General features: G+C 36.0%; 1 protein-coding gene across 4 annotated transcripts; it reads right to left on the bottom strand.

Moving 5' to 3' along the window:
- Positions 1–24,560: 24,560 nt before the first annotated feature.
- LOC110692482 (ent-kaurene oxidase, chloroplastic-like) lies at positions 24,561–31,309 on the bottom strand. 4 transcript variants are annotated; one of them, XM_021869490.1, is made up of 10 exons: positions 30,700–31,307; positions 30,519–30,612; positions 30,375–30,437; positions 29,311–29,471; positions 26,768–26,929; positions 26,525–26,665; positions 26,165–26,419; positions 25,903–26,064; positions 25,615–25,809; positions 24,561–25,149 (listed from the first exon to the last, which is right to left on the bottom strand). In XM_021869490.1, the coding sequence occupies exons 2-10, from the start codon at positions 30,529–30,531 to the stop codon at positions 24,838–24,840; spliced, it is 1,464 nt and encodes a 487-aa protein (XP_021725182.1). In that variant the 5' UTR covers positions 30,532–30,612; positions 30,700–31,307; the 3' UTR covers positions 24,561–24,837. The 4 variants fall into 4 exon arrangements, with proteins under 4 accessions (XP_021725182.1, XP_021725180.1, XP_021725181.1 ...); XM_021869488.1 differs by having other exon boundaries at positions 30,375–30,612; positions 30,700–31,309; XM_021869489.1 differs by having other exon boundaries at positions 30,375–30,612; positions 30,856–31,309.
- Positions 31,310–72,089: the final 40,780 nt, after the last annotated feature.

Raw genomic sequence — 72,089 nt, 5'->3', positions numbered from 1 at the left:
TCATGCCCATTCATGAATATGCTTCATCACCTGAAAATCTCCTTTCTACTTGTCCCCACTACTCGCCATTAGAAAATGGGTCATCGTCGGGCCAAAGTAAAGACATGGCCAAACACACAAATACACACAATCAGCAAAGTTGAGTACATAAGCGTAATTAAACACACTAACATGCTTTCACCTATCAACACACACTTACCTCATTGCACCTGTTTACAAGCACACACAACAATCAACAAGACACATTAACTAGACACTAAATAATTCATTTAGCGTTGATTACACATCGAACGGGTTTCCAACTATACCTCCCCCAAATAAATTGAGGTTAACTGACACGGGAGCTAACCGTGCCAGCGACAAAACCACTCAACGGTGGCGGAATTCCTGCGCATAATAATAAATAAAAAGGAATGTACATTGTTCGATACTCCATTAGAAGTTATGGTTAAATATAAAACCCCATAACTCCCCCCATTGTTCATACTCAAGGTATATACGTTCCAAGTGTTTTGGTGCGTAATCTCTTTCACTTTACGTTATTTACATGTTATTGGACTTGGTGATGATTCTCAAAGCATAATAAATCAATCAACCATAATTATTCAATCAACCAAACATACCAATTCAATTCTTGAATAATTAGTGACCACATATTATTTAATGTTAAACCCTTTTTAATTCTACCTCAGTGTCAAGAACACCTTAAATGCATAAAGCGCCAAAAATCCTATCCCTCGGTGTTAAACACCTTAAGTGCACAAAGGCACCAACATACAATTTATTCCTTGTGTACATAGACACTTATATAGCTCCTTCCTCATGCTTAAAGCATTAATAAAAATTATTTGAACCATCATAAAATTCCTTTTCAATATTCCAAACATAATTAAACATGTAGTTTAATTAATCATGCATTCTAACATGCCATAAATAAAAGTTTGGTTCAAACACAACATGCCCAAAATATAATTTTCCAATCCATAAACCATCACAAATAATTCATGCTTCACAATTCAATCACCAACACCATTAATTCACAGTTCCATACATAAACCTTAGCATGATACTACTTGTAATTGCTTGAAATCAAGCCTAGCATGATTCTACATCATCAAAATATGCTAAGTACGTGAACGTACCTCAAATAAACCCTTAAAGTAGCCGATTACACTACAACAATTCCCGAATTAAGTCTCCTACATAAATGGACAATAATACTATATTAATTCTCCTTGTATACACAATTTCCAGCAACTTAAATTTACTTTAGACTACTTATTATAATCTGAAACTTATTTAAAAACCCCTAATTAAACTCATTTTTAATGGGTAATCACACCCTTTTATTAAAATCACAATTATACTACTTTAAATAAAATTCCAGCATTTTAAACTAATCAAAAATCCTTTAAAACTTCATCAAAATACATCTTTATACTTAAATTATCCATAGAAACATTAAATTATCTCTTACCCCTTTTAAACTCAAGGATAAAATTTAAAGCATAAAAAAAAACTTCTTTAAAAATAAAAAACTGCCCGAAAATCATATTTAGCGGCTGAATTTGGCCACGAGAGGATGGTGCTCACTACCATAGTTAGTTAGTCTTTCTTAAAACGTTGTTTACACATGGAAAACACTACTTTTTCATCAAAATCGGACGAGTTTAGAACATGATCGGGATTAAAACGGATTAAAATTAACGAACGAAAATCTAATTATTAAAACATGAATTTACGTGTTCAAAATAATCTGGAATTAAGTTAAACTAATCAGTAGTTATAATCACCAAAATTTCAAAACATCATTACTATAAAAGCTATAAATCAATTGTTCATAAAAACCCTAAAATCATGATTTTTAATAATTAAAAACCCTAGGTTATAAAATTTACAAAATCTGAAAATTATGACATTTATAAAATCTGAAATTATAAAGTTTAATCATCAAAATACAATTTGATACTAATTAAATTAATTTCAAACAATAAAATCAAAACCCATAAATCAATAATTATAATTACACAAATTAATAAAACAAAGGAGAGAGAAAATAAGACTAACCTTTTTGTGTGGAAATTTTTTGGGGATTCATGGGTTATTTATAGAGTAGAGAGAGTAGGGTTAAATTTGGGCTTATAAAAATGTGGGCTTGAGTTATGGGATAGCGCTTAAGTTATGGGTTTTGGAATGGGTTTTTCCAATAAGAGTTTGTAGGAATAATTTACATTGCCCAATAATTAATAAACGTTTCGCCCAAAGCATATTTTACTTTTATAAAACTTTATATTTAAAATACTTTAACCCTTTAAAATATTTAATTAAAATACTTGAGCCCTTGACAATACATTTTATTAATACTTAAATACTTTATAAAAATACGGGGTATTACATTACTTCTCCAACAAATCAGAGAACAAAGTGTTTATTGCTCGCGATGGTGTCTTTTTGGAGAAGAAGCATCTTTCCAAAATGACAAGTGGGAGGAAAATCGAACTCGATGAAGTTCGAGAGGACGAGCAATAAGGACAAATTAACAATCAAAGTGCTCACGAAGCATTTGTTGAAATTGGGTCAAAGTCAAAATATGCAAAGTCAAACCGACAATGCAAATGCTCAGTCCATTGCCCTACGTAGGTCAACTCGGCCAAGATCTCAACTTGAAAGATATCTCGGTGTTGTATTAACAGAAGATCAGGATATCCTAGTAGTGGATGGAGATGAGCCGAGAACCTACAAGCATGTTATGACGAGCCCCGACTCTGCAAAATGGCAAGAGTCCATGAAATCCAAAATGGACTCCATGTTTGAAAATCAAGTATGGGACTTGGTTGATTTACCCGAAGGTTACACGCCTATCGGATGTAAATGGATTTTCAAGTTGAAAATCGACAAAGATGGAAATTTATTCATTTACAAAGCTAGACTAGTAGCAAAAGGTTACAGGAAAATTCACGGAGTTGATTATGATGAAACCTTTTCTCCAGCTGCAATGCTTAAATCCGTTCAGATTCTTCTAGTGATTGCTGCATATTACAATTACAAAATATGGCAGATGGACGTCAAAACCGCCTTCCTCAATGGAATTTTGGAAGAAACTGTGTACATGACACAGCCTGAAGGTTTTGTCGACCAAGACAATGCTAGAAAGGTATGTAAGCTTAAGAAGTCCATTTATGGATTAAAACAAGCAAGCAGAAGTTGGAATCTGCGATTCGATGAAGCCATTAATAAGTTTGGTTTTATTAAAAATCCAGATGAGTCTTGTGTTTACAAGAAGGTCAGTGGGAGTGACATCGCCTTCCTAGTCTTATATGTCGATGACATTTTGCTCATTGGAAACAACATTCCGTTATTAGAGTTTGTAAAGGCTTGGCTCGGAAAATGTTTTTTAATGAAAGACTTGGGAGAGGCTCAGTACATACTAGGCATCAAGATCTATAGGGATAGATCAAAGAGGATGATAGGATTGAGTCAAAGTACTTTTATTGATAAGGTACTAGCTCAATTCAACATGGAAGGAGCCAAGAGAGGCCACCTGCCCATGTCACATGGCATAACCCTAAGCAAGAATCAGTGTCCAAAGACACTTGATGAGCGGGAAAGGATGAATGAGATTCCATATACTTCGCTTATTGGATCGATCATGTATGCCATGATATGTACTAGGCCAGATGTATCGTATGCCTTGAGTGCTACGAGCCGATACCAATCACACCCAGGAGAGGCGCATTGGACTGCGACCAAGAATATCCTAAAGTACCTGAAAAGGAACAAGGATAAATTCCTGGTCTATGGTGGTAGAGATGAATTGGTTGTTGAGGGTTACACCGATGCAAGCTTCTAGAAAGATAGAGATGACTTCAAGTCACAGTCAGGGTACATATTCTGTCTCAATGGAGGAGCGTTTAGTTGGAAGAGTGCTAAGCAAAGCACAACTGCTGATTCTACAACTGAAGCCGAATAATTGGCAGCATCTAAGGCAGCTAAGGAGGCAGTTTAGATTCGCAAGTTCATTGGGGAACTTGATGTTATACCCTCCATCAAGGGTCCAATAGATCTCTATTGTGACAACAATGGGGCTATTGCTCTGGCCAGAGAGCCACGAGAACATCAGAAGGTCAAACATGTCAAGAGGCGATTTCACGTGATTAGAGAATGGAAATAAGAAGGTGAAATCAGAATTTGCAAGGTTGGAACAGATAATAATATAGTCGATCCATTCACTAAACCTTTGTCTCAAGTGAAGCACAACGAACACGTTGAGGCAATGGGAATCAAGCACGTCGGAAACTGGCTTTTGATTTCCTTATGTTAGTGTTTTAAATTAAATTTTGGACAATGTTAATGTAAAAAACTATGATGAACCATTGATTTTTGGGAGTAATTAAATTTTCATGCAATTTAAATCTCTCCGTCTCTATTTAATTATGGTTTAGAATTAAATAATGAGTTCATTCAATTTAAAGAATATTCAAAATAGGGAATCAAGACAATGTCTTGGATTAAGAAACACCTATTAAGTGAACATTGAATATTTTAATCGAAAAATTATCCCTAATCAAGGTCATTTATATGATGGAAGATTAATGACCAATAGAGATTAGTGTGTAGTATGATTTATAGCACCGTTTCTTGTGCTATGAGGACATAAATCATTTTCACAAGTATTGGTTTAGAACCATACTAGATCGACTTATGAGAATACTTTAAGAGATTCAATATCGTCATAAGTATATTTCTCATTATTGCTGTCAGAACTCTTTTCCTTGACCATGAGTATTGTGAGCTCTCTTATTTAAGTACTAGTTAGTTTTTGATGTCAGTCAAACGTCTTCCGTAATTGAGGATTATGACGACGGCTATCAGGCGGCTAGGTCCTCTTAGTAAGAGAAGCTACATTACAAGACTGGGAATTTCCCCCTACTAATAATAGGGAGCATGTCTTGTTGTTTACAAGGCCTCTCGAAAAGCGAGACTGTGAAAATGCATGGTCGTGCTTAGATGGATTTTAGAAATCATCTGCTTATTGACCGTCAAATTCGGATTTCGAGAAACAATTCAGGACGTAACAGGGATGACTAATAATCTTACCCTGTGGTTCATGAAGAGACATAAGAAAGGGGCTATACACTGAATGCTCACTTGTCCGGAAGGACAAGTGGGAGATTGAAAGGAATGGTGTCCTTCGAACAAGTGTATTATTCTGATAGAGGGTTCAGAATTATTAGTAAGCTAATATATTCAGTAAGGTCAAGTGATGCCTAGGTGGAGGCCGCTTTCGATCAGTAATGTTAATGTATAATTAATATTACAGATTAATCTTGACTGAACCCTTCGGGTCACACCCAAGCAATTAACGAACCAACTCGACGAATTAATTCGGAAGAAATTAATGAGTCACTCGAGTATTAAATATTTAGACGTCGAAAATTCGAGCTTAGAGCGTCGAAACCGAGCGTCGGAAGTCGAGTAAAAAATAGTAAATGACGAGACGCGCAAATAATAATAAATCTACAAAATTTCCCAAAATACCCCTAGCATCGAAATGCCCCAAGCATTTGAGTGCTAGGGGCATAATGCGCAAGCATGGTGGCTAGCATGCGCACCAAGCCGAGCCAAAGCTGGCTGGTGCGTGCTAGTGCACCATTGCAAGCAACCGCAACACCCAAGGGCAGCAGCTACTAGCAGCCCACACTTGGTGTGCATGACATGCTAGTATCAGCCCGCACTTGGAGTGCGTGGCTTGCTAGCCGCAGCCGCAGCAGCAGCCGGCATCTCCAAGTGCGGGGCTGGGCCTTGGCACGGGGTAGCTAGGGTCGGGCATATGGGGAGCAGGTGGGGATGAGGGACATGTGGCACAAGGAGAGAAAGGAGTGGGGATCAAGTTTGGTCCCCTCCTCTCCAAGTGCTCCTCACTTCCCTTTACATGTATTAATGACACTTGTAGTGTTATTATTAGTTTGCTTATTTATTTTATTTTAGCTTTCAAATAAATTGTGGAATTTCTTGATCCAACATTGATGGGATAGAAATTCCCACTCTCACTCTTCCCTATAAATACCCACCTTGGGTTTTTGGGAAGAGTGCTTGAGTAGGAGTTCAATAGAGCATTGCATTTGCAAAAACTCTTAAACTCATATAATACTCGAGTTTCGGTTGGACCTCGCTTACCTCGAGGTAACAGACCTAAAAGTCGGTAGTCGTTTTGCGGGTGGATTTTCGTTGGAGGCTCTCGTGTTTTCGGGGCTAAGCTTTCAAGTAAGATCCCATTCAGTTCAAGCGAAGCAAGCTCCAAAGGTATATTTCCTATTTTTCCCTTCGTGTTTATTTGTTATGCTTTTGTGATTTTATTTATTGCGAGTGGATCCTTGGCTCGGGTTTTTTCAGTGGTGAGTCGAACTCACCAAACCCCAACACTTGTGTACTCTCCTATTGTAGGTCTTGTCATTCTCAGACGGTATATCTCATGACGCAAGGCGGCATTGCCCCTGCGTTCTGGGAGTGAGTCCAATGTCGGCCGCATGGCCTCCCAATTTGCCACTTCATCGTAAAGCATGACTGTAAGAGTCGACTCGTAATGTTCGATGGGAAAGATGGCTTCAGCACCGTAAACCATGAGAAATGGGGTTTCTTTGGTTGCCCCTTTTTCAGTTGTCCGGATGGCCCATAGGACATGAATTAATTCTTCTGCCCATAAACCATCGGATCTTTCAATTTTCCTCTTGATGCCGTCTGAGATGAGTTTGTTGAAGGCTTCAACTTGGCCGTTTGCTTGGGGTCAGCCAACGGATGCAAAACAGTGTGGGATCCCTTGATCTCCCAACCAAGTCTTGAGGTGAGGCGTTTCAAACTGAGGGCCATTATCAAACACCATAGACATAGGTACCCCAAACCGGGTGATAATGTTCTTCCAAATGAAAGAAATGACATCATTTGTCTTGATGTTCTTTACCAGCTCGGCCTCCACCCACTTGGTGAAGTAATCCACAACCACTAGAATGTAGCGTTTTCCGCCTGGTGTAGGCGTATAAGGACCTAGAATGTCCATGCCCCATTTAGCAAACGGGACTAGGCTTTGGATTTTCGTAAGATCAGTAGCCGGGCGATGAAAACGTTTGCCAAATTTCTAACATTTGTCGCATTTCTTCACCAGCTCTTTAGCGTCTGCCTCAAGGGTAGGCCAAAATTAATGCCGCCTGGCTCTGATGGCTAGGGATCCTCCGCCTATATGGGAGGTGCAATATCCCGCACGCAAATCTTCGAGAACTTCCTTCCCCTTTTCTGGGGTAACACACTTCAAAAGAGGCTTCAGAAACCCCGCCTTGAAGAGCTCTCTGTTTCTCATCTCGAAGTTTGCTGCTCGTTTCTTCATGACGGCTGCCTCCTGTGGTGAATCAGAGAGCGTGTCGTCTGTTAAGTAAGCCCGGATGTCATCTATCCAGGTAGAGCTTCGGTCCAGAATTCCAATGGGCTCTTCATATATGCTTCTTTTTTCAAGAACTTCCCAAAAGACTAACCGAGGCGTTTCACAACAGGCGGAAGATGCCAATTTGGACAAGGCATCCGCCTGGTTGTTGCGGGACCTGGGCACTTGGCTCCGAGTGAACTCTTCAAGTGTCCTAGCCTCTTCTTTGACCGCCTGAAGGTATTTGATCATTGTCGAATGGGTAGCTTCATACGTACCCTGGTACTGGCTAACGACCAATTGCGAATCAGAGTAGGCGTCAATTTTTGTTGCCCCTGCCGCCTTACACATGCGGATCAGGGCTAGCAGGGCTTCATATTTCGCCTTATTGTTTGAGGCCTAAAACATGAACCGTAGTGCATACTCATATTTGTCTCCTTCAGGAGACTTGTAGATTACGCCTGCACCACAGTCGTTCTTCGTAGAGCTCCTGTCTACATACATTTTCCAAACCTGGTCAAGATTATCTGGAACCACCGGACGAGTCATTTCAACAATGAAGTCGGCAAACGCCTGACCTTTCACTACCTTTCTTGGTTTGTTAGTGATTTCAAGACTTTGCATTTCAATAGCCCATTTTAGCATTCTACCGGATGACTCTAAAGTAGACATTGGCCGCTTGAGTGGCTGGTCGGTGTAAATCACCATTGGGTGTGCCAGAAAATAAGGCTTCAACTTTTTAAATGCCATATAAAGAGCAAGGCCAAAATTTTCCACCACGGGGTACCAGAGTCCAGCATTTTTGAGTACATGGCTAATGAAGTAAACCGGGAGCCGAATACCGTCTCGTTGAGCAAGGAGAACGACACTAAGAGCATGATCTGAGACGGCTAAATACATGCACATCGTCTCCTTGGGAAGATGGATAACGAGCCTCAGCAAGGAGTGCAAGTGTTCTTTCAGTTTCTGGAAGGCCGCCTTAGCATCATCCCTCCATTCAAATCTAGTCTTCTTCCTGATTGCTTGGAAGAAGTAAAGGCATTTATCGCCTGACTGGCTGAGGAATCTCCCTAATGTCGCTAGACAACCGGTTAATTCTTTGAACTTCCTTGACAGTACGGTGTGACTTCATGTCAATTACCGCATGTTTCTTCTCGGGGTTAGCCTTTATCCCCTTTTGATCAATCAGGAATCCGAGAAACTTTCAAGACTCAACACCAAAGACGCATTACTTAGGATTCAGCATGACCTTATGTCGCATGAGGGTGGTGAATGTTTCTCAGAGATCAGCAAGATGATCCTCCTGTAGCTTGGATTTGAATATCATGTCATCAATATATGCCTCCACATTCTTCCTAATTTGATTAATGAAGATTGTATTAATCATTCGTTGGAAAGTGGCAGGTGCATTCTTCAAGCCAAACGGCATCACAGTGTAACAAAATAACCCCTGATCAGTGACAAAGGCCGTCTTATCTTGATCTTTTTTCTACATGGGTATCTGATGGAAGCCGAAATAGGCATCAATGAAACTCATCAAGGCGTGGACGGTTATAGAGTCGCTTAGACTGTCGATCTTTAGAAGCGGGTAACTGTCCTTTAAACACGCCTTATTGAGGTCTGTGTAATCAACACACATGCGCCAGGTACCATTCGGCTTCTTTACAAGCACAACATTGGCCACCCAGTCGGGGAAACTACATGGCCGAATGAACCCAGCGTCGAGCAGCTTTTTGACTTCGACAGATGCCGCCTGACTTCTTTCCTTGCCTTAGTTTCTTTTTCTTTTGTCGGATTGGCTTCTTTTTTGGATCCACGACAAGTTTTTGCACAACGAGATCCAGAGCAAGATCAATGTGCTCGCTAGCCGGATGGGGACGGATCTCGTCTGACCGCTCTCCGGTCAGTGATTGCTATTTTTTCTCTTTATTCACCTCCACCAGTTGAGCAACTTTTCTTTTCTTTCCTGCTGCTGGTGGGGCTGGGTTGGCATCCTTGACATTGTCAAGGTCTATTGGTTCCTGCCCTTGGACGTCTAGGGCCACAATGTCCTTGACGGCTAAGAGGTAGCGCTCCCGAGCCATCTTCTAATCCCCGTTTAGGGAACCAAGTGATCCATCATCCCTCTCATACTTGATGAGCATGAGTGAAGGGATTATTACAGCCTTGGCCTCATTGAGGGTGGGCCGGCCTAAGATGCTGTTATAGGCGGTCAGTTCCTCAACGACCAAGAATTTGACTACCAGATGTCGTCCTTCTCCTTTTTCTCCCAGCCAGATAGGTAAGTCAATCCTACCAACTGGGTAAACCATCCCACCCCCAAAACCAACCAAGGGTGGGTAACCGGATGCATGCTGCTGGGCTTGTATTTCAGCTTTTGCAAGCACTAGAGGCTAATGATATCCGACGAGCTGTCGGTGTCAATAAGGATCCGCCCAACTAGCTGATTGGCGACCTTACATTCAATGACGATCGGATCGTCATGTGGGCGGCAGACGCTGCCCCTGTCCTTCTCAGTGATCAAGACGTCTGAGAAGGTGGAACTGGCAGACGCCTGCGCATCATCATCCTTATCCACATGAGAACCCGCCTGCTATGGTGTAGACCGGCTCCTTGTTGGTGTCCGAACTACTAGTAGGCTGGGGAGTCTTAGACGACTGCCCCTTATTCTTCTTATTAGTCCCTTTGGACTAGGTGATGTCGGACTTCAGCATCCCTTTGTCAGCTAGACGGTCCAACGCCCATTGAAGGCTGAAGCAGTCGTTGGTGTCATGGCCAACTTCCTCATGGTATTGGCAGAATTTGTTCTTGTTCCGTGACTGGACGGAACTCTTCATTGGATTCGGCTTCTCAAGAGACATCCGGTCCTTTATCTCCATGAGGATGGAGTTGCAGTCCTTGTTAAACTCATACTTGGGGACGTACAATTTAAACTCTTTCTTTTTCTTCTCAGACGGCTAGTCAGAGTCACTAACCGCCCATACTTCTTTTCTCTTCTTGCTCTCTTCTTTCTTCTTTGCCGGTTGAGCAGACCGACTTTCTTTTTGTTTGTCAGACTTCTTGGAGTCTAACTGCCTGCCAGGCATGCATAGGTCGGTTGCTTGGATGTAGATTTCCGCCTCTCTCAGGGCCGCCTACAGCGTAAATGCCCCTTTTCTGACCCTTAAAGAAGTATGTAAATGTTACCTCGTCAAATAGTCCCTGGATCTGGATTTTTTACCAGGTTGAACCGCCTGACATATGAGCGTAGCCCTTCTCTCTCTCTCTGCTTAACGGTGCTCAAGTCGAGACTTGTTTTCTTCGCAGGGATGTTCATTGAGAAGGTGCTGGCAAACAAGAAGGCGAGCTTCTTAAATGAATCAATAGAGCCGGCTGGCAAATTGCCAAACCATTGTTGGGCAATGCCCTTAAATGTAGCCGGGAAACATCAACACCAAGTGGCATCGTCCCACCCCTGTAGACACATAAGGTTAGTGTATGCCATAAGGTGGTCTTCTAGGTTGGAGGTACCATCATAAGTACCTATCAACACATTCTAAACCTTGGCCGGTTGTGCCGCCTCGGTTATATTCTTAGTGAACGTAGAAGGTTTTTCACCAAGTTTGAGAAGACGTAGCTGCCAATCCAGAGGCTGGACGTTGTTGTATGCCGCCTAGCCTCCGAAAGGGGCGGCTGCAAGAATTGGAGGCCATATTGCCCATATTGCGCCTGGGGCGCATATGGGACAAACCCAATCATCATCTAAGGGTCGGTGTGGATGGATTTGCCGCCTGTCCGACTCTCATGTAAGGATAGTGAGTTCCTTACAGAAGTTTCCTTGAAGTTGTTTGGAAAGCTCGATGTGGAGGCTGACTTAGACAGCTGCTGGTTTCTCCTCCGCTCAATGATGTACCGAGCGTCGGAGGCTGATTTTTTGCTAGCTTCCGGCTGATCATGTCGGGTGTGCCTCTGAGGACCCTTCGGTAGAAGGATCTTGGACCAGTCAATTGTAGCAGCTGCCTTCTCCTTGTGGAGTAGGCCGCTTGTCCTTGACCGGCTTCTTCCTCTCAGCTAGAGGAGTCTTTTTAGCCGGCTGACCCTTGCTAGAGCCATCCAAATTTTTGTTAATCACATCCTTGATTTCACCCTTGAAGGAGTTCATGAATTTCATAAGCTCGTCCCGGGTGACTGGGGCTGATCCTCTGGTCGTCTGGGTTTCCCCTTCTGGCCTCCTTGTGGGCCTGCTTGGACCCGCCTTGTCTGTGTGTCGCTCCAGTTGGTCTCTGGAACAGACGTACGTATTTAGAGATAAATGACCCATCCGCGGCCATGTATGTCTCCACATCGTCATCCCCTTCATCCTCCTGGTCTGTATATACCACCGGATGAGGCTCGGGTTGAGGAATACTTGCGTTTACCGGATGAATAACCGCTGTAGATTGTTTAGATCAGGAAGTGGTACAGACTCTTGAACTATCTTTGCGGTACTCTCCCCACATACGGCGCCAAATGTTTTGTGTGTTTTTGTCCCTCAGGAGAGTTACGTCACAAAGTTTGGTCCGGCTTGAACTGTACTTGCAAAAACACGGAGACTCCGGATGGTTGGAGCTTCGCCTCTGACGGTCAAGTTAGTACTTGAATATGAGTAAAAAAAGGTGCGGAAATTTAGGTGGGTATCTTCTCGGATTCCGAGATTGGGATGTCTCTATCAAAGAGATTAATTGTGTAATAAATGGTAAAATGTGCCCTCCAAGTGGAGGAAATCTCTCTATTTATAAGGTCCTTGGGAATTGTGCCCCTGATTAGGTCATCTTGCCCTAATCATTGGAGTGCTGCGCCGCATTACGACTTTCTCGGGATTTGGGCCTTGAAGGCCGCCTTTTCTCCCATTAGTTTGGAGTGCCACGTGTCAAGCAGAGATTGGTCCATTTCGGACTAACCCTTGGGCGACACATGTCACCCTCTTATTGGACCACGTGGCGGGATAAAATTACCCTAAACAAAGGGAATCAATTTTTTCCTAATTCCTCAATTTCATAAATGTTACAACATACCTTTTACCTTAATTTGCGAATTATCCCAGTTCACTATAAAAAACATCTCTTGTCACTACAACATCCCTCGTGAATTCTTCAGCGATCAAGGCTCAAACTTCTAAGTCAAATTATATGCAAACTAATGACGTGGTCTAAGCTAGGAAGCAAAAATATGAAGGTCATCATTACTAAAATGATCGAGAACTATCAGGATTTTACATTTTACTTTCTTTATAGGGGTATCAGGCAACCATCAGAACTTCCTTTGTTGACGATATATTACCCAAAACTAAATGGGCTAAGGCAAGGTATGATAAGCTAAATTTGTTCAATGAACGACGGCTCCAGGGAGTCTATCATGTGCAAGTCTACAAATTAATGCTAAGTTTCCAGGCATTTCATCAAGAAATCGCGTTGTTGAAACATCAAAGAAGCTAGGGTAAACCAATCTTATAAGATCTTGCAAAACAGTACCTAGAGGCAATTTCCTTACGAATTGGCATGGTCCCTATGTTTGCAAAAAAGATCTTATCTAGAGGCGTGAGCTCATCGACACTAATGGAAATAAATACGAACCTATATTAGTTAAAACAAAGTTCTTCCTATGATCCTGACCCTATAAATATTACAAATAATAGTGTTGTAATCCATAGCTACGTTATGTCTTCTTCCTTAAGAGATACATATACATACTTGTAGACGCCTGAAAATGTCTTCCCAATCGATACCCGATGATAAGTAAAACCTTTCATCGTCATTGATTACAAAGCACCTGCTTTTTATTCAAAAACCCAGTTCATTTCATTATAATCATTTCTTCTGTTATAAGCCCAAACCTTTTATTTAATTCTTTCCTAAGCCGAATCTATAAAATCATTAATCCATACACTAATGACTAATCTGAGGTTAATATGAATTTCTAGAACTCTTAATACGCATTAAATGTCAGTACGAACAAATAAAATCATCAGTCAACTACATTAAACATAAACACGGTTATTCCTTGAAAATATCGAATCTAGCACGCCACATCACAACTTAGCGTGCCATACTAGTATCTAGCGTGGCATGCTAGCACCTGGCGCAACACGTCAGTTCTCCCCATCACGCTTGGTGGCGCCACATTACGGCTACCCAGAGCAGTATGCGCCAAATCTATTTTTCTCGCGACGTATTTTCCTTTAATTTCTATCCCATTCTAACTTCAGCTCTATATATTTCGTGCTCTTTAAGAGTTACAAGGAGAGTTAAACATCGTTTTCACTCTCATATTCTCTCTAACTCTTTATTTTCTTAATCTAAACCTTTCACCATTCCAGATCCTAGTGCTCTTTGACATTAATACGATATTCGAAACTCTATTGCAGTCCAGGTATAAAAGGTTGATATAAACCCTGAAGCTTTCAAAACCTAACCTTTAATTTAATTTATTTAGGTTATTGTGATTTATAATTTTTTGAAGTTTTTATTCATGATATGATGTAGTTGGAAAGGGCTGCAATCAACGTAAGTAATTTTAATTATTCAACAAGTTTAATTAATTCTACGACATTCCTCATAGCATCAAGTTTAACGCTTGAATCTTAAATATTAGTACCATTTTTAGGCTCTTTAATTTATTATTCATGTTATTATCATGCCTAATGTCGTATTAATAATTATATAGTTTCATGTTTAGCATGCCTTGATACGTTCCAATAATTATTCCTGAGTTGCTTACAATATTTCTATGCATGCATGCATATTTAGTTTTTTTTTTATTTGAATCATTATTTTAACTAATGTATTAAATTGCAAATTTTAACCAAAATCTATAATTGAATATCACACCTAATGAGATAATTTAGACTACCAATTTAGGTTCATATTAATCTTTTTTCTTAACCACGGTGTAAAAGGATTAACAGTACGAATGTGCTAGCTAGTTTTTTATTAACGACAGTTAAAATAACGAAAATGGAAAAAACAAGAAATAAACGAGAACCGATAGAAAAACCTACCAATCCACTATGGAGTAATACTTTGATGAAGAACAATGTATATTACAAGCTTTCAATTCACCATGAAAGCTTCCACCCCAAACGAATTGATCACCCTCTTAAACACTCATACCTTAAGTGTTAGGGTGTCATTGCGGCTTTCTCTCTCTACATCTTTCCTTCATCCTATTCCCCCTAACAATGACTAAACAAGAGTATATATATTGCAAGTGTACAATGAAGATCAACGACTAAGATTACATCCCGAGCAAAATAAAACAAATCACAGCGCTGGAACTGAGGTAGCCTGTTCAATCGAACCTACCCAGAGTTCGGTCGAACTAGGGGTGGTTCGGTCAAACCTTCATAAGGCTTGGTCGAACTCGGGAGTTAGTAGCAGCATCTCTATTTTTTTAAAAGGTTCGATAGAACTTTTCATCAGTTCGGTCGAACTCCCACACTGCACGGATAACTTTTCGTAAAATGTTCATAACTCCCTCGATTCTTAACCAAATCAATCTTATGACAAGTTGTTGAAAAGATCTAGAGACAATCTATCACCTCCAAGTTGAGTCATCTCAATAACAGTTCTAGATCTTTAGGTATGCTCATTTGAATTCAACTCTTGGTTTACGTTGTTGCTTTGCACCAAGCAATCAAACCATAGCTCAACTCCAAAGCTACGCACCCCCTTTGCCTTCTTGAACCGTTCTCCACACTTCTCTAACCTAACACAGTGATTACAATTATTAGATTTATGTGTGCGTTAAATATTTAACCAACTTATATTTATTAGTTTGGAGTGAATTGAATTTTATTTGCATTTCATTTGGGTTGCAATTAATTCATGTAGCTATAAGAATTGAGTAAAGGCCAAAACCAGCAGAATTGACTTACTGAATCAATTCCTTACCATCATGCCTAAATATCCAGTAATGGTTCAGAATCACTATAGAGTTAGTGATCTCATGGATTATAAATTAGGTGTAACCTTCATGGATTAACATTCGTAGTTGCCTATTTCTCTTTCGTAGAATCCATGAACGGTTTAGAAGTTCTTTAATAATATTGTTGGCAAATCCCTATTTTTTCGTCCTTATTATTATATGTCAAATTTAACTTCCTATGATTGTCAAACAAATTCACAACATGCTTACGTAGGCTCACTTTAAGCGACGCCTACAATACTATTATGCATTTTCCAAAAAAGAAAAAAAAAAAAGCAAGAATATATGTCCAATTGCAAAGGGAAGTATTTGGCAAAACATATTGATATGTTCCTATTGAGTTAAGGTTTACCACGTCTAATACTAAGCTCTTCAAGAAGTAATTCATGGGATTTGAATCTCTTCATGCATCTATAAGCTAAGATAATCTTTGTAATTCGACATTAGTAACAAATGTAAATTGTGTAAGTTCTAAAGTTGGATCTCTTATTCGAGTTTCTTTAGCTGGGTAAATTTGCATTTGCCTTCTAGCGGTTGTATACTATCATTATTTTGTACCATGTATAGATCAAAATAATGATTTTGGTTGCGATTGCAAGAATGGTCACGGACCACTGTATTAGTAGTGTGAATGACGTGTTGATCATGTACGTAAATGATGGATTGGTCGTGGAGGTAAATGTTGCATCTAGTTGAAGAGTTAGTAATTACTTATTAGTGGTAGAAGTAGAACTTATCCTTATCCATATCCAATTATCCATTAGCTTTTGAGAAATAATAATAGTATTTTTTTTTCTATATTAAAAACAATATTTTTTTGGTTTTTCTTAAAAAATAGAATATTATTTTTTAGGAGTACTCGTCTCTCTCCTCCTTCTCCCTCTCTCTACCAGGATTTTTTAACTTTTGGCCGAAAGGGCCAAAAATAATCTAATTTCTTTGGAAATTAGACTATTTATATTATTTTTCCTTAATTTTTTTGTTTTGCAATATAGGTTTATAAATCTACATGAGTAGTGTATGTAGATGTTCATCCGTCTTCCTATGATGGAGTCGTCAATTTTTGTTAGTTTAATTATTATTGTTTGTTTTCAAGGGTTTTTGTATGTGTTAGTGTAGGCACCTGATTGTGTCTCCCCAAAAACCAAACCCAGTTATGAGTATATTTCACATTTTGATTTACGAGTTCTGTAAAGTGTTGAAGAGTCTCGTGAAATTTCTTAAGTCTTGACCATATTTCTAACCTTACCTAACCCGTCAAAAAAAAAAAAAAAAAAAAAAAAAAAAAAAAAAAAAAAAACCTTACTTAAAATGGTTTGATCCAAAATCAATCATTTCGTGTCTTAAAATCATTTATTTCGTGTCAAAGTCATTAAAACGCCATATCGGATTATTTTGATCCATAATCTTTGTCCCACCATTGATTTGTTGGATGGGGTTTGAAAAGAGCTTTCCAACTATATATTCTAAACAAAAATCCGACTTAAAACGAACGAGGTATAGCAAAAATACTAAATCGAGCCCAAAACGAGCCTAGGTCCACCTTAGCTACAACCAAATGATTCTATGAGGGTCCAAATGTCATACTCCTAATCCTAATTCAATTAGGATTCTTTTAGAAGTTTCTAGAAGGTTCTAATTTATCTTTTAAATATCAAAGATTTTAAATTTGGAATAAATTTCCTTCTTTTGATAATCCTTATTATATCCAAAACTGGCACCGTTCTACTATTTTGAACATATCTCCAATTCTAAAATAGATATCAATCTGAATTTAATTGGGTTGGAAATTAGACTTCTAGAGCTTTCCAACGATATATAATTTATCTCATTTCGATTTCTGATCAAAAGTTATGATAAATTAAAAAACAAAAACTGCAAAACTGTAGGACCCTCGCACAACGATAGTCTTGACACGGCGCGTCAGCCCCCCAACGCGGTGCGACAACCCTGTTGCGTCGTCGCGTCAAAGTAAAGAAGTTTATTTCGATTATAACTCTAATCTTTTTTTATCGCTTCATAGAGGTCATTTTTTTTCGTTTTAAATCTTGGATGATAGGCATTAACAACCATCATCAATTCTCTTTCTTAAACATCCATCTTCTCAGCCTTAGCCTAAACACGTCTTGATACTTTCTTAAATCAGTCACAATACCTCCTTCGCGAGATTCAAATACTCTAACTCATCCTCGACGTTGCCTTCGACCTAGACGTGAAAGGTTGATAGTTCTGAGGGTTTGATCTCAAATCTATTTAGTTTATTATTTACTTTAGGAAAAATTACATGTATTATTCAACCTTGGGCCGCTTTATTTAAATAATATAGCCTTTCGATTATTCATTAATATTACAACCTTTGGGGGGTGTTGTAGACACCCATTTGTGTCTCCCCAAAACCCAACCTAGTGATGAATACCTTTCATATCATTTAATTATCGAACAAAGCGAAAGTGTGAAAAGTCTAGTGATGAGGATGTTTTTATTAAAATATCTCTTCTTTCTGTTTTTGAAAATATTTCTTTACCTACCTTATTTATGAAAAACGTGCATTCTAGTTTAGTTTGGTCCATGATAAGGGTCCAATAATGGTGTAGTTGGATAGGACTTGAAAAGACCTTTCCAACGATATATTATAAGCCCAATTTCGATGAATAATGAGGAAGTTATGGCCAAAATACTAAACTGGGCTCGAACCGGATCTTACCTACGACCCAATGATCATGTGGAGGGTTCAAAGGTTTAATCCTATTCCTAAACTAATTAGGATTAATAAGAAGCTTCTATAAGTTTATAAAATATCTTAATTATCCTTTTTTGAAAAGATAAGATTAAAGAATTTGAGTTAAATAAAAACTTTCCTTTTATAAAAACTTTCCTTTTTTTTTTAATCCTAATTCTATTCGAATTTAAAGATGTTCAAAGACAGTCAGATTTTATTTTCGTACTGTAGGGAATATTTCAAGCGTTAATCCCCTAGCTTGAACCCCACTGTGATCATACATTAAAGTACGGTGGCGTCCAAAGGGAAATAAGATAGAGCAAAAGAGTCGCCAACAAGTTTTAGGAACTTGTAAACCGTTCACGAGGTGAAGGTTACACCCTTTAACGATCCAAGAGATCGTCAACTCCAATAAGGTCTTGAACCAAATAGGGTTCGGGGATGAAGGTACAAATCCAACCTAAAAGAGATTGAACCTGCCCTAATAATAGGCCTCTACTTTATTCTGATCGTATTCATGTGCGCTTTCTGACTAACATGCAATCAATAGGTTTACCCTAAACCTGTTTATCTATGTTGCTTGAATATTAATGCACAAATAAATCTATTATTGATGATCACTTGAAATATAATCATATTAACCCTAAACAAGATTATCAATTATCTTATTAAGCGTGATTACAAGTACAAATTCGCTTTAAACATGCATAAAGGCGTGATCAAGCAATAACAATAAAAATCAAGCAACATAATAATCATAATAACAATTATAATAATGATAAGTCCTATTTTGCACATGTTTTAGGTGGGTATCTAAGCTCATTTGATTACAAAATTAGAGATCTTTGGTGCATATTTGTATTATTTGCTTAAGTTGTGCTCTACTACTCTTCGTTTGTGTGTTTTGATGAATTTCAGGTGATTTATATGCAAATGGAGTATGGTTAGCTAATCTTGAGTATAATAATCATGGAGTATGAAAACATATTGCTTAAGAATATCAAAACATGTGTTCAAGACGAACTTGAGTGAAAATGAAGCAAAACGTTGATGAAATACTTGACAAATATGACACCTGTTCACTATTATACTCATAACTTTTTATATACAAATTAAAATGGAGTGATTCAAATTGCATTGGAAAGTAGACTTGAAGTCCTTTCCAACGATATATTACACGCCTCAAACGGAGCTCTAGATATGAAGTTATGACTGATTTAAGATGAGTTAAATACAAACTATTTGCTGCAGCCTCTACGTGCCCGATCGGGCATGGTCCGCCCGGTTGGACCGGGCACATAGGAGTTAGATGATTTTTGGTATTTTCGAAGGTAGCAAGCAATTTATGAAGACCGCCCCACGCGCCCGATCGGGCAAGGTCCGCCCGGTTGGACCGGGCACGTGGTGGAAGAAGTGCTACGAAGGAAAGCAACTCTGTACTCTCACCGCCCGATCGGGAGGTGCTTGCCCGGTTGGACCGGGCACAGTTATGCGACACTCCGTATTATTATTTTCTTATTTTTAGGTCATTAAGGGTATAAATACCCCTTGTAATCTTTATTAGAAGGAGTTTTAATTTTTCCTTTAGTCCTCTTTCTCTCTCTAGAGTTCTAGTTTATTACTTTAAAGCAATTTTAATTCTTTCCATTAGATTTGAGCATTGTTCTTCAACAATTTAATTCCTTTCAATTGAAGAATCCTTGGTATTCACTTCTACTTCATTCTCTTTCAATTATAATTGCTTTTCAATTATGTTTTCCATATTTATGATTGTTATTGTTTCTTTCAATATGTGTGAGTAGATTTTCTATTCCAAGATCTAGGGTAGCCCAATTATGATTGATGCATGAATTAAAACTTTAAATTCTCTAATGACTTTTACAATTTATATGCTAATTTGATTGTGATTATTCCAATACTAGGTTAGACGTAATCTCAGTATTGTGATTATTCCATTGTTTCTATCACAACGAGAGTTGGATTTAAACGGATTTGAGTAGATCAATTTAGGGTTTGATTTTCAACATGAGAATAGTTGGGTTGATGATTGGGAAGTGAGAGTAATGTGTTTAATGCCTCTAATATGCATGATACCATGAGAATAGGCTTGATTGTATGTTAGGGAAGCCATTGATACTCGAGAGAGGTCCTTGGTATTGATTAGGGTTTACTTTTCCCCGTTCAATTGGAATTGTATGTTAGGGGTAGAAATATAATTGCATCATTCGTAATTGTGGTGATACTTGATCTTGGATGTTTTAATTATTTGATTTCTTCATATTCTTTAGTTTATTTTCGAATTTTCCATACATTAGTTCTTTAGTTAATCGATCATTGTTGAATTCTGCTTAGTAATTACTTGAGTCTAAATAGTTATTGGTGAACCATAGTCTCTTGGGATTCGACCCTTACTTGCCAGTCTACATAGTAGTGGTTAGTTAGGTTATTTTTGCTAGGTACGCGACACGCCTACCAAATAATAATAATTAAATAATTATAAAAATAATCATAATAATGTTAAAGCATAATAATAGCAAGATCCTAAGCATGATACTAACAAGATTAATAACAAACCCTAGCATGTCACTAAATAATAAAGTCATATATTTAACCCTAACATGATACTAACATGAATATTAGGAAAGAACATAAAAGGCATCATAACAATCATACTTAGTATTAAAGTTACCCTAGACATGATACTAGGAATATGATAATAACAACCTAAACATGATTCCAACATAATAACATCAATAAAAACCATTAAAGTACTTACTTTAATGCCTCGTACCTCTTTCTAATAACAAAATACACACGTTAGTAACTTCAAGGAAAATAATAAACAAAACAATTAAATTAAATAATTGAAAGAGAGATTTGGGACAAAACCCTCAGAAATTAAACCTTTCACGTCTAGGGCGAAGGCAACTTCGAATATGGCTAGGTGTGTCTAAGTCTAAGGAATGCAAAATTTTTATATTTGAGAGAAGGCTAGTTTAGAAAAGAGAGAGAGAGTAATCAAGAAAATCAGATGAGAGTTGAGGCATCAAAGTAAGTTATTTAATTACTTAATTATTCTTTTGATTTTGGAGTAGAATAATCGTGCTTAGAATGTTATTTTGATTTCTAATATTATGTTAGGGTGTTATTTTAATTGCTAGTATCATATTTAGGATAATGCTTTGATTTCATTATTTATGACATGCTAATATTTGTTATTAATCCGTTTGGTATCATGCCTAGAATATTACACTAACAATGTTTCGATGATGATTGTTATATTAATCGTATGTTGCTTGATTATTCATGATTCATTGTTATTGCTTTGGATCACGCCCTATTCTTGCAGGATTAAAGGAAATTTGTACTTGAAATCGCGCCTAATAAGATAATTAATAACATAATACTGAAACAGACACCAAGAATGACACGTATCATTTCTCGGCGTTGTTTTTTTCCCTCCAGTTTTTCTTTTTAATTCACTTCCTTACAAAAATATATTCACCAAATTCACACATTTTCCATGTCTTTTTACTGTATAAAACATTATTCTATATCTTTCACTTCCTTTTTTATGGTGTTTCACCCAGTTCACGTGAGATTGTTACATACACGAGTGCACTGTACATGCATGCACCCATGAGAATTTTGCTCTCATTTTGGTGTTTGCTTTTCATTTAATCATCAAATGAAGAGCAAAAACTAACCTTGGATTAGTTGGGTGTAAGGTGCACCCAGGTGTATATAACAAATTCCACCGATTCACCCTTTGGGCTAATCCAGATTTGGGGTTCAGTTCTGGATATAAATTAAGGTTCAAACTGTTTAAAATTCATTTAAAAATATAAATATTATTTTTTTGGTAGATTTTGACTAAAAATATATACAATTCATTATAAAATTTTGTAAAAGTTGTGCGTGGCACGAGACTTAATCTAGTAAATAATTAGATTTAAGTTTAATATGATTTTAGTTAAAGTGATCACCAAAAATAGAATTGATTGTGCATTTAAAATCAACCTACGTAGATCAAATAAGTTTAGGATTAATTTGATGTATGTATATTAATCAAAAAAGCGCACGGGAATATCATAAGAATTAAGCAAAGGCCTATTTAGGGCAGGTTCAATCTCCTTTAGGTTGGATTCGTACCATCATCCCTAAACATCCAATCATGGTTCCGGACCACTATGGAGTTAGCGATCTTTGTGATTGTGAATGGGGTGTAACCTTCACACCTCGGAACGGTTTACAAGTTCTTAAAACTTGTTGGCGACTCTTTTTCTCTAGCTTCTTTTTCTTAGAGCGCGACCATGCTTAAAAACGTGAACCACAGTAGGACGAGAGTTGAAAAATTCCCAACAGTTAGGGTTTATATATAAAAAAAAAGGTACTCATCTTTTATCCTATTATTATTAGTTCATTGATTAAAATTTGTTCGGAAAAGGTACTCATCTTTTATCCTATTATTATCAGTTCATTGGTTAAATTTGTTCGGAATCGCAACGGTTGTCAAATTTTCAAATGCGTTCATTGAATAAGATGAAATCAACCTTATGGCTATAACACATTGTGAAAGCGTCTCCAAAAGGTTGTATGATCCTGTAATGTGTGGAAGAAATGTACCATAGTGCAAGATCTATTCAGCGAACGTAGCTTTGATGAAGGAAACCCTTATTTGATTCAATTTTACGTTTTTGTTAATTTAGACTTCATTTGTAGATGTCGTATGTCTTTTTTTATTAATGAATTGATTTGTTTCAAAAAAAAAAAAAACATCATTTTGACTTGCACACTAGTCATTTTGTCAATGCACAGTTTAAACATATTTTAATTATCTATAGTTTTATATATTATTAAAAGCGTTCCTAAAAATGTTAATATGCCACGTCACTACTAGTATTGTAACAACTATTCTGTGTCATTATTATTGTGAAAAATACATCTTATAAGTTTTGAACACCGAACCTCATGGATATAAGATCACACTTCTTACCATATTAACCAATAATAATCTTTATAAGTAAACTAATAGAAGGATAAAAATAATTATATAGCCTAAAAAACATGAATAAAGGGGAATAGCCTCAACAATTCCTAAACAATAGAGATTTATTCTCTTTAAACTCTCTTATTTTACTAACATTATGTTTAATTCGGTGCAACGCTCGGACTACAAACTAGTATTTTAATAAAAGTTATGAAAAGTGGATATGCAAAAGTTATATAATGAATCTAAAATTAGCTTAATCAATTATACTACTAATTGTTTTTAACATACTAGTAAACTATGTTACTCGAAGTCTTCATTTTACCTCAGGTATCCATGTTGGACCCTCGACACTAGGACATAAATGGGACACTTGGACACTTTATTTTATTATTTCAAAAACATGAAAATTTTGCGCAGAATAGTCAAGTCAGACACTTGAATAAGTATCAGTGTTGGATATGGGTACACAAATCCAAGTAACATAGCTGGTAAAAATCATGGTCAAAGTAAAACAAATTAATAATGCAAAAGGTCAACTGGCAAGCATACAAATAATCAATAACTATTTTGCCAAACTCGATCTTAGTGGCTTATTCACAGCTATTCATAGCTATCAATAAAACTTCACAACTAATAACTACTATTACATGTCCACGACTTACAGCTACTATCACAAGTTCACAACTAACAGCTACTTCCATAGTTACATTTTACCATGAGGAAAAACTTTTGAAGATAAAGAAACCTTTTTTTGTCCTTTTTGAAATAAAGAACATATTCTTTACTTTCATTTATACAATATGGCCATTTGATGTAAAATACTTTCATGGAAAATAGTTTTCATATTTTCCTTTGTGAAGGTCAGGGTGCATGAAAAACAATTATCCCAATGACGGAAATTTACATCTTTAATGATGGAAAATTTTTCGTGTACAAAACAAGAGAAATCATATTTTCATCCCTCCTTCTCATATCCTTTTTACTTTTCTCTCATCTATCCTTACAACTTTTACTCTTTTTTTTTATATATATTTATCTAGAACTTTTCTATTAAGGAACCAAACAAAGTTATTAAACTAATTAGCAATTATATTTTTCCTTGAAAATTTATTTTCCACGAAAATTAATTTTTCGTTCAAAATGTATTACATCAAACTAAACAAGGCCTCAATACTAGGACATTATATTTGATTATGGAGAAATTAGCTGTTTCCTTGTAACAATCACAAAATTCTGTCAGCATAACAGATCAAAAATACTTTATAATGCCTCATATTTATATGACTGTTGTCAGCTTAACCATCATACTGTTGGGCTTATCTCAACCATAACATAACGAATGAATAGGCCGAGAAATTTTTATACTTTTCAAAGAAATGAATTAACTTGAGTATGAAAATTTTGAAAACAAAAACCGCAGATCTTGTAACAGACGATACAAAGGTGGTTGTGTGTCGTGTTATGGTGACAGAGCTCATTCCGAAGGTTTAGCCATGTTAGAGCGAAGTATATGCAGCATAATTTAATTGCAGGCAGGATCACAGGAGACAGTTTAAGTTGTAACATAATAAAGAACAACAAACTAAAATATGACATTACATTCCTTTAGCTGTATAAAGTCTTGTTTTATTTTTGTAAATTATAAAGTTCTTCTGATGATTATTACCATAAGTTGTTGTCTGTAGATACATTTTCTCACCTGACAATCTGTCTACTTCGTCGAGAAACCAGTCATGTCTCCTGCAGGCAGAAAAATTTTCTAAGTTGATTTATTTAACGTCTCTGATTTATGATGGCATGCAGAGGATGAAGTTTATGTGTGGTGAGACCGACAGTGTCGATGTCCTCTTCCTGCCCAGGCTGCAGCTTCCACTCGAATTCTTGCACCAATCTACCAATGGATGTGCAAGATATTAACATGGCCTGAAGCGAACCAGCACAGATCCTTTTGCCTGCTCCAAAAGCCATCGTCTTGTAAAGATCATGAGGATCGTACTTGTCATCTAGGAATCTCTCTGGAATCCACTCATCAGGATTTTCCCATTGATTTTTGTCTCTGTTACATCCATAGAGGTTCACTATAATCTGCGTAAGACGGTCTATAGTCAGATAAGAAGCAAATTGCCGTCAGACTCAGCTATATATTTGTCGAAATCGTTCCATTTATTTTACCCATTAAAGTATCTAGTGTCCATAACTCCATACTCCATGTCCGAGTTTTGAGGGTACTTGAAGTTTATTGAAAGAGTTTAGGGGGTTGAGGCCTTTTGGGGGGGAGAGGTGTAGCAATGAAAATTTCCTCCATTTTTCTCAGTTTGCTCATCTGAAAGGTTAGAGTAATTAAACAATCCACCCAATAAAGGAAAAAACATTCCTTTGTGAGAGAGAGGGGGCGTTCAATTTCACCCTCGCCCTCATACATCCCCTTGTGGCTTAATCACATTTTTAACTTCAATGATGTGAATCATCAAGGACTATACATAACTAATATACTATTCATTCTGTCCAATCAAACCAAGCTTGAATATAAGGGCATGGAGGAAATCAAACCTCAGTTCCAGCAGGAATGTGGTAGCCTCCTATCTCAGTATCTTCGTGCACATATCGTATAGGAATAATGGGAACAGGGCTGTGCTTCCTCAAAGTTTCATGAAAAATAGCTGATAAATATGGCAACTGAGATAATTGATCTTCTGTAATCTTATCAGAGCCGCAAACAGCTTGTATTTCTTGATGCAGTCGCTCCTGTCCACCAATAATGCTTGCAAATTAGATAATGAGTAGCTAGCTGAAATGAGATAGAATTATGTCGGTAATAAAAGTCTGTCAGTGAACAACCTGACGCTCAGGATCCTTGGCAAGTTCAAAAAGGGCCCATTCTGTTGAGATTAAGGTGGTATCAGAAGACTCGATGATTGGCTCCCACAGCAGCATAGCTAGTTGAGTCTCTGTCAACGTATTTGCTTCTGACAGCAAGAAGTCAAGATACGAATTGAAATCCTATTTAGATTTGCAACAATTATAATTTTATTAGCGACTTGTGATGGAGAAAACTTAGGAGCTACATAAAAGTTCAGGATAATTCTTTCAAATTAAATACCTTTTTGCCTTTGTTTTGTTCCTTATGCTCCTTAATAAGTGCCTTCATCACTGCTAGTCTGCGAAAATCCAACTTTTTGATATTTTCTTCTACCGTATTATTAGGAACCCATTTGAGGTAGGGAAAGAAATCTCTCCAATCGACCTCAATTGCACCCTTCATCATATCCAAAACTAGAATATGAAATATTTCATTTCTTGTCAGGGTAGTTCCAAGCTCTTCAACAAAAAGAGACTGCACATCCCGTCCTAAAGCCTGTCCATGAAGTTATTGTTAGTCATTATAAGCCAATTTAACACATTGTTAATCATATGCCAAAATCATGTCCAGACTACTCGACTAAGAGAAACAGTGGTGTACTTGTTTCAAAGCTAATCCAAAAAGCTCCGACTCAAATATTTTCCTGAAATTTACTGCTTCAAGGGGGTGGCTCTTTATATGCATATTGAAGAAGCCTACTACATTCTCCAACATGGTTTCACGAATTGTTCTACTGCGCTTCTGCAATTAAGGCATGGAGACGATTTTTCAGATAAATGTATGTATTATTGTATTAAAAACTTGTAGAGCAACCTCCAAGAACAAATAAAGGTAGGACAATACCTGAGCATTTGAGCCCAATAGATAAGAAATAATGTATTTCTTTACTGTTTTGTGAAACTCGTTATAGTCACTAGTTGCAACCATGCATTTATCATAGGTAAGGATTTTAAGGGCATTTGATAATTTTCTGGTCGAGATAGATGAGAAGCGGGTAACCATAGCCTGAAATATAATGAGAGAGAAAAAAATGTTAATACACTTGCCTAACAGCTTGTGGTTAAAACAAGCGTGAGCATATAAAGACAGAAGCTCATTTTTCCAACTATATACTTAAAACCGGGAATCCGTGTGATGCTAAATATGACTGAACAGCACCAAAACAAAGGAGGCAAGGATACACTTCAACATATTCTTCACAACTCCTCAATCATATTTTGGAAAGTCCTTTATACTGAGCTTTGATGACCCTTTGGTACAGAGTGCAAGTGTCTAGACAATACCAAAATTTCAAAATCTGGTGCTTTCTAATTCCTATTTACTAAACTAGCAGACAGTGATAAAGTTATTGACGACAGTTTTCAAACTGCCATAATTGTACTATAAGTTGCATGAACCACATATATGATTAAAGATTTTATTTTCAGAAACTTGGATTTTTACAGTTCACAAAATTCAAGGGAGTCAGTTTATAAACTCTTTAGTAGATAATGTTGCTTATGTAAGAGCAGCAGCCATAAAGAGGACAGAAGTTGCAAGATACATTCCCATCCTTCAGGTGTAAATGGAAACCATTTACCCAGAAATTACGGACAATATTCCTACAACCTATTAGGGAAAAAATATGAAGTAAATAAGTTCAGAAACTGGTTTTTAAGGCTAAAAATGGGTAGATGGGTCAGATTTGTGAGATTATAGACCCCCTTCAAGTGTTTCATGGCATTGAAAAAATTATATGCCAGATAAGGAGCACTTTTGCTGATGCTTATGATGGAATTAAAATGGAGGTTTATTCCTAGTAGGCATTAGCTCATTAGTCATTACACAAGTACGCAAGGGTATGAATGTATGAGATATTGAGATTACATGGGAAAAAAAGTAATCTCAATATTGAACTTAAAAAAAATAGATATTGAGATATTGACTAATCATAAGGATATGGAGGTTTATTCTTTTTTTCCCCCATATGATGGCCATCATACCCCATGAGGTCATGACTACAGGGGTTTGAAATAGTTTTGACCAGCTTAAACATACTTTCATTAGCTACTTAGCTGGCTAACTATTTGGGTTTGACAAAAACTTATTGATTACTTGTGATGATGGAATCTGTCTTAAGTGTGGATTTACACCTGAAACTATCGCTTACTGTTTTTAAAATGTGACATTAGTAGAAGATTATTTCAAGTTTTTTCCTGGTTGTATTTGAGTTTTGGTGGCAACAAGCTGCAGGCTATCAGGGAGTAGACATGCAAAAGAGTAAGATGCTCAAAAGATCTGTTCCTTAGCATGAAAAGGTCCCTGTTAATGCTGCTATAATTAAGAATCTAAGGCAAACGCAAGACTTGAAAATTTCAGACAGATAAGTTGTCTAGTGTGGATAAATTGTGTAATGAAAATCATTGGTAAATATACAGGTTGTCCGGAAGTTATCTTGTTCATATCTACTGCTTGAGAACAATTATGAAATGAAATTTCATTGAGATTTCAATTTTTCCAAGGTGAAGGATTTGGGGTCCATTCTTTGGGAACCCGAGTCATGTGTTGTGCTTGTGCTTCGGAGAGGACAACCCCATCTTGGGGTAAGGCTTTCTTGCTTATAAAAAGGGGTTTTGCCTTCAAATTTATACCTTTTGTCTAGACTTGCTTTAATACTCTACAGAATAAAAAGTTTCATAAATAAAAAGTTAAAAGCTAAAACAAACCTCGTTCCCATTCTCTTTGCATAAACACGTAGAAATTAGAAAAGGAGGAAGAATTGGGGGGGGGGGCAAAGGGGAAAAAGGCTTGAAGAAAAAAGTTGGCCTTAAGAAAATGCAATATGAATGTCGAAAACATCCTGCCTAAGGAGACAAAGAACCGAGTACATAGATATGGCTTTAACCAAACACATCAAGCCCCTTGTTCAACAATCTCCTTCCTACTCTTAAGGCCTCAATAAAACACATCCAACCCCTTGATTGATACAACTCATACAGGAAATTTTTAGAATAAGTTTATCATCCTTCCTAGACAGTTCTGTTTCTCCTCCCTCTTTCTAATTAAATCGAAAAAATCACCTCATTACACTACTTACTTCTTCTTCTCTCTTGCTAATTCATTAACTGTCAAATGAGTCTCCCTTGGCGATACACATCAGCATGCATACCCCAGAGCCCCAGACATGAAAAAATCCTTAATCACAGTATTTATCACATAATCAATATATCAAACAGTACACATATAAAAAAAAATGTAGCAAATAAGTTATAGAGCATATCTATGTATAGCTTATTACGGATTAGTAACAACAGTAAACATTAACAATATGCAGATATGCTGCAAGGCACAGAATTGGTCTTTATAGAATGTATCTCATGATGATGACGACAATGAGTAAGAACTACCTCTTTCGCAACATCTGAATTACTAAGCACAATCAAATGAGAAGAACCAAGTTGAATCGAATAAACAGGACCGTGATCTTCAGACCATTTAGTGAATGTCTTGTAAGGCTTCTTCTCTTTGAGCTGCAGCAAATTCCCAAGTAAAGGCAGACCAGGAACCTCTGCATCATTACCATTTGTTTCAAACTTAATTCGCCAAAAAATCAATCAAATTCAACACAAATGAAATGACCAATGACAAAATCAAAAAATTTCAAAACTGGTTTACAAAACAAAAATGTCAACTCTTTTCCAATTTTGTAATCTTCTACTTCATATTACATCATACATTCATACAACATACTTTAGGATTTATATGGTCCCAGATACTCCATCTACTTTGCTACTGAATCAATAACCGAATGACACATGGCCATATCTCCTGAAAAATCTTCCTACCTTAATCATTTGTACAATATTCTCTTCAAGGTAAATAAAAAATCACTAACCAAAAAATAATGTGCTAGAGCTCACAGTTGTATAAAATACACTAACGTCCCTTTTTGCCCCCTTGGTGTATTGAGTTCCACAAGGGCGAGTAATGAGATTAATATAAGGATATCTTGAAATCGGGAAGGGAGCTCTAACCACTTTAGTTATCCCTCACCCTCCCTTGCTATTAAATTTGACCATATTGACTCCATAATGTGCATTTAATAAAAAAAAAATTGCAAATGAGATTTATCAATTTTTTTAAATGTGCATACATATTAACGGTCAAATAGAAGTCCAACTAAAATGCAAATGACTAGAAAAAAAAAAAAAAAAAAAACTCCATTGTTGATAAACCAATAGATTAATATTAAATTATAAACAAAAGATTTTACTCGTAAATTCACATATAAAAACATAATAACAATTCAAAAAAAAATCCAGTTTTTTTTTTTTTTTTTTTTGAAAAGAAAAAATCCAGTTTTTAGACACTCTGTATTTACCAATCCCTTGTTAAATTATGTATTATTCACTATTTGCAAACTTTTTATTCATTTAAGCAATTAAATATACAAATAAGAATGAGGACTTACTAGGGACAGGAGGACCTTGAGATGAAACAGAAAAATTTCTTCCTCCATTCACAAATGATTTCCCTAACAATACCATCAATACGATTGATGAGACTGCTACTATTGCAATCGTTGTAGCAAATGGATTTTCCAGAAAATTCATACCAATCATCTCCATTGTTCTGTTAATTACCACTATATCAAAGGGTAATTCAGGATATTCAAATTGCCCTCTCCTATTTGAATCAACGCAATTTCTCTGAAAAACAAATGTACAACAAAAATAAATTAAGGTTGATATCATGTAATTTTAACATAAGCAGAAATATATAATTTTACAAATTACCAAAATATTTTTGTGACAACCCCACTAAATTTGGGTTTTTTTTTTTTTCCTATGACATAAATTTTGGTATATTTATTTATAATTAAAAAGAACAGGACAATAATGTTGTGCGAAAATCAAAGTTTTTATTTTTTTGGGTGGGAACAAATTAATTACTTTATTGGATTATGTGCTATGCATCTGTTCAAGGTGTCATGTCTATATTAGAAGTGAATTGTAGAAGAGGATTTATTTCCTTGTAAAAAGATGTGTATCCAGATAAGTGAGATTATTTCTGGATTTTGTTTGTGTCACTACATCAAAGATAATCGCCTATTTATGGTAAGAAACCAAAAGGAACATGTTTCACTTTTTTTTATTTTTTTTTAATTATTTTTTTTTATTTTTTATTTTTTAGATTTTGTTAATCGGATTTTTCACCAAATATCACTAAGTTTTACACCCTCCATTTCCTTTTGTTTTAAACGTTTGAAATTATGCGCGATTATTAAGATTTTGTGTAAACTAGAGGCATATTGGAATAATTCAATGATTGAAAGTACAATTTTACTTTAAAAAAATATTGTACATGAGAAAAAAGGAAATGGAAGAATATTATGTATTTGTAAATACATAACATTGATTAAATTTAAAACACATGGTAGCGAGAGAAAAGAGGAGAAAGATAGGAAGAGAGAATTCTGTAGGTGAACCCCACCTATTTTTTAGTCGGATTATATCACGTGATGGGGGATCACATGTTTATTGTTACACTGAGGGGGCGTTTGGTTGGTGTATTTTTTGAGTTGGAAACGGATTCGATTAAACCAATACCATTATCATGTATTTGGTTTGAAGGCATGGTAACAATTACCATTACCTAAGGGTAATGATTACCCCTTATTTGTTACCTCTCAAAAACTTGGGGTAACAAATACCCTTACCCTCCTCTTAACAAATACCCTTTTTATGGTGAAACGAAACAAATGAAAAGGTAATAGCTAAATGATTCCTTTCCCCCTTCTTATTTGTTTCAATTCCTTTCCACTCCGTTTCCACTTTTCAAACCAAACGCCCCCTGAAAGTTTATATAGTACCATTTAATCTTCAATGGTACTATTTATGCATAAATTTAGTACAACTTAATGCATATATAATACCATTATGTGCATATATAGTATTATTGTATATTCAGTTGTACCATTTGATCATCTAATGATACCAAAATATGCATTCGTTTGTACATATGTATAATTACATGAATAACCCTTGTTATGGATTTCTACATACCTAACATTCCCCCCATTAAAATCCCTCTTGTACATGTGGGGTGAAAAAAAAAAGGAGAGAGAAAGTAATAACAAGTATTAAAAACCGTTCAAATAGTAGTAAAAGTACAACTGCACATGGAAAAGTAAGGATATTTGAGTATTTAAACTGTAAAGCAAGGGTAATTTTGTCAAATATTTATGACCAAAAAAAGGAAAGATATTAAATGTAAAGAATAAAAAGGAACACCTAAAATGAAAACGTAAAGAATAAAAGGGAACGGAGGGAGTAACAAAATTCATATGTTGGTTTATTATTAATGCACATACAAATCTCTTATTAGCGATTACTTATATTAAAATCATATTAGCCTAAATAAAATTATTAATTATCTTATTAAGCGTGATTTCAAGTAAATTCCCTTTAAGCCTGTAGAAAAGACATGATCAAGCAATAACAATAACACATATCAAGCGACATGATAATATTTAAACAGCAATCATCATCATCTCATTAAAGCATAATAATAATATTAGAGTAATAAAAGATTAAAGTTTTATCCTTTGTTCTTTTTTTTTTCTTTTTTTCTTTTGTTTCTGTTTTCTTGAGTGATTGTCTGTTGTTCACAATATTATCACTAGAATTTCGATAATTATAAGATGGTAGATGGATTTGGTATAAATTTGTTTTGATCTCATTATATTTCGTCACATAGATTTGTATTCTTTTGGGTTGATAGTTTGGAATGAGGAGGCCTATAAAGACATGGTAGTTTACATTTACACTTTGTTTGGATAAGAAGAAATGGAAGGAAAAGCAGAGAAGAGAAATGGAGGGGGATAAAATCTCTTGTTTGGGTAAAAGATTGGGGGAAGGAAGGGGAAAGAGAGGAAGGGATCCATTTTCCCTCTCACTTTAGTAACCATAATCTCTCCAAAATTGGAGAGATTTGGAGGGAAAATGGAGCTCACCTCCCCCTCCCTTTCTTTTCCCTTCCCTTCCTCCATTTTCCCTCCCCTTCTTTTCTTTCATTCTTTGCTATTAATCTCATTGTAGAATGGAGTGTATAAGACAATTTCGAAGAACCCCATAAATGCACCTGTCTTTAAAAAGCTAAAAATACAAATTAAAGAAAATATGGGTAGTTATACAGCTAGGAAGAAACGAAAATCCTGATTTCAGTAGAAAAGGACGGGAATATGGGATTGGGAACAAAGTCAGTAGCTCGTGGGAGGATAGTATTTGCATATCACTTAAGTTATTTTGTCCACGCTACACATTAATGGAAAAACGACCATAGTGGTATTTCGGATCGGACTTCCAGTGAGTTTAGTATGCTAGTACTATACCATGCAGCTGCTTCAAAGCTAGCGTGAATACGTGATGTTCCTTGGTCAGATGACCAAAATATTGGCGAATACCACGTATAATCAAGAAAAGAATACCTATAATCACATGAAATTAAAATCTGTTGCAAAAAAACAATGGTAGAACCATAAATATTATCCGAAATAGTGAAGGATGCTTCATAATATTCCATTAATTGAAAGCCTGTGAATACTAGAGCCAGTAAAACGGTAGCTACTAAAGCGTAAACTACTCGTTTTTTCTTCCCCGCGAGTATAGCAATATAGCATGATGAGCCCAAGTTACGGCAGCTCCGAATGAAAGAAGAATAAGAGTATTAAGAAAAGGGATTTCCCAGGGATATAAAACTCAAATCCCTTTTGGGGGTAAAAGGGATTTCCCAGGGATCTAAAACTCCGATCTCTACCGCACCTGCCAAAGAAGAATGAGAAAAAGCCCAAAAAAAAGCAAAAAAAAAAATATAACCTTCGATACGATGATCAAAATAAAAACATATCGATGTCCTAATTGTACGGCTTTGGCATGATGTCCTTCTAACGTGGATTCGTGTAAAACATCATGCCACCATACAAACATGATATATAGAATATAAATAAGGCCCAAACTTAAAAGTGTTGCACCCCCTTGAAATGAGTGCATGTACATCACACCTCCTACGGTCGTTGCCAAAGCTCCGAGTGAACTCCAAATAGGCCATGGGCTTGGATCTACCAAATGAAAAGAATGCCTTTGAGATTCAATCATAAAGCACTTTGCCTCAGTTGTATGTAACCCCCCCTATACCCCACCCCCTTAAGAAGGGCTCTTTGGAGTCTCGTATTTATTCTATCTGACAAGACAAAGAAATAGGAAGGGATGGTTCTTTCATTGCATTGATAGAAGTCTAACTAGAAAAAGATCTCTCTATTACTTTGAAAAGAAAATCGTTGGTTTGACCGATGAACTATGTGGGAAAATGGACCTTCTTTCTTTGATTTTCAACAAGCAGGTATGGGAAGCTCCTTCTAATCGCTCTTTTTTTCTCTATCTACGCAATTTCGATAAGAGTCTAGCTAGCGCGTAGCTATTGTTGTAATACCCCGTATTTTCATACGTATTTTTCCTAATTAATTAATTAGGAATTATTTTATAAAAAGGGTATTTTAGTAAAAAATTTATTTGGAGCAAAAATGATATTTGAATTTTGGCGCCAAAAGTATTTTGAAATCTAATTATTATTTTGGATAAGGTTTATTATCTATTTATCTTATTTTAAAGTAAGTAGATTATTTATATATTTAGGATATTTTAATTAAAGCAAAATTATATTTTATTAATTATATTAAATGGTCGAAAATTCCCATTTATTTAGCTAGGAAATTCGGATTTTCTATGTATAGAAAATATGATTTTCTTAGTTAATTATTGGTGAATAATTGGTATTTAATTAATTATTTAATTAATTATTCTATATTATTTACACAATTATTTTTATTCCCTAAACCGAGCAAAAATCTTCCTAAATACTACTAAGGGAATCCGAAAATCTAAGCTATGGAAAGCTCAAGATTTTCAGCCCTCTTATATTATTTTGGGGGAAATAATATTGGTAAATTGTATTTTTAATTATCTCCAAAAATCTATTATTTTCCTTAATTCTATTTCTCCATCTTCTTAATATTTGATATTATATTCTCTTGCATTTTGTTCCTCTTAATTATTCCCCAAGTAATTCCAATTGCCATATTATTTTTCATGACAAACATATCTTCCATATTTAATTATACACAATCACTTAATATCAAAACCTTCCATAATTCTTTTATTCACTTCTCCAAGTAATCCCATAAACCCTACTTGCCATAATTCTTTCCACATTCGCTTGCCATAATTCTTGAATGATCGAGCCTATAAATATCCCTTCATACCTCTCACATTCTTCACACCAATTCTCTTCTTTTCTTCTCCTCAATTTTATACAAATCATCCCGTTTATCTTTGAAGTCAATTTTCAAGAACTTTTGGTCAGTTTTTGGGGTATTGACATTTCACAGAAGGTTGTTCCTCTCAAAAACTCCTTGAGTTTAGGATCAAGAATCACCCAATTTGGAGTTATATTGAAGGATTTACAGCCTCTGCAAGTTCTGCCTGTTCTTTCCAATGCAAATCCAATTCTTCTCTTTTCCTTGGTTTCTTATCTTTTCTTCTTCTTTTCTCTTATTCAATTATTATTATTATTATGGGGGGTTTATAAATAATTATTATGAGTATTTTTAATTATATAAAATTAGATTTTTAATGATGTTTATGAGAAATTAATTTAAAAGGTTCATGCACTTATAGTTGGGGGGTTTTTAATTATTTGTTAACCTTATATTGATTAAGGTTATATTTATTTGTAGGGTGTGTTCGATCAAGATTCTTGAGGTTCCTTTTGTGTGATTTTGCTAAGCAAGGATCAAGGTACATTAGGTGGCTAGATACCTTGAAAGAGATTTGTTTGAATAAGCATGTTTTGAATGGTTTTATGATGATTGAATTGAATTGAATTGAATTATGATTTATGAAATAAAAGCATGTTTAAATAAATTGGTTTTGATAAATAAATTGGGGTATTGATTTTATATGATGTTTTGAATAATTACAATTATTATTCATGTTTTAAAAGGTTTGAGTTTGGAAGCATGTTGTAAAAAGGAGTTTGAATTATTATTATTATAAAGGTTAGAATTATTGGATTTAAAAAGGATTAATTGAATTATTATTGAATTAATGCTTTACAAGCATGTTGGTAATCCCACTATGCGGATTTGGTTTATTGATAAGGGTTTGGAATTTATATGACCGGATCTTTCCTCAAGAATAGTCTTGTAACATAAGGAGACTAGCTTGGGGGATGTGCACACTTGGGGAGGAATTGGTTTTAAAGGAATTGGATTTTAATGAAGAATTGGTTTTATTGAATTTGACTATTGATTGCTATTAATGAAATTGGTTTTGGAATTATGAGTTGGAATTATTGGTTTAATTATTAGAATTGATTTTAAAAGCATGTTTGCAAATAAATTTAGTTTACATTATCTTGCACTTATCGTAATTAGCATAATTTGCTAATCCGTATTTCTTATTTGTTTTGGTTCGTCCTGTTTACCGTAATGGTAAGCAGTGTTGACTATTTACAGGTGGAGTCATGAATGAGCATATGGGAGTCCCGGAATTTGCTTCACCTAGTTTAGGAATGTTGGTCTTTGTATTTATTATTGAGTACTCATGACAATGGTTACTATTTTGGTCTATTACGGAGTATTAAATAAAGAAGAGTATTGAAGTTTACGCTGCAAAGTATTGGTTTATTTAGTAGTTTGAGTAACCTTGCGTAATCAAGCGGTGGTAATACGCCTAAGTCTATCTCTACGGTATAATTATACGTATTTTACTAGTATTTCCGTAGAGGGAGATTTGGGGGTGTTACGGTATCGGTTTTAACGGTCCTAAAAAGATTAAAATTGGGAATAATAAAAATTGTGGGTAGACTTAAGAGGGCATATAGGATAGATAGAGTTTCGCATTTGTGTGAGAGTCAAAAGCTTTATTTTGCATAAAAACTATTTTTCTATTTGTGGAAAGATGAATGAGAAAAGGATTCTCGATTTCTCTACGGAGGCCTATAATGGGTACGACTCTTTGTCTAGGAAAGGCTCGCCTCAACATCGTAGGTAACTTTCCTGGGAGACGCGGGCTCGGCCGTCATATAATGGGTACGACTCTCTGTCTAACTAGCCGTTTTCTTATAATAAATTCATAGGTGCTTTCACTTAGTTATACTTATAACATTTTTTATTTTTAAAAAAATATAACAAGCGCGAGATAAAATATCGGATCGAATCGGATCAGATATTCGAAATGGTCAGCTCTAAGATACATCACTATTTTTTATGTTAAAATAATATTTTATATTTTGATGTGAATTTATATTTTAAAAATGAAAGGAAAATTTTTCAAATAATTATATCAAATGTCCTATTTGGTGATTACTTTAGTAAATAGTATAGAAGATTATTTACGAATTAACAAATTGCATAAAATTAACAAATTACATGAACTAAACAAACAATAGTTTATTACTTAACTATTTTAAAATTATAATAAAATTAAAGGATTTATTTAAACAAACTTTAAAATGTCAAAAATGACTCTGGTCTAAACCAACAAATTCTATGCTTTAAATTTTTTTCTCAGTCAAATTAAACTTATTAACTAACCACACGACCATCGACAATTTTGTTTACGCGGTACTAGAAGACATAATTAGTGGACGTTTGTAGATCCCTAGTAGACTAGCAGTTAAGGAAAATTCAGTAATTGGTTCAACTTCAGTAATAACATATCCTTAGCTATTCGGTGTTCTTCTTTAAAAAAATGAAGCAAAAATTGACGATAAAAATCAAAAATGAAGCAAAAATTGACGATAAAAATCACTAGTAACAGTCAATTGGATGAAAAAGACTCTCTGTTTGACATTAGTCTGTAGTGAAACGGTGCTAAATCCGCCATTTTCAATTTTCAAGGAAAGAAAAACAGAGAGATGAGAGAGAAATGGAGACGAGAGAGAAAAAAAAAGGTAGAGAAATTTTTTTGGAATTAGAAACTATAATTGTTTAATAGAATTCAAAATTTTTCTATACTTTATTTTTATTATCGCCGATTTAAATGCAACCCACAATCCGAATACCATTTTAATTGAGAAATGAAATTCGAAATTCAAAATTTTTCTATACTTTATGTTTATCATCGACTTAAATGCAACCCATAATCTTTAGTGGAATATTGTAGGGAATATTTCAAGCATTACCCCTAGCTTGAACCCCACTGTGATCATACACTAAAGTACGGTGGCGTCCAAATGAAAAGAAGATAAAGCAAAAGAGTCGCCAACAAGTTTTAGGAACTTGTAAACCGTTCACAGGGTGAAGGTTACACCCCTTAACGATCCGAGAGATCGTTAACTCCAATAGGTCTGGAACCATGACTGGTAGTTCGGGGATGAAGGTACAAATCCAACCTAAAAGAGATTGAACCTGCCCTAATAATAGGCCTCTACTTTATTCTGATCATATTCATGTGCGCTTTCTGACTAACATGCAATCAATAGGATTAACCCTAAACCTGTTTATCGATGTTGGTTGAATATTAATGCACAAATAAACTATTATTGATGATCACTTGAATTATAATCATATTGACCCTAAACAAGATTATTAATTATCTTATTAAGCGTGATTACAAGTACCAAATTCCCTTTAAACATGCATAAAAGGTGTGAATAAGCAATAACAATAAATATAATCAATAAACATAATAATAAGAATAACAATTATAAAAATAATCATAAATCATAATCATGTTCATGTTAAAAATAAAGCATAATAATAGCAAGATCCTAGGCATGATACTAACAAGATTAATAACAAACCCTAGCATGTCACTAAACATCAAAGATCGAAGCTTTAACCCTAACATGATACTAACAAGAATATTAGGAAAGAAAATAAAAAGCATCATACTTTTAATCATACTTTATATTAAAGTTACCCTAGACATGATACTAGGAAGATCAAAATGCCCTAACATAACACTAGGAATCATAATAACAACCTAAGCATGATTTCTACATCATAATATCAATTAAACAATTAAAGAACTTAGTTGGATGCCTCGTATCTCTTTCTAATAACAAAATACATACGTTAGTAACTTCAAGGAAAATAATAAACAAACATTTAAATTAAATAATTGAAATAGATATTTGGGACCAAACCCTCAGATTTAAAACCTTTCATGTCTAGGGCGAAGGCAACTTCAAACTTGGCTAGGTGTGTCTAGTGCTAATGTATGAGAAATTGTGTTTGTAAAAGGCTAGGCTAGAAAGAGGGAGAGAATCAAGAAATCCTTGATGAGAGTTGATTATTGAAAAAGGGTAGATATGGCCTCTACTTATAGAGAAAAAAGAGTGTCGAAGAATAAGAAAAGAATCCGAATTCGAATCGAAATAGAACTCGATGGACAACAGTTTTTGCGGATTTTGTTTTTATCATATCTTTTGATCTAGAAGTACAAAATAAGGCATATAATATGTATTTAGAAATTTCTATTAGCCTACTTTCAAACCCAATTAGAATCAAATTAAAATCTTTGTAGATAAAAAGATATGGCCGAAATAGTAGGACTGTGTAAATTTTGGATAGAGTTTTGTATCTCATTCATATTTTTTTTGTTATAGCTCGGATTTAATATTATAATATATCATTGGAAAGATAATTTCAAGATCTATCCAACCATATAAAATTTGGATAATGATTATGAGGCACCAAAATAGAATCTGACTGTCTTTGAACATCTTTAAATTCGAATAGAATTAGGATTGAAGAAAAAGGAAAGTTTTAAAAAAAAGGAAAGTTTTTATTTAACTGAAATTCTTTAATATTATCTTTTTAAAAAGGATAATTAAGATATTTTAGAAAATTATAAAAGGTTCTAATTAATCCTAATTAGTTTAGGAATAGGATTAGACCTTTGGACCCTCCACATGATCATTGGGTCGTAGGTAAGATCCGGTTCGAGCCTAGTTTAGTATTTTGGCCATAACTTCCTCATTATTCATCGGAATTGGGCTTATAATATATCGTTGGAAAGGTCTTTTCAAACCCATCCAAATACACCATTATAGGACCCATATCATGGACCAAACTAAACTGGAATGCACGTTTTTTCAAAAATAAGGTAAGAAAAGGAATATTTTCAAAAACAGAAAGAAGAGATATTTTAATAAAAACATCCTCATGACTAGACTTTTCACACTTTCTCTTTGTTCCATAATCAAATGACGTGAAAGGTATTCATCACTGGGTTTGGTTTTGGGGAGATACATTTGTGTGTCTACAGAAGCCCCCACTTTCACTGAGTTTGGAGAAACGTAAGTTTCGAAAACAAAAGTCAAAGTAGCGATAGGGATGGAGAATGATTCAGACTTTCTGCGATCCCAAATCATTCTTGTAACGCCCGCAAACTGGCATTAGTTAAACAGATAAAAGAGTTAAGAAACGCGTATCTTGCATCGTCGAGCACACGTCTCTAGAGGTAACTAATTTGTTGCGACGATCTTCCGTAAGCTAGAGAATACCGCCTGAAGACTGCTACGCCTATAACTGCCTCCAATTTTCGCTGTGATAGTCTTCAAAAAGATCACTGCTTGTTGATCCTTAATGCTACTATGCCAGTACGTTGGCGCTTTGCTGCTTGTGAACCAGTATGTCAGTGCTTTTGCTGTGATGACAATCCTCTTTTCTTTGGGAATAGTTGCCAACACAACTCTTGTATGATGTATGACAATCTAATTTAGGGAAAGTTTTCAAAACCACGTAACAATCCATCCTTGGAAATGTTGCCACGATGAAGCGACAATCCTTATCTCGAAAAATTTGCCAAAATCCAATTTTTGGGAAAAGTTTCCAATGCTTCGTAACAATCTGCCATAAGAATTTTGCTACGATCGACAATCCACATCTTGGAATATAACTCTTGAAAGCAATCCACCTTAGAAATTTGCCAACGCTATGCGACAATCCTTTTAGGAAAATATTGCCACAATTGACAATCCGCGTCTTGGAACATTTGCAAAAAAGAGTCGACCGACAATCCACTTCGGGAAAATTTGCCACTTGCTGAAATGAATGACAATCCACATTGAGGAACTTTTGCCGAAATTTATGATGAGTAGAGACCTACGACAATCCTTTGGGAAATTTTTGCCATAGGGAACTGGCTGTATGACAATCCAATCTCGGAAAACTTGCCAGCGATGACAATCCGAACTTGGAAAAAATTGCCAAACAAAGAAGGAGCACGACAATCCACGCTTGAAAACTTTGCCAGAGATGACAATCCAATCTTGGAAAAATTGTCGTTGAAGAAGATGCACGACAATCCGTGTTTGGAAATATTGTCAGTTGGGGATGACAATCCAATTTTTAGAAAAATTGTCGTTTAAGAAGAATGCGCGACAATCCATATTTGGAAATATTGTCGTTTAAGAAGAATGCGCGACAATCCATATTTGGAAATATTGTTGTTTAAGAAGAATGCGCGACAATCCGTATTTGGAAATATTGTCGTTTAAGTGCTTGCTTTTAAACCGATGCCTTGGTGTTTGTAATGAGCCATTGCTTAGGCGCTTAAGCTAACTGAGACGATTTTTTATCAGGTCAATCACTTACTACGGTTGTAATCGAGCCGACTACTAATCATGTCAATTTGCTTATAGGGGCTAACTGGCGTACCAAGGAACCTGAAATTGTTGTATGAGGTCGAAATAACCATTCTGAGAGGCTTTGAACTCTGTTGCTGCCAAAATATCGCTTGCGCCAAGAATTGGCTCTGTCGCCAGACGCTGGGATCTAGCGCTAGGCACTGAACTTTGTCGCCAAGCGATAGCCTTGTCGTCTGGCGCTGGAGTCGGGTCTTCCCTATTCTGCTCTTGCTGCCGCTGTTGCTTGGTTTTGCTCCGAACTTTGAGCTTGTTCGTTTCCTTTCAACCAAATCCGCTCAAATATTTTGTAAATTAAAGCTCTTCATCTCTAATTTACTGATCTATGTAACTTCTCTTATCTTGGAGGAATCTCCTGTATCATATTCGCCGTTTTTTCGAAAAAAATCCGGGAATGTCCTCGCTTGCTGGGATGCACCTGCATTTATATCTTTGACCATAGGACTTTACTTATCTTTCTTTAGGGTTGACCTAATACTTAGTGTTGACCCAATGTGATAACACGACATGAATCAATGTGTACATGACTCATGTGTGCATTGTAATGTGATCGTGCGACTCGAAAATGCAAAAAAGCAAAAATTTTCCGTCATTTTTGTGGAGGGTACCGACTTTCTCCCGAAAAAGAAAGATGCGAAAAAGAATCGAAGTGAAGTTTTTTGAAGATGCATGTCAAATGAGCTTAATCAAATGTCATTTGATACTATCTCTCAAGGTGCAAGGATTAATCCATCCTAGGCTATCTCAATGTTGACTCAATGATGAAAGTATTTGGGTAACTTAGGCACGGAGGCTAAGCTTTTCATACTTCGATGCAATGATGATTATGATTGATGAGACAAGGCATGCTTCAACGTTGTGTTAAGATTTCATGACGAAGGGTTCCTAAGGGATGTATATTTGGTCTTGTGTTTGTGCGGTGTGTGTGATAGTGATACTAAAGTTAGGACGCAAGAGCTAAGTGTGTGGAAAGATATTATTTTTAGAAGAGTCAAATAATGGTGACTCTTAGGCTAGGTAAGCTAATGATGTAGGGATCAAGCCCCTAAGTCTAGCTCTAAGTGAATAGGGATGAGCACAGGGGATCCCTTGATCTGATCATGGTGTGAGTGTGTGAATGTGAATATGAATGCAATTTTATTACGGCCGCACCTCGATGTGAGGTTGCCTACGTATCCATTAGGAATAAGGCCGAACTTAGCTCTAGCCAAACCTCGCACAAGTGTGTGTATACCTCAAAAAGGTCTTTTTAAGGGTTGTAACGTGGTTAGGCTAAAGGTTGAAGAAGAAGGGGATAAAAGGCTCAAGACCTTAGATAAGCCCCCAAGGTGTGCAACTTTGTTTTTGGAATATTTGTATTTTCACGCTTGAGGTTTTCTACTCTTTTTTTTAGCTCTCTTTTCTTTTTTGCTTTAGCATCTATTTTATTTTTATAAGTGTGGGCAATCCCGATCATGTGGTCTATCACTCACTTGACATTCATGTTTCTCAGGCACGGTACTGAGCACTCGATAAGAGACGAAATCTGAGATGTGTTCATATCAAAGACATGTTCATGTCAAAGACATTGGAACACTTTCCCTTTTGTACACTTTATTTATTTATTTTTATTTATTGCTATTTTAATTTATTTTGATCTTTTGAATCACTCAAGCTTTTTATTTTTTGAAAATTGCATAAGTTACACACCATCCTATCCCAAGGTTAGGTAGATGTATGTAGGTTGAAAACTGAAAGGTCTATCATTAGACAAGGCTCAAAGTGGTTTATGAAGAAAGGATTGTATATTTGAAGGGTGAAAATGATATGATGTGGCTACAAGCGGTGCCTCAAATCATTGGTATACCTTGTGCTTAATTTGGCATTTTTTTTAATGCAATGCAATGCAATGATCATATGCAAGGAAATAAATTCTCATTTTATTTAAATAGTGAAGGTAAAAATCAAACACTAAGAAATAAATTCAAGGAGGATGAAAGGTGCCTATGCTAGACTTATTGGGGAAAGGGTTTAAAAAAAGAAGAAGAAAGCATGAAATCTTGGTGAGAAGCTTGCCTTGTGCATTTGTTTCATCATTACCCTCATTTTTTGTTTGTGCGTTTATTTCCGTCCATGCACGTTGAATCGAGATCATATGGTCCCTTTTGTGTAAATTTTTTTAAGATTTTTTTTTTTTTTTTGTCAATCACATGACTCAAACTCGATTCAACATGGATGGACGGAAAAAGGTAGGAAGAATGAAGGTTGTGATATGGAGAAAGTATGTAAAGACTGGAAAGATGATGTAGATGGAGAAATATGAAAAGATTAGGAATAGAATGTACCCCCAACTCAAATAACGGAAAAAACCGACTAATGCATGAACCTAAGACATGATCATGGTGACATATACTCAAAGTGTGTGCTAAGAATAGTGAGTGTAGGTGACATGTTAAGACTCTTGTCATGACCATGTGACTAGACTATGTGACTAGACTCGAACAAAGTCTAAGTTAAGACTTTACGTATATGCATTAAACTGGAAAGGCTGTGGTATTTTAGTTATAACTTTTGATCTGTGACTCTGATTGGGATTAAACCAACGCCAGATTAAAGATAAAACTCGGGGCTACAGATCCATAGGTTGTACAACTCGTAACTCTTTCTAGAACTCTGGCTATGACCAAAACAAGTTGATGTTTGTGCAGTATACGGGAATAAAAATCTGGGTTGACTTAAAGGAACTATGACTCGATTTTAGGTATATATTTATTAGCTCAAATTAATTAATTAATTAATTAATTAAGCAAAGTCCTTTAGTCATTAATTAGTTTATTAAAGACTTATTTACAAACACAAGTTAAACCAAACGGTTAGTTTTAGTCACATAATAAGTATGCACAAGTAAGAGATGCACAAGTAGTTAAGTAGTCACAACATGATGCAATGAGTTTGCAACCTAACCATGGCTATAGTTCTCTAAAGTTCGGGATATGGGTTAGTCAAAGAGGGTCCATGGTTAATTGTCCGGATGCACCGCGCGGAAGCCTAACCGTGAAGGGTTGGCGCGAGAGGATGGGACACCGCGAGTTTAGAAAAACTCGCTTCCATGGTTTGGTAAATTCAACATTCTCAGATGTACCTTTTGTTGCTCAGAGCATTCAATCTGGTAGATGGAGCATGATCGAATTCCCAGGGGGTTATGTCCATATGTAGAACACATACGGGTTTCAGAAAAGTGAGAAAAACTCAATCAGGAAGATCGAGCAAACAGTGCTAAAAACTTGTTGAAATTAGAACGCATATTTCTGGCTCGGTATTGGAAGAAATTGGCGCCAGCAAACAGAGTCCAGCGCCACCTTTTGGCTTTAGCTCCTGGCGACAGAAGTTGTCGCCTGGCGCTAACGTCAAAATGTTGGCGCTAGTCTTTGTTCGCTGACGCTAGTTCCTACATGCCTCAACAGCTTTATGTGCTCGATAAAATTTTCCAGTTTCGCGCAGCATTATTAAAATCCTAGTTGTTAAAGATATTCCTCAAATTTCCTACTGTAAAAGTCCTATGTTTTTAACTCATTACGGATGGTCTTTCCAATGAGATATTTTTTTTCATGCATATGACAATAATGTTAATCAAAATTACGCACGTGAAATACTTAGAACTTTCGAGTCTCATCCACTCATTTTAAATCATTGCCGAAATAAATTTCAGGAATTAATATAGAAATCCTCCCTAGCGGAGTCGCCAAAAACTGTAGGGAATATTTTAAGCATTACCCCTATCTTGAACCCCACTATGATCATATACTAAAGTACGGTGGCGTCCAAAGGGAAAGAAGATAGAGCAAAAGAGTCGCCAACAAGTTTTTGGAACTTGTAAACCGTTCACAGGGTGAAGGTTACACCTCTTACGATCCAAGAAATCGTTAACTCCAATAGGTAAGGAACCATGACTGGTAGTTTGGGGATGAAGGTACAAATCCAACCTAAAAGAGATTGAACCTGCCCTAATAATAGGCCTCTACTTTATTCTGATCGTATTCATGTGCGCTTTCTGAGTAACATGCAATCAATAGGATTAACCCTAAACCTGTTTATCTATGTTGGTTGAATATTAATGCACAAATAAACTATTATTTACTATCACTTGAATTATAATCATATTGACCCTAAACAAGATTATTAATTATCTTATTAAGCGTGATTATAAGTACCAAATTCCCTTTAAACATGCATAAAAGTTGTGATCAAGAAATAACAATAAATATAATCAAGCAACATAATAATCAGAATAACAATTATAAAAATAATCATAAATCATAATCATGTTCATGTTAAAAATAAAGCATAATAATAGCAAGATCCTAGGCATGATACTAACAAGATTAATAACAAACCCTAGCATGTCACTAAACATCAAAGATCGAAGCTTTAACCCTAACATGATACTAACAAGAATATTAGGAAAGAAAATTAAATGCATCATACTTTTAATCATACTTGATATTAAAGTTACCCTAGACATGATACTAGGAAGATCAAAATGCCCTAACATAACACTAGGAATCATAATAACAACCTAAGCATGATTTCTACATCATAATATCAATTAAACAATTAAAGAACTTAGTTGGATGCCTCGTATCTCTTTCTAATAAAAAAATACACACGTTAGCAACTTCAAGGAAAATAATAAACAAACAATTAAATTAAATAATTGAAATAGAGATTTGGGACCAAACCCTCGGAAATTAAAACCTTTCACGTCTAGGGCGATGGCAACTTCAGACTTGGCTAGGTGTGTCTAGTGCTAATGTATGAGGAATTGTGTTTGTAAAAGGCTAGGATAGAAAGAGGGAGAGAATCAAGAAATTCTTGATGAGAGTTGATGATTGAAAAAGGGGAGATATGGCCTCTATGTATAGAGAAAAAGAGGGTCGAAGAATAAGAAAGCGCACATTAGGAGCTAAGCTCAACCCGACAAAATAAGCTTTTTTTTTCTTTTCCTAAACCCACCCTTTTTCCGAATCGGGTCAGTTTAGATCAAATTGGCATGTAGTTGATCTACTAGGGAATAGGTAGACTTGGCAATCTTGACCCGTTTTGTGACCAGAAAAACGGAGTTGACCTGACTTGACCCGACACCTGAACTGATCCTACCCGATTGAACCCTAAATCCAAAATTATAAACTTATTGACTTGAGCTTGATCCACAAATGGAACAACCCAAACGTGACCGATCTGATTTTGACTCGACCCGAATACGATCCGAACATACTCAACCAAAATTGACCCAACCTGAACAAACTTGACCATAAATTGACCCGACCCAAACTCGACCCGACAACTGACCCGAAACATACCCGAAACCCGAATGATCTAACTCGACCCGTACCCGACCACAATGTTAGCTGACCCAAAAATGACCCGACCCGAATTGACTCGACTCATACCCAACCCGAATGACCCGTTTTCCAGGTCTAGGAACAGGTCATGATTCATTCCTCTTATTCCCTTTATTAGTAGTGTTACCTCTGTTTTCATAGTTTGTGCGACAAATGAGTTTACACGGACACCAATGCAAAATTTGTTTATGAGTGTTGAGTGAAGAGAAAAAATAATGAACATGTGGTGAGGAGGAAAATAACAACTTTAAAAGGAAAGAAATTTCACATAATGTGTAGCAACCATTAATTGTAATTGATAAACGACTAGGTGTGAGGTAGGTCGTTAGACAAACCACCTATTACCAAACAAAAATTATAATCACTAAACTAACCACTAAGTAAGAATAGAGGCAAGTGTAGGGTCGAATCACAAAGACTAATGGGCCGTTTGGTTGGGGTAATTTTAACACCCCGTCCTTATCAACCAGAAGATGTTAGCGGAAATAACATCAGGACGGAAATGTTAGTCAAAGGACAAGAAAAGAAACAACCTAACTTGCTTAGGTCATAGAAATAAACCACTATAGGTGCAACCAGAAAGAAAACTTACCAAAACTCAACATAAAAACTTAGAGCTAACATAAGCCCAAAGATAAAACAGTCTAATAAAACGAGTAAAAGAAAACAAATATGGGTTAGGTTCAAAGATTAATAAGAGGGGTAGGTTTAAAAGCCAAATCCTCACTGACTCGGTTGATAAACCCATAATTATTCAGCATTTGTAAACAACCAAAAAAATTACACAATCAATGGGGAGTAACTAGCAATTCTCTCAAAAATAGAAGATCACAAAATATAAAAACAAGATTAAACAATTAAAACATGATCCACACATCCATACTACACAAGCTAAAAGTCAAATAAAGACGTAAAATTGATATATAAGGTAAATAGATGAATAAAACGAGTACATGAAAGTATAAAGGGTCATGACTCACATATGAAAGAATAACTATAGTTAAATTAATAACAACAACAACAACAACAGCAGCAGCAGCAGCAACAACAACAACAACAACAACAACAATAATAATAGGTGTTTCCGCAGGTGATGTTCGTCATAATTCTTTTCTTGCCTCTCGGTTACAGTCTTCTGGGTTGCAGACAAAGCTTCTCCGGCATGCTGGCATTGTTGGCCTTGGTCGAGCCTTCGTGGATGCGTTGCTTCTGTTTAATGGAACGGTTGGGGCTAACATGTTGAGTAACCCTAGTGAGGTTGCTGCCCCTAAACTCATGAAGAAATTGGCAGATATATATTTCACAAAGGGTACCGCATCTGCAGAATCCACCTTCTCTTTATCTCCATGTCAATCATTGCGGAAATCGCAGCAGGGAGATCACACCTATGCTTGGCTTAAGGCGGTTCCTATTTCAGGGTTGGGTCAAACGACGAACACAAAGACTTATCAATGTGTATTGTGTTACTGCTTGGGTGTTCCTTTATTCTCTACTTTGACGCCGTGCGCTGCTTGTTCAAGGGTTTTCACTAGGGATATTTTTGGTGATCACGCGGTATCGTGTGCTGGTGTGGTTGGTATTAAACATTGGCATAATGTTGTTTAGGATACTCTTGTTGATATCTGTTATCGATCTGGGATTTCAGCGAGAAAGGAGGTTGACATTGGGTTGTCTGGAGAGAACGACGAGGCCCTTAGATCTGCAGATGTGTTACTTTATTCCTAGGATCGTGATCGTGATGTCTGTGTTTATTTGACAGGGTTTTCTCCTTTGACACGGTCGGGGCTATCTGATTTTGTTCCTGGACGGGCTGTGGTCGATGAAGCTTATCGAAAGCGGGTCAAGTATGAGTCTAGTTGTCGAGCTATTGGATATGGACTTCTTTCCTTCTCATTTTCTTTGCTTGGGGAATTAGACAAGGAGGTTGTTGCGTTGCTGAAACGGGTTCAGAAATTCTCAACGACTCAAGACATCGGGGCTCGTGCTGCTGCTTATATTTTTACTAGTATAGGCTTTTCTATAGCTAGAGGAGTGGAGGCCCATATTGTATCTCAGCTTCCCACTAATTTTTTGTAGGTTGTATGACTTTTTCTGTTAATAATAATAATAATAATAATAATAATAATAATAATAATAATAATAATAATAATAATAGTAATAATAATAGTAATAATATAGTAATAGTAATAGTAATAGTAATAGTAATAGTAATAGTAATAGTAATAGTAATAGTAATAGTAATAGTAATAGTAATAGTAATAGTAATAGTAATAGTAATAGTAATAGTAATAGTAATAGTAATAGTAATAGTAATAGTAATAGTAATAGTAATAGTAATAGTAGTAGTAGTAGTAGTAGTACCGGCATTCGATGATGCTTTTAGTATTTTTCATAAGACTGTGGAGACAGGCATGAACAAATCGGCAGATATATATTTCACTAAGGTTACTGCTTCTACAACATCCACTTTCTCCTTATCTTCGCCTCAGGTTGCCTTATGGAAATTCCAGCAGAGAGATCACTCTTATGCCTGGTTGTGAGCAGTCCCAATATCGGGGTTGGGTCAGACTATGAATGGTAAGGCTTATTGTTTTGTTCTTTGCTACAGATTAGGGGTTCCAATGTTCTCGGTTTCGGAGCTGTGTTCCGCTTGCTCAAGGGTTTTCGATGGGGATATATTTGGAGATCACACAGTGTCTTGTGCTAGGATGATGGGTATTATACATAAGCATAATGTTTTTCGTGACACCCTTGTTGATATATATTTCACGAAGGTTACTGCTTCTACAACATCCACTTTCTCCTTATCTCCGCATCAGGTTACCTTATGGAAATCCCAGCAGGGAAATCACTTTTCTGCCTGGTTGTGAACGATCCCTATATCGGGGTTCTGTCAGACTATGAACGGTAAGGCTTATCGTTCTGTTCTTCGCTACAAATTATATCGAGGGTTCCATTGTTCTCAGTTTCGGCGTCGTGTTCCGCTTGATCAAGGGTTTTCACTTTCTCTCTCATGTATAGTTGACACTTGTTGATTTATTACTAGCTTGCTTAAATAATTTTATTTTACCTTTAAAATAAAATGTGAAAATCTCACTATCCCACATTGATGGGAGAGACTTTCATACTCTCATCATTTTCTATAAATACCCTAATAAGGGCATTGGAAATGATGCTTGAGTAAGAGTTGGAAAAGGGATCACTAGTAGTGAAAACCTTTGAACTCAAGAGTTGGAAAATGTATCACATTTTGTGAAATCCTTTGAACTCAATTACTCGGGTTTATCGGTCGGGTCTTGCTAACCCCAAGACATTGGACCTAGTCGATGATCGTTGTTGCGGGTGGATCATCGTTGGAGGCTTCGTAATTTCGAAACTAGCTTTCAAGTAAGAGCCCAAATGGTCGGGCGAAGCATGCTCCAAAGGTAATCGTTTTATCTTAATCTTGTTGTTAATTTAATTATGTTTATTGTTTTATTTATTGCGAGTGCAGTCTTGTTTTTGGGTTTGTTTCCGCGGTGAGTCGGACTCACCAAACTCCAACAGCTAAAGGAATAGAAAGATAACTTAAGGAATTGAAAAGTGCAAGAGAGATTTTTGCGTGGAAAACTCCTTGGCCCTAATCAAGGAGAAAAACCACGACCACTTGGGATTTTAGAAAAATAATCTTCACTAGAATAAGGCAAATGGACCTATTACAAACTAAAGACTCTAACTTCCAGTTCCTCAACGAACTCAAAGCCCCAAGGAACAAGTCACCCAACTTGTTACTCTTCTCTTCTGTTTCTCTTCTCTTTCTCACTTCTCATTCTCAATTCTTTTTCTCACAAGCAGAAGTTCACTCAAACTTCCCAATTCCCCAAAATAAAACTCGAAAGAAATAACTCTAATATAAGAACATAAGAACACTATTTCACTAATGTGGAATCGGACTCTTAACTCAATTTAAGAAAGTAAAAGCTAAAAACTTATGTGAGAAAAAAGGGTGAGTTTTTCCATCCGAAATCAAAAGCTATTTATAGAGCAATAAACGCATTGGAAAAACCTCTTTATGCAGTAACTCCATTACTCCATTACTCCAACCTAATAAGAAGATCATGTTCCTAAATTCAAGGGACATGAACTCCTCAATGTGCTTGACCACGATATGAAAGAGATCATGCGGAATAAGCTGCAAGTTTTGGAAAACATTAAATCATATTTTATTTGTCAAAAAGATATTTTGAAATCAGAATAAAATAAAATCCTTTTTGTTAGAAAAGATAAACGTTAGAGAATAATTGTTTTCCTAAATACTAGCATGCACTCTTTTATCATATTTGACCGATTCCACATAACTACTGTCAAGTGTAACTCAATTCTTATACTCATAAATCCTAAAATATAAAATATCTTAGTCTTCATGTTTCTCTGATGAAACTTCTACTCCGAGGCTTCTGTTCATGGGAAGGAACTTCTCTTCTCTAGTGAAGCTTCTACTCTGAAGCTTCTATTCCCTAAGGGGAACCTTCTCTTCTCAAGTCTTCTTTTCTGAAGCACTAGTTCCTACAAAGGAACTCTCCTTTTTGGATAGCTTTGTTTCTGGCTTTCCTGTTCTTCATGGTATCTTCGCAAGACACTTAATTCTCCTAGTCATTGCAACTGATCACACACTCAAACAATCAAGCTCTTATTAGTCTGTAAGTAAGTGAGGTTGTGTCATCATCAAAATCATTAAGTCCAACAGAACCTCCAGTCAATGCGCAATGACTGTGTCTAATTAAGAATGAACAAACTCTCGAATATGGGTAGACGCCAAACAACCTTCCACTACCCTCCGACGACAACAATTAACCTAGGTATAGTCTACTTGTAACACAAAGCCCAAGTAGTTAGCAAAATCTAACCATTGTAACACACAGCTTAATGGCTCCTAACCCACAACAAAATAAATACATAGCAACTCAACTCACAACTTCAAATATGTATAGAGATGCCAAAATCGGCCTTACCCTCAATCTAACATCAATAATTTTAAGATACGCAACCTTAAAATAATATTATAGGAAAAATTATTGATTTTAATAATCCCAACTTTAGCTCATTCGCTTTTAAGAATAATCTCAACTTTGGATTATTATTGAATAATCTGAACTTTAGGGGTGTTCACTTTCTTTGGTCCCAAGTTATTGATAACCTCTTAAAAACAGGTAAATTTTTTTTTGGGTTTAATAGACACGTGTCAATATGTGAATGGTCAAATACTTTAAAAGAAATTTAAAAAAAAAAACAAAATTTAAAGAAAAAAAGCCAGCCACCTAGCTCTAGTAGCCGCCCTACCCAAAAACGGAAAAAGTAGTCCCCTCCTATTATATTAGAAGCTTTAAGAGTAACGCCAACTTATACGCCATTATTCGTGGCGACGATATACTTAAGAAAAACTAAGGAATTACTGAACAATAATGGAGATATTTTTAGAGTTTATATTTTTTATTGAAAAAGGATAATAGCAATTTTATAAGAGATTTCCCGCGTCGATAATGATGACGCAATGAAATTCATGAAAAAGAGAGAGAAAGGGGAAGGGTGGGTTTCAGAGCAAGGGAAGGAGCTGGGGGAGGGGCAGGGGGTAGTTTTAGTGATGGTTGGGTTTTTTTGGGTTGGGGTGAGGGTGATTCATGGGTCATGGTGGCCAGTGAGGGCGATTTCTAGGGTTGGGGGTAGTGACGGAGCTCGGTTTCAAGGGGTGGGATGGAAAGTGGGGGCGGTTTCCGGGAGCTGGGGCTTGGGGAGGGGGTTGCCGGAGGTGGTGGAAATAGGGAACGGGGGTTCCCGCATGTTTTTTTTATTTTTTATTTTTTATTTTTCAACCAATTATATATTGTCATGTGTCCTATGTTACCTCTTATATCAGGTTGATAACCGGTTGGGACAAATAAAAGCGAATACCCCCTAAAGTTGGGATTATTCAATAATAATCAAAAGTAAGATTATTAAAAGAGAATAAGCTAAAGTTGGGATTATTAAAATCAATTTTTCCAATATAATAATATATTAATAACTTTCAAAGATATCAAATAATTTAAAATAGAACATAACAAAATGAATATACAACTCATAAATACTACAAATAATAGTGACACAAGTATTAGCTATGTTCGGGTATAAAGTTAATTATATTATAACATACAATCAACCGCATACACAACTCTTGGCAAGTGGTGCTAAAAACAGTGTTATTCTCTCAATAGCACAACGACGTCGACAAACATAATGCCACATCATCAACCAATATACAATAACATATTATTGTAGATAGGGTTGTTCATTGGTCCAAGACCGGACTAGACTAGACCGACCCGGATTGGACCGAAGACTTAAAATTAGAATTAGAACCAAAGACCGGACCGATTAAGGTTTGTAGGACAGAACCCGGACCGGACCGAAAGATTCGGTCTAAAAAATTCGGTCCAAATCCCGGACTGGATCGCTTTGGACCGATTTAAGAATTTTTTTAAAAAAGAATACTAAATTTTTTATAAAGTTTAGGAAAACACAAAAAAAGTATTGGAAAAACTATATTGAAACGTCATTTTTACATCTTTTTTTGTATGTTTAGTGCAAAAAAGCTTTTAAAGTTAAAGTTTTCTAAGCTTATTAAGGATATTTTAACCATTATTTAAGGTTTCACACATATTTTTAATAAAAAAATCGGTCTGGTCAAAAACCGGTTTTTATAGGGTTTTGGACCGGACTGGACCGAAGACCGGAAAAATGAATTCTAAGACCCGAAGACCGGACCGATTATTTCGGTCTGATCCGTGGTGGTCCGATCCATTTTTTCTGTCCTGACCGATTTATGAACACCCCTAATTGTAGACACCCAAATGTGTCTCCCCAAAAACCAAACCCAGTGATGAACATCTTTCACGTCATTAATTATCGAACGAAGTAAAAGTGTGAAAAGTCTAGTAATGCGGTTGTTTTTATTAAAATATCTTTCTTTTTGTTTTTAAAAATCTACTCTATTTATGAAAATAGTCAGTCCAATTTAGTTTGGTCCATGATGAGGGTCCAATAATAGTGTAGTTGGATTGGGCTCACAAAGAGTTTTCCAACAATATATTATAAGCCTAATTCCGATGAATAATGAGGAAGCTATGGCCAAAATACTAAGTTGGGCCCGAAATGATTTTTATATACGGTCCAATAATCTAGTGGATGGCCTATTAATTATTATTCCTAAAGTTATTAGGATTGACTTTAATCTTCTAGAAGGTTCTTTTTAAATTCTAATGGAGTTAGGATTAATAATTAAATAAAGAGTTTTATTTGAAATAAAATAAGTATTTTATTATGATAAACGGATTTTAGAACTGATTAACGTGGAGTTTATTACTTAATTATATTAGGAAAAGGATTCCGTACAAAAGCGCGTTTTAGCTTTTAATTAGCGCAAAACGACAAGTTTGTTGCCAAATGACAGGGCTTGTCGCCATGCGTGATTTCTGTCGTTTCGCGTCAGGAACCCAATTTTATTCCGAGTCAAATTCGATCTCTTTTCTATCATTTTCGGACTGTTTTCCTATAAATAGGGTCCTTGACCCCCGTTTTCAAATCATCCACAATCATCAATTCTTTCTCTTCTCTCTTTTAAGCAATAGCTTATTCTTTCTCCTTCATGCTTTCGAACTAGCTTTTTTCACGAACACCAGACCGCATACATTAGTTCTAGACACACCTAACCAAGTTCTAAGTTGCCTTCGCCCTCGATGTGAAAGGTTGATACTTTATGAGGGTTTGGTCCCAAATCCATATTTCAATTCTTTAATTTAATTGTTTGATTTAATATTTCATTGAAGTATACTAGCCCGTGTATTTTGTTATTAGAAAGAGGTACGAGGCATCAAAGTGAGTAATTTTATTACTCTATTTCTTGTAGAAAACATGTTTAGATTTTATTAATTCCTAATATTATGTTAGGATGTTTTTATTGCTTTCTAGTATCATGTTTTGGTTGCTTCTTAATCTTTCCAATATCATTTTAGTATCATGTTAGGGATAAAGCTTTGATCTTTATTGTTTAGTGACATGCTAGGTTTTGTTATTAATCTTGTTAGTATCATGTCTAGGATCTTGCTAATATTAGTATTATGCTTTATTGAGATTACGATGATGATGATTTGTTGTGTCATAATTATTATGTTGCTTGATATATTATATTATTTTTATTGATTGATCACGCCTTTTATGTAGGTTTAAAGGGAATTTGTATTTGAAATCACGCCTAATAAGATAATTAATAATATGGTTTAGAATAACATGACTTTAATTCAAGTGATCTCAAAAAATAGTTTTATTTGTGCATTAATATTCAATCAAAATAGGTTAAACAGGTTTAGAGTTAATCTAATGATCGCATGTTAGTTAGAAAGCGCACATGAATATGAGAAGAATAAAGTAGAGACCTATTTTAGGGCGAGTTCTTTCTCTTTTAGATTGTATTTGAACCTTCATCCCCGAATGTCCAGTCATGGTTCCAGACCACTATGGAGTTAGCGATCTTTAGGATCGTGAAAGGGGTGTAACCTTCACCCTGTGAACGGAATCTTCACTCTATGAACGGTTTATAAGTTCCTAAAACTTGTTGACGACTCTTTTGCTCTCTTTTCCTTCCCTTTGGACGCCAACATGCTTAAGTGTATAATTACAGTGGGGTTCAAGTTCGAGATGCTTGAAATATTCCCTACAATTATACTCACAATGGCTAACATACACAACCTATTAACCGAAAAATACGTTTGAGAATAATTAGAAATTATCCTAATTAACTAATTTAGCACTTCACCCTCTAGTTTGTAGTTGTTTCTCATACTAAAAAAAATGTATATTATCCAACCAATACTATTCAGCTATTACGGACCTTTGCTCCAAAATTGTTACAAAGTTTCATATTTCAGTCTCAACATCGCTACAAACATCATGAAACAATAATTGAGGTGAAACAAAATTGAATTATAACAATCCATACTCCACGATTAAGTTCCTATTAACCATCCAAACTAAACATTGAACAACTAACCTCATAAACTACATAAAAATATCATGATATCTGGAATTACAATAACAAGCACCAAAATACCATTCAAGCACACGGTAACTCACATGAAGTTTTACCAGAATACAGTACAATCGGATCTTTCAAATGACTAATTTTACAAAAGTATTTACCAAAACGGCTAATTATAAATGTAAATTCCAAAACTAGCTAAATTATTGAGTTATGGGTTGGTTTATTTTATAGGTTTTTTATTTTAATTGTTTTTTGTTTATTTATTTATTTTGTAAATAAAATTTGGTTTTTTTGGGGGGAAATTCCAATGCGATAGTTTAAAATATCCCTTAGTTTGAAAAATAACATTCATTTAACATAATATATTTACAATAATTCTCAATTTTTTAAAAGTAACATAAAATTTAAAAAGTCACTCAAAAATAATTTTTTCGAATTTTTAATTAACAGAAACAAAATAATAAATAGCTCTTTTTATAACACATAAAGACTGAGATATATCAAGGACTAAAGGCCCAAAGTTTCTAATAATACACTTACAGAGAAAAGGTGCATTAAAATAAGATAAAAGTCTGATTAGAAAGCAAGTAAACATCAAAGCTTCTCCTAAGATATTGAAGATAAGGCGCCAAAATCATGCAGCAAATACAAGCTAAGAGTGTATTAATTATTATGTATATAATTCTAAAATACAAGCTAAGAGTGTATCTGTATATTTGTATATGACTTAAATTTTCCAACTTAAAAAAAATCCTACAAAAAATGTTTTAAAAAAAAAAAATCAATAAAGTGAACCAAACCGGTTCAAAAGAAAATAAGAAATAGATAATTCCCTTCCAAGTCAATAATTTAGCTAGTTTTGAATTAAAATTTCTAATAAGCCGTTTTAGTAAATACTTTTGTCAATTTAGCTGTTTTGGTAAAAGATCCAATACAATCCCAGATTTTAACATACAATCCTACCCATTCTAATCATTAGTCCAACATCTAAAACTATGTGAAATCTAGTCTAAGGGATAGTACTAGTTACCTTGCTTTGGAGAGAGTATATAAACCATTGAAACGGAGTAACACCGCTTTCGAAACTGGTCTTCAAACCCTCACGTCAACCTTCATATACGATATTATTTGTGTGTTTAAGAGAGTTTTGAGGGGGAAATTTTGAGGGAAAAATTATCAACCAGAAAGTACAAGATCATACAATTGATTAGGAGTAGAAAAAAAATAGAAGAGGAGAAGATGAAGAGAAAGGGGCGGTAAGTGCAAGTGAATCCATAATCTTAATGGCCATGATTGAGTGAGAATGAAAAGGGGGTTAAGGAGTTTGTTTAACACAAAGGAAGCATATATTAGTTGGGCAAAGCCCTAATAATTACATCATATCATTCGAAGAGATGCTTAAAGAAAAATGCACTCTTTGAAGCCCAAAGTAACCAAAGTATCTTAAAACTGAAATAGAAATATTGTTTACAGACAAGGCAAAATAAAAGCAGTAAGCTATGGAAATACTAAGGTGCTGGAGCATCATACAAAGCCCTCAAATCCTCCTCAAATGTAGCAACTGCATATAGGGCATACATAGTGTGGAGTATGACCCAAACTCATTGTCATTGCATATTTTGCCAAATAGTGAGCTAAGCAATTGAGCTCTCTATGGATAGTGCTGAAAACTATAATCATCTTACTGTTGTTCAGAGCCCTAGCAACATCAATGATGACTGCAGATAGCTCATGATGCATATGATCTCCCTTTCTGTTCAACAATCCCCTTATAGCTTGAGCATCACTTTCCAATTCCAAGTATTGTAAGGGCATAGCTTGTGCATAATTCAGGCCCTCTCTCAAAGCATACAATTTAGCACCTAAAGCATTAGGAGCATTATATTTGCTTGAATATCCAAAGTAACATTTGCCTTTTGCATTTCTGAAAACACCTCCTCCTCCACCTTCCTCTGAAGAAATCCAAGTTGTATTAGTGTTAAGCTTCATCCAACCAACTTTAGGTGGCTTCCAGCAAGGGGGTTTAACAATTAAAGGGCCTGCACCACCAGAAGTCTTGCCCTTACATCCTCTAGTACCGTGTAAAATAAATAAATTGATTTGATAATCTATAATGAATATGTTGAAAACAAAATTATAGACTTCATCATTAAAGATAAATCCATTTCTAAGTTTCCAAAGATGTCAAAGGCCCATAATGAAGATGGAATTCCATTTTGGTGTTTGATAAAAGTTAAATAGAGGCTAATCATTCCAATCTAAGTTCATAAAGAGAAAGTAATTGAAAGAGTAAGGTGGTTTTATTTTTTGGAAGATCATTTTCTAGAGAATAATAGAGGTATGACAGTCTCTGAATAAATGAATGAAAGTTTCACTGGAAGTCATACATCTTGTGCAAATAGGATTAAATCTAGGAATTTTGGAAGTTAGGAGGGAAGCAGATGGTATGATAGAATGAACATAGTTCCACATGAACATTTTATATTTGAAAGGCACCTTAAGCTTCCAAATAGACTTCCAACTAAAAGGAAAGGGGAGAGAAAAAAGAGATAGGTTCTTGGAAAGAAAGTAAGTAGTTTTAATAGTGTAGGGAATATTTCAAGCATTACCCCAAGCTTGAACCCCACTGTGATCATACACTAAAGTACGGTGGCGTCCAAAGGGAAATAAGATAGAGCAAAAGAGTCGCCAACAAGTTTTAGGAACTTGTAAACTGTTCACAGGGTGAAGGTTACACCCCTTAACGATCCAGGAGATCGTTAACTCCAATAGGTCTGGAACCATGCTGGTAGTTCGGGGATGAAGGTACAAATCCAACCTAAAAGAGATTGAACCTGCCCTAATAATAGGCCTCTACTTTATTCTGCTCGTATTCATGTGCGCTTTCTGACTAACATGCAATCATTAGGATTAACCCTAAACCTATTTATCTATGTTAGTTGAATATTAATGCACAAACAAAACTATTATTGGCGATCACTTGAATTATAATCAAATTATCCCTAAACAAGATTATTAATTATCTTATTAAGCGTGATTACAAGTATAAATTCCCTTTAAACATGCATAAAAGGCGTGATCAAGAAATAACAATAAATATATATATATATCAAGCAACATAATAATCATAACAATTATTATAACAATTATAAAAATAATCATAATAATAATAATAATCATGCTAAAGTATAATAATAGCAAGATCCTAGGCATGATACTAACGAGATTAATAGCAAACCCTAGCATGTCACTAAACATCAAAGATCAAAGCTTTAACCCTAACATGACACTAACACGAATATTAGGAAGAGAAATAAGAAGCATCACAACAATCACACTTGATTTAAGGAACTTATTCTTTATCCTAAACATGATACTAGGAAGATCAAAACGCCCTAACATGACACTAGGAATCATAATAACAACCTAGACATGATTTCTATATCATAATATCAATAAATCAATTAAAGCACTTACTTGGATGCCTCGTATCTCTTTCTAATAACAAAATACACGTGTTAGTAATTTCAAGGAAAATAATAAACAACAATTAAATTAAATAATTGAAATAAAGTTTAGGTACCAAACCCTCAGAAATATCAAACTTTCACGCCTAGGGCGAAGGCAACTTCAAATTATGCTAGGCGTGTCTAGTGCTAATGTATGAGGAATTGTGTTTGTAAAAGGCTAGGCTAGAAAAAGAGAGAGAGAATCAAGAAATTCTTGATGAGAGTTGGTGATGAAAAACGAAAGTTTTAGGAGGCTATTTACAAAGAAAATCAGCCAAACGGATAAAAAAACAAATCAGAGTTTCGACGAGGATAAAACAGATTAGCGCCAGGCGCTGATCATTAGCGTCAGGCGCTAAGGCTAGCGCTAGGCGCCAAGCATTAGCGTCAGGCGCTAATGCATGTCGTTAGGCGCTAATTATTATTTTCATGCATTTTTTTAATTAAGATAAAATTTATCCGTACAAAAGATCAAACTCGTATTTTCCTTAAAAACACTCTTTTATTCTGATTAAAACTCTAAAAAGTCAACCAAAGTCAATTTATCAATGCTAATTGAATTAGGAATGAAAAGAACCTTCTAGAAGAATCTAGAAGACTAAGGGCCTGTTCTCTTACGTTGAAATTCAGTTCAGTTCAATTTAGTTCAGTCCAGTTCAGTTCAGTTCAGTTCATTTTAGCTCAGTTCAGTTCAGTTCAGTTCGGCTCCTAATTTCCTTCTATTATAAAATATTCATTTCAGTTCAGTTCAGTTCAGTTCAGTTCAGCTTGGTTTAGTTCTATTCAGTTCAGTTCAGCTCAGTTTAGTTCAGTTCCGTTCAACTGAGTTCAGTCAATGAGAATAGGCCCTAAAATCAATTCTAATAGCATTAGGAATGATAAATCCATATTAGGCCCTCCTCTAGATCATTGGGTCCCATATAAGTATCAAATTGGGCCCAGTTTAGTAATTTGGCCATAACTTCCTCATTATTCATCGGAATTGGGCTTATAATATATCGTTGGACCCTTGCTATAGACCAAACCAACTACACCATTATTGGACCCTTGCTATAGACCAAACCAAACTGGATTGACTGTTTTATTTAAAATAGGTTTTCAAAAACAGAGAGAAAAGAAAAGAAATTAAAACTATCCGCAACACTAGACCTTCCACACTTTCACTTCACTCGATTATGATTCGACGTGAAAGGTACTCATCACCGGGTTTGGTTTTGGGGAGACACAAACGGGTGTCTACAAATAGTGAAAACTCCATAAACATGATGTTTCCATCTGAGTTGATCTGGAGAAGAAGATAGATCAACAATAAAGAAAGGAGTACTTAAAATCAAGTTACAAATATTGTCTAGTAGTAAATGCTTGATACTATCAATATACCCCTTCCCATCTCTAATAATGTTAGATACTCTCCAATGGCATTTTAATTGGGGTATGTCTCTTGGAGTTATCTTATAAAGAGGTTTATCAGCAACCTAGTGATGCAACTATAAGGAAGTATCCTCACCATTTCCAATCCTAATGATGATACCCTTAAACAACAGCTGTCTACCCTTCAAAATGTCCCTCCACATAGAGGATTGAGAAGAATTGGGAATGCAATCATGGAGATTGGTTCTTTAGCATACTTATTATTTAGAATTTTAACCCAAAGTTTATCAGGCTTAGTCAAATATATCCAACCTAACTTAGCCATTAAGGAAACATTCCATTCTTCTAAGGATCTCAATCCAGTCCCCCATTGAAATTTGAATGGTAACATTATCCCATTTGAATCTAGGGGTATACCTAATGTAGACATCTACTTTTCACCTCAGGTCCTGATAGGAAGTGCAATGACGATAAACAAAACCATCTTCGTGTTGGATCGAAGTGAAGAATACTTATGGATAACTGGTTAAGCCATAAAACACAAAAGATTAGCCCAAATTAAATAAAAAGCCAAAACAAAGGTCTAATTAACTAAACCTGATCATAATTAGGCTTAAGCCCATGCTTAAAACCTAATAATGACGGATTTAGGAGCGCCTAGGTTAAATCTTAGTGCTGCCACAAAGAGTCGCGCTGGGCTTCCGCGAGCAACTAATTTAGTTGCGCGCGACACCCAGCGCAACCCGAAGATTTGCGCTGCGGAAGATTCAGAATTATACGTAAAATATAAAATCGAATCTTACCATAAAGCCGCGCGCAAGACAATTAGTTGCACTGCCCTTAGTAGCGCAACCAAATCACTTGCGCTGGGATGCCGCGCGCAACTCATTCTGTTGCGCGAGACACCTGCTGCGAAAGAATGCTCAAAACCCTAAACCTAATCATTCCCTATAAATATGAACTTAGAACGAGGCTTAAACAGACAAAAATTAACCTAAAACTCTGGTGAAATACTTGTGAACTTGTGCAACCTAGCCCCTCTTGTCCTAAACACTCACCCTTTTGATATTTTTTTTACTACGGTGGAGGTTCCCCAACAAGAAGGAGTCCATAAGTGTTCTACATAGAGATCTAGCAAAGAGAAGTGGTAAATTCCCGAGCACTTAGTTAAATCACATTTATTTTCTTGTTTAAAAGTACTTTAATTAGTTAATTAGTGTTGTTTGATCACCTTTAAAATAATTAATTAATCAATTCCATATAGTATCTTGCATTAAATAAAGATTCGCATTGAATTAAATAATTGTTGGTCAATCACTTAAGCCAAGGCGAATATTGTTTATTTTCTTGTTCTTTTCACGAATTTGATTAAATAAGAATAACGACATAACAATGTAATTCCTACATGAATTAATGCTTGTAAATAAAATCAACTAACATAGTTTTAGGTATCGCGTTGCATATATTGTTTGGTGATGAAATTGTAAAAAAGGAAGAGCTAGTAGAGGCCGCAGTAGGGCTAGGATAACGACTCCCTTCTAAAAGGAACGTTATTTCAGTACCCTCGCTCCCGAACTCATTTCTGGTTTATCCAATTTGGGCATGGGTAAACTTATGATTTGTGCTAATTATTCCATGAAATCCACATGGAAGAAAGGCATGAACAAAGTTTATGTGTTTTTCCTAAAACTCATTGGCGACTCCTACTTGTTTCTTACAAAATGGGTAATGATAAAATCAATTATAATTCAAGGTCCCCCAAACAGTCAAGAATTCAAATCCTACTATGCCCTAACAAGTGTAAAGTCCTAGCCTTTTAAGTGGCCATGGTCATTTAAGGAGAGTACCCCTTACGATGGGATCACCCTCCTTACAGTGGTGACTCCACTTGGGACTTAGAGGTTACAAGATTAGTTCGTAGTTATGGTTCAAGGTTTCCAACACTAGGATGCCTATGGATTGTAACGAGAACTAACTTGGATAATCTCTAGTTAGAGAGCGAGACTCGAACGCATAATATCTTCCTTTTTCACAAGAGTAAAAACCAAACAAGCAACAATGTGTCATGCATAAGCATAGCACACTTAAACCATTGGGGATTGGCTCATTGACTAGGGGTTGCTAACACTAGGCGTCTATCCCGAAATCAATAACAATCATCCCACCCATATCACCAACAAAATGTTGGGTGGGCGATGTCATGAGTCAACACATTGAGTGATTGATTTGTGCGTCGTTTCTTTAGATATGGTACCTTTGGACACCCAAGCCTTTTTGACCATAGAACGGCATTGCGTGAATCTTGACTTATAGCATTTTTATGTGATTATGTGACTATATGCCACGTGTTAGGATAGTCTTCTTTTAATTTTTCTCTTTTTAATTTAGTCTAGGTTCCCAATTACGAAGTTGTCCCTTCGTGATTTAGCGTCATATTCAAAGGATAGCATATAAAAAAAAAGGTAAAAAAAAATCGAATAAAAAAAATGACGAAAAAAACGTTCGAATTAAAAAAAAAATCTACGAGCAGGTGGCGCGCGCAACTCAGTGAGTTGCGCAACCCCTCCCAGGGCAAGTGATTTCGTTGAGCGCGACATCCGCGCGCAACTGAGTCACTTGCGCGCGCCCACTGGACGATTTAATTTTGATTTCTCAAAAAACGAATTGATTCGTCCGAGCAATATCTTCATTGAAGAATTGTTAAGAGCGATGTTATCCGTTTGAATATATTTTGCGTCTTTTTCTTTTTTTTTCCTTTTTAAACAAGTGTATCGATTTACTTATCCTTTCGTACTCCTTTAGGGCCGGTTTTCAAGCTTGGGAAAGAAGACCCCCGGGCACTCGCATTCTACGTATACCAACCAAAGATCAACCCCTTTCAAACCACTTTTCTTCGACAACTAATCCTAGTCCAAAAACAATGCCAACCATTGAAGAACTTCAACAAGAGATTCTTCGTTTGATTGAGGAAAAGGCTCAAGAGGCCGAGGAGAGAAGAATTAAGAAAATAGAAAATGTTGAAAAGAAAAAAGCTGAAACATCAGCCTTACAAGAAAAGATGGAACAATTATCCATTCAAAGAAAAGTCGTTCGAGAAGCTAGTTCTTCGTTCTACAAATGGGGAACAAGTACTTTGACGCAGAAAAGTTTGCTTCTCCCCCAAGACTTTCTTTACCAAAAAAGTTCGTAGCTACGGACTTGCCAATATTTAAGGTGACCAATAATCCATAAAATCATTTAATGTGTTTTACTGGCACCATGGCATTAAAGGGAGTTGATCCTAAGCTTTATGCTTTGACTTTCCCTTTATCCCTTGACCCAACCGCGAGAGAGTGGTACTATGGGCTAGATCCAAAATTCAAGGCAACATGGGAAGATGTAGTTTCGGCTTTCATCACCCAATATGAAAGCAACGTAGAGTTTAAGTCAACTTTAAGTGAACTCGAGATGCTTAAGCAAGGCGACGATGAAGGTTTCCTTGCTGTCTATGGTAGATGGAAAGAAAAGGCAGCCCACCTTGCCCAAAGGCCTCCTGAACTAGAGTTAGTACAAAAATTCATTGACGACTGTCATGAAAAGTACAACAAATATCTACGTTACCTTGGGCTAGACACTTTTCAAAAAGTCTATTATGTGGCTACTAGGATTGAAGATGATCTTGCCAAAGAAAAAGCAAACAAACCTCATCATCATCATCGACCTAAGAATAACTACAAGAAGGGGAATGATAATGCATCATCCTTTATTGACGTATTTGCGACTTCCACGCAATACAATAACACAAATCGATATGATGATCCTAGAAAAAGATGGACAAAAGAAAGCAAATTTACTCCAATTCCTGTAAGCTATAAAGTATTGTTAGAAAAATTAAATGAAAAAGGCTTACTTGCGCCAACAGGGCCAAAACCACCCACTCCACCAGAAAGAAAATTTCCTCAATGGAATGGCATTGCTTATTGTGCTTATCATAGAGACGTTGGACATGATACTGAACGTTGCTATGTTTTAAAGCACAAAATACAAGATTTAGTAGACGATGTGAGAATTCCCACGCCTAAGCCTAACAATAATGCATCCCCCTTAGGGGTGTTTCACATCGATGAGGACCATATGGGAAGTGATACGTTAAATCCTTTGATCTATATCACACCTATAGGAGAACCTCCATCCACAACACTCATAGGGGAAACTAATGAAGTATGTGGACTATGGGACGACAACTTTCAAGACTTATATGTCTCTAAGTATGCCGCCGTCCCACCTCCATCTTGTTTACAAAATGAAACAAATGGAGCGCTTGATTGGGATCATTTCTTAGGGAAGTCGCAAGACTTATCGAATCTCTTTTTGGATGAACAATGGCATCAAGCACAACTCATGGAACATCTTGAAATGGAGGCATATCCAAAGCCTCTAGAAGAAATTTGGTTTGTGATCTCTACAACTAACCCAAATGAGATAGATCATTTAACTCGTTCTGGGCGAGTCTACCAAGCACCACCACCAAATGGATCTTCGACCACACAAAATCAAACTCAAGGTCAAGTACAAAATCCGATACCACCTCCACATGAGGTGGAAGATCCATTGGTCAAACAACTTCTCCAATCCAAGGCGAATGTTAGCATTTGGGAACTTCTAACTACTTCTAAATAAAATATAGGAATTCTCTCATGAACGCTCTAACGGCTTTGTCTGTAAGCACAGACACAACCCCTTAGAATCTCATTAGCTTGCTTACTAGCGAGAAATCCGACAAATTAATCATTTTTACTAATGGTGATTTGCCTTCAAAAGACACTACCCACAACAATGCATTATACTTTACTGTGGGATGCAAGAGATACAATATCCCTCTAACTTTGGTAGACAATGGGTCAGCTGTAAACGTATGCCCATTACAAACGGCAAAATACTTAGGCCTAAATCCAGAAAAAGATTTCCAATCAACAAAACAAAGCATTAGGGCCTATGACAATTCGAGAAGATCGGTGTGTGGAACTGTTAAGCTACCAATTACCACAAGCCCAATTCAAAAGATGGTTGAAATCCATATTATGGACATAAAACCTACATTCAACCTTTTACTTGGACATCCTTGGATACATGAGCTTGGTGCAATACCATCCTCACTTCATCAAATGATTACGTTGAACTATAAGGGCTTCCGATGACTATACATGCTTCTCCAGTCAAAATAGCAATAAATGATCAATCACTCTTAGAAATAAACCATGATAATGATGAAGAGGACATGTGGGGATTCGGCGTGGAGCCAATCTTCACAATTGAAATGGAAGAAGACTTTGAAGAACCATTCAAGCTTGATCCATATTCCACTCGGATAGTAAACAACATCTTACTCAAGAGTAGTTACTTTCCTGGGATGCCTTTGGGAATAGGAATGAAGAAATCTCTCTTACTTCCTATCCCAAAGAAAAGCTTCTCCTTTGGATTGGGATATAAACCAACCAAAGAAGTATTGGGGTCTCACGATGCGAAAAATAAAGCACGTAGAGACAATAATAAGAAAGGGATAATCACTTTACTCCCATCCTACCAACAAACCCTTAATGAACAATTCATTAGGGAGGGAGAAGATTACCCATGCTACGACTTTCCAGAACCATTAGTTTTGTAAGGAATCAAGAAGCCTGGATTTGAAATATTTCATGATTGCTACTTCTTGGAGGAAGATCTTAGTATCGTTAAATCAAAACAACCAATTCCAGGGTGCTATGATGGGCAAGCATTTAACTTGATATTTGGACTAGAGCAAAATCATGTTGCTACAATCATCAATCAAAAAGCCATTTAAGATGAAGCTTTTGACCCAACCTCGTTGATCACCCTTTCAAACAAAACTTTTGAGCGTGGATGGAGGAAATCTTTCAAATGGACCAATCACAAAGGTGATAAGCTGAAAGTCATCACAGGCGAAGGGAAGATGTTTGAAGAATCGAACGATGAATCTATTATAGACTCTAGGGAAGCTGAAAATCTAGGCCTTGTGGCCATTATTGAGTCTTTATTTTCTAGTTCTAAGGACGAAGATCCCAAAAAGGATTCTTCTCTTGATGTACTCTCTTTTGATTTTAATAATATGAGCTCTATTTCCGAGTATATGCCTTCTCTTGAATCTTTCCAATTCTATAACAATCAATCTAATGAAGATGATAACATTAATAAATTGGTTGAACTAATGAATGAACGAGAACAAAAGAATCCTATCGTTGAAGAAACTGAAATAGTTAATATAGGAACTAACGAATATAAAAAAGAAGTCAAAATTGGCTTAACTCTAAATCCGGAAGAGCGATCGACCCTCATATCGACGCTCAAAGAATTCGAAGACGTGTTTGCTTGGTCATACAAGGACATGCCTGGAATAGATAGGGAAATTGCGGAACATACCATTCCCTTGAACCCTACCTCTAAACCAGTAAAACAAAAACTTCGACGAATGAAACCTGATGTTGCATTAAAAATAAAAGAAGAAGTACAAAAACAGTTGGACGTCGGTTTTATTCGCGTATGTAATTACCCATAATGGGTAGCGAACATCGTCCCAGTCCCTAAAAAGGATGGACGAGTTTGCATGTATGTCGACTTTAGGAATCTTAATAAAACTAGCCCTAAAGAAGATTTTCCACTACCACATATTGATATATTGGTAAAAAACACGGCTGAACATGCGATGTTATCCTTTATGGATAGATACGCAGGTTACAACCAAATTTTAATGGCAAAAGAAGACGAGGAAAATACATGCTTTATTACCCCTTGGGGTACGTATTGCTACACAGTCATGCCATTTGGTTTAAAGAATGCAGGAGCTACGTACCAAAGAGCGCCTACGACTCTCTTGCATGATATGATGCATAAAGAAATAGAAGTGTATGTGGATTATATGATCGTAAAGTCCAAAAATAGAATGGGACATATAAAAGCTTTACGCAAATTTTTCACTCGCATAAAAGAATACAAAATGCGATTGAATCCACAAAAATGCGCCTTCGGAGTAACTTCTTGCAAGTTACTCGGATACGTAGTAAGCACATGTGGCATCGAGATCGATCCCTCTAAAATAAAGGCAATTGTTGACATGCCTCCCCTCAAAGAGAAAAAGAAATTAGGGGATTCCTTGGCAAACTACAATACATTAGTCGATTTATCAATAAATTGACTATGACTTGTGAGATAATATTTAAAAAATTGAAAAAAGAGGAGAAACATGAATGGGACGATCAATGCCAAAAGGCCTTTGATAAAATCAAAGATTATCTCAAAATACCACCAATTCTGGCACCACCAGTACCCAAACTACCTCTTAGGCTATACATTACATTTACAGACACAGCCATAGGGGCCATGGTAGCACAAGAGGTAAAAAATTGAGCGTGCAATATATTACATAAGTAAAAAAATTAATCCAATATGAAACAAAATATAGCACCTTGGAAAAGACAAGCCTAGCATTAGTGTGGGCAACCAAAAAATTACGACATTATATGTTACCACACACTACTCATGTGATTTCTCGACAAAATTCGATAAAGTATTTGTTTGAACAACCACCCATACAAGGAAGGATATCTAAGTGGTTGGTGATGTTGGCCGAATTTGAGCTAAAATATATTCTTGAAAAATCAATGAAAGGAAAAGTAATTTTCGACTTTCTGGCACAACATCCAATTCAAACAAGTCATGCAGAAACTACTCATCTTCCGGATGAAGAGATTCTCATGACACAAGATGACAAATGAGTAATGTACTTTGACGGTGCGTCCAATAAAAAAGGATGTGGTGTAGGAGTGTTAATCATAAGTCCAGAGGGAGCACGTACTCCAATCTCTGTTAAACTAGACTTTGAGGTTACTAATAATGCCGCAGAATGTGAAGCGTGCATTATTGGATTAGAAGCAGTAGCTAGCATAGGTGTGCAGAAATTAGAGGTATATAGAGACTCCAGTTTGATTATAAATCATATACTAAAAAATTGGAAAATAAAGAACTCCACAATGATATTATGCCAAGCATACATATAGCAACTCATCGAGCATTTTGAACATATTGATTTTAAATATCTCCTAAGGGATGACAATCAATTTGCCGATGTGCTAGAAAAATTAGCCTCATTGATCAACATTCCAGATAACTTAAATATGATGCCATTATGCATTGATAGAAGAGAAGAACCAGCGTAGTGCAACGCAATAGAGGAAATAAATGACATCGAAGGAGACAATCCTTAGTATGATCATGTCCTCCAATATATTACTCATGGCACATATCCCGAAAATACTTCATCGAAAGACCAACGAGCCTTACGAACACTGGCGGCCCAATATGGTCTAGTAAATGGTCAATTATGCAAAAAAGGACCTAATGGTCAAAGTTTTATTATGTATAGGCCAACCAGAAGCCACACGCCTTATGGAAAATACTGACAAAGGTGTTTGTGGACCTCACATGAATGGTAAAATTCTTTCAAAAATAATTTCACGACAAGGGTACTATTAGTCCACTATGCAACATAATTGCATACAATATGTTAAAAAATGTCCAGAGTGCCAAATGTTTGCTAATTTACAACACCTTCCACCATCTGAACTATACAATCTCACTTCCCCTTGGCCTTTTTTGACTTGGAAAATTGACATGATTGGAAAAATCTCTCCAACAGGAACATGTTGGCACGAGTATGTATTAGTAGCCATCGATTACTTCACTAAGTGAATGAAATTGCTTCTTACGTGAATATCACTTCTAAATATGTCACAAAGTTTCTCGAATGAAACATATTTTGTAGATATGGAGTTCCACATTAACTAATTAGTGATAAGGGATCTCAATTCAAAGCTGAAGTCGAGACCCTCTTAACTCGTTACAAAGTAAAACATCATCATTCATCCCCATACAGACCTAAAATGAATGGAGATGTAGAGTCGGCAAATAAAAATATAACAGTCATTATTAAGAAAATGGCAGAAAATTATAAAGACTTGCCGAATAAACTACACTTCGCATTACGGGGTTATAGAACGTCTATACGAACATCAATAGGAGTAACTCCATACTCCTTAGTTTTCGGAATGGACGCAATTCAACCAGTCAAACTGGAAATACCATCCCAACGCATCGTACTTGAAAGTAAGCTACCGGAAGCTGAATGGGTAAGAGCGAGGTATGAAGAGATTTTATTCCTCGATGAACGACGATTAAGAGCTTTACATCATGTACAAGTCTACAAAAGGCGCATTGCGCGTCACTTCAATAAAAGAGTCAAACCTAGAAATATAAAGAAGGTGACTTTGTACTAAAGGAGGTTAGGGGTCCACCAACCGATCCAAGAGGGAAATTCAAACCTAATTGGATAGGTCCCTACCGCGTAATTAAAATCCTATCAGGAGGAGCCGTCAGATTAATGGATATTGGAGGAGATGAAATTCGCCAATTAATAAACATTGTTTGCCTTAAGAAATATTATTTATGAAATCCGGATTAACTTGTTCACTCATACAACCAATTTTTAATTAGCATTCAATTGAAAGACTCTAAGTATTATACATTTTACCGAATAACACGGTAAAATAAATAACACTTGGGGGGTAATTTAGAAATAATAAACCGTTCTAAGTGTTCAAATTTTTTCGAACTTCCCGAAAAAATCTTCACACTTGGAGGGGTAATAATATTTTTTTTTTAAAAAAAAATCGAGACATTCGTAGCACAGGTGTCGCGCGCAACTGGAAGAGTTGCGCGCGGATGTCACGCGCAACAGATTTCATTGCGCGCGACAGGCTCGCGCAACTACAGACGTTGCGCGCGCCACCTGATGACAAACTGCGAACCCGAATTTTTGCGTTTGAATGAAGTTTCGATTTGCGGAAAAAAGAGGGTGTTTCTTAAATATAACATATACAGATATACTCGGAAAATAAAATTAAACTTTGATTTAATTCTTTTAAACAAGGTTTGATTAATTTTCCATTTAATTTCTATCTAAGAGATTAAAGAAAAATTAAAAAAATACATAAAAAAATTTTAGAACTACGCAAAGACCTAATTTCGTAATGCGAATATGTAGGCAATCTCTATGATTCGGTTAATACAAAATATAAAAATATAAAGCTCATTTTATTTCATTCAAAATTCAAAAGAGAGACATTGTTGAACTATATAGTAAATGAAAAAAAAAACATAGTAGTGATTACACTTTATTCGAAATAAACTGTTCCAGGTGCGGATCCAAGGTTTCTGCTGGGTGAACTGGGTCCCGTCAACTACCTACACAAGGCAGCACACGTAAACTTCCCTCAGGGGTGGCTCGAGGAACCCCCATTCAAAGCTTAAGTTAGAGAGTGTTTAGAGAGAGAAAGTGTACATAGAAAGATGTAGAAAGTATAATGACTTGATTGTCTTACCCCCTTTTCATTGTACTTTATCCTCTATTTATAGGCGTACCATCTCCTTCGTGGAAAGATCAGCCTGGTTAGCCCTGCAGACTGACTCTGCTGGGCTAGTGAGCCCTCCTTTAATTGCTTTCTCGGCAGTGAGTGCGCACCCTGGGGGCTGGGCGATAGTTCAGCGGGAGCTATCCTATACAACTAGCCCCTCAAGAGGTGGTATGAGGTCACTCATGCCGACTCTTTGGTTGTAGGAACATTCTTCTTAACTGAGCCCAGCTGGAAGAAATAGCTCAGCAGGAGCTATCCCCTACAACTAGCCCCTCAAGAGATGGCGTGAGGTTCTTTTCATGCCAGCTGTTCTGAGCGTGTAGCCTTATCAGCCATGACTCAACGGGTCGTCTAGCTGAATTAACCTGCACACTCCTAGCCCATCAAGTCTCTAGGGTGTTGATGCGCCCCGGAGACTTGGGAGGTCAGGTGCTGTTACTGTTGAGTCTGTTGCCGTATTGTTTGTATGGTGACGTTGGTTCCAGTCTTAAGAAATGACGATCTCGCAGGGAGGAATTTCAATCACTCCCGCTGAAGTCTGAGAAATGACGATTTTGCAGAGAGGATTTTCGATCACTCCCGCTGAAGTTTGAGAAAAATGACGATCTTGTAGAGGGGATTTTCGATCACTCCCGCTGGAGTCTGAGAAATGATGAGCTTACAGAGAGGATTTTTGATCACTCCCGCTGAAGTCTG

This window comes from Chenopodium quinoa, unplaced genomic scaffold, assembly GCF_001683475.1.
Source record: "Chenopodium quinoa cultivar QQ74 unplaced genomic scaffold, ASM168347v1, whole genome shotgun sequence".
NCBI classification, from domain to species: Eukaryota; Viridiplantae; Streptophyta; class Magnoliopsida; order Caryophyllales; family Amaranthaceae; genus Chenopodium; species Chenopodium quinoa.
Note: the sequence above shows the minus strand (reverse complement) of the source record. Positions and strands in the feature narration are given on the sequence as shown.

What these genes read in the sequence shown, in the direction of transcription:
- LOC110692482 (XM_021869488.1), bottom strand. Translation starts at nt 30,531, where the DNA reads ATGGAGATGATTGGTATGAATTTTCTGGAAAATCCATTTGCTACAACG. An exon ending in ATTCAGATGTTGCGAAAGAG is followed by an intron (nt 26,930 to 29,310) that starts GTAGTTCTTACT and finishes ATTATATTTCAG; the next exon opens with GCTATGGTTACCCGCTTCTC. An exon ending in TTGGATTAGCTTTGAAACAA is followed by an intron (nt 26,420 to 26,524) that starts GTACACCACTGT and finishes CTTCATGGACAG; the next exon opens with GCTTTAGGACGGGATGTGCA.